Source organism: Aquarana catesbeiana, linkage group LG02, assembly GCF_042186555.1.
Source record: "Aquarana catesbeiana isolate 2022-GZ linkage group LG02, ASM4218655v1, whole genome shotgun sequence".
In the NCBI taxonomy this organism is placed as follows: domain Eukaryota; kingdom Metazoa; phylum Chordata; class Amphibia; order Anura; family Ranidae; genus Aquarana; species Aquarana catesbeiana.
In genome coordinates this window covers 802,991,019-803,063,107 of record NC_133325.1, presented here as the reverse complement: position 1 = coordinate 803,063,107, position 72,089 = coordinate 802,991,019, and the positions used below count along the sequence as shown (strand labels likewise).

General features: G+C 45.1%; 1 pseudogene; it reads left to right on the top strand.

Moving 5' to 3' along the window:
• Positions 1-51,073: 51,073 nt before the first annotated feature.
• On the top strand, positions 51,074-51,194 carry LOC141130889 (U2 spliceosomal RNA; annotated as a pseudogene).
• The last annotated feature ends 20,895 nt before the right edge of the window (positions 51,195-72,089 follow it).

Below are 72,089 nucleotides of genomic sequence, written 5' to 3'. Positions count from 1 at the left end.
AGTGCAAAATCAGGCTCACTGCTGCATAGAAACCAATGAGCTTATATCCCCAGCTTGTTCAATTAAGCCTTGGTAATAAAACCTGGAAGCTCATTGGTTTCTATGCAGAAGTGAGCCTGATTTTGCACTTTCCAGCTTTAGTAAATAAACCCCATTGTGTACTTAAAAGTGGGGTATGCCTGTATTATATATCATTCCCAGTCAGATCTTCAGTCCAGCCATGCCAGTATAACAGGACAGTCACACCGGTAACAGGGCAGATATTCTGGTTGTCTTGATAAGGACATAGCCAGCCATTTAACCAGTTCCGGACCAGCTGCCGCAGTTTTACTGCAGGTTGGCCCGGCTGGGCGGCCGTGGCGATCGGATTAGCTTCAGAACCGATCAGTCTCAAGGCCCAGGCCAATGATTTTGGGCCTAGACCTGGTGATCGGTTCTGGCGAATGAAATGCTTCCCCTGCCTGTGTAAGTGTAAACACAGGCAGGGGAAGTGATGTCATCTCCCCTCGTGGAACTCTTTTCATTCCAGAAAGAGGAGAGAGAACATCTCACAGTAGGTTGCACCAACTCTACACTGACACAGTACACCTTTGCTTTTATATGCATTTTTACATTGGAGTTAAGCCATCCAGGACTTTTGACCTGCTGCAGTTAAAATGTCCTATACCATAGATTCTATTCGACCTATCACAACTTAAACCATAAGCATACGATATTAATTCCAAAAGTCCATTGCCATTTATAATATGTATTCAGTGTGCTCATATGCTTCAATTTTCATCCGTGCTTTGTTACAGTAACTTTTCACTGCTTTATGTGCCACCACCACCTTCTAAAATGGGCACTCAAAGCCTAGAAAAAGTTTTGCCTTTGGTTCATAAAGGAATAACCACTCCACTCTTCTGGCGTTCCCCTAACTAGTTAGCCACTAGATGCTCCTCATTTCTCCATGCCAAATGTTGGTATCTCATAAAAATTGAACATTCATCATTGCGCAATATATTTATATAAAAGATTAATTTTTGTCCAGTAAAAAATATATAAGAAATGTGCACTCACATTTTATAGTGACTTAGAACCAGCACTGAGTCTATCCAGCGTTTTGTTTTGGGAATCTGCTATGCCGCTTCGTTCCTCCTTCCCGGCATGCGCTTAAACCCTCTTTTGGTTCGGGTTCATGACAGGAAGTAACGTCCGCCATTACCCAGAAGCCTCTACGCGTTTCGCATACATGCGTCATCAGGAAGCTTCTTTTATATAAATATATTGCGCAATGATGAATGTTCAATTTTTATGAGATACCAACATTTGGCATGGAGAAATGAGGAGCATCTAGTGGCTAACTAGTTGGAGGGACGCCAGGATAGTGGAGTGGCTATCCCTTTATGAACCAAAGGCAAAACTTTTTCTCGGCTCTGAGTGCCCATTTTTATTTATTTCTAGTTGGTGCATCTACCATCTGAACTATGAAATTGTCCTGCAAGACATTTAGGAACTTGCTACACTCATAAGGATTCCACCTCCTCCCTAGCTCCCTTAGTGATGTCATGTCTCACATTCACTTGTACATTATTCTTGATATATAGGCATACCCCTCCCCCTTTTTTACCCTCTCTATCCTTTCCTTGTGATAAAGGGTATACCCTTGAAGTTTGCTAGCCAATCATGAGAGCTGTTGAACCAGGTCTCTGAAATTCCCACAAAATCCAAATCCTCCTCGTACAACAGTATCTCTAGTTCACCCATCTTGTCCGCCAGGCTCCTGGCAATGGTGAACATGCCACGTAGTTTAGACCGGTCGCCTATTGTCCTCGTATTGGGTGTTCCGAGATTGCAACTAGTACTTTCTACTATACTTATCTTGGGTTTATCTGCTTTGGTCAACCTACCACTAATGCCCCCAATACTATCCTCTGGAATATGTTCCGCGCTGACTATCTCTACCTCTGGACCCTCCCCCCGTCACCTAGTTTAAAATCCCCTCTAACTTTTCGGCCATCCTCATTTCCAGCAGAAGTGCACCCTCCTCATTAAGGTGCAGTCCCTTCTATAGTACTGGTGATCGACTGAGAAGTGATTTCCCTTTGGGAGTATCTGATCAAAAAATGAAATTTTTGTTGCAGGGGATGCCTGATTATTGAACACCTCCAGGTGGCCATATTGCATTTTAAAGAAAATTACAGAGCTGCAGATTGAAAAGGAAAGGTTATTTTTATTAACATTCAATTGCAATATGATTTGTGTCACAATTATATACACTATATATATTTTTTTTCTTATTTGCTATTTTTGTTTTCCCATGAAAGTTGAGTTACCCATTAAAAATGTACTTTGTCTACAGATAACCTGTTGTGTAAACTTAAAAAACAGAATTTCAATGAAGAGTGGAGACGGGGGGTTGGTTAGTCTTATTTCCCAGGTTGGAGACAAAGGACCCATGTATTGATATAAATCTCATGTACTAGATTACAGACAAATATATATTGTCAGGACTTTTATTCAGAGGCAACGCAATTCCGGGAACCTCCAGTACTCAATGTGTGTAATGGCAAGGGATGCTGGGGTGTGCTGGAGAGTCTATTGTCAAGGGGGATCTATTTTTGCTGGGTGGTGTATTGTTGCTAATGGGGGGGGTCTATTGTTGCTGTGGGGTCTTATGTTGCTGTGAGGCATCTTTTGTTGAGGGAGAGGTCTATTGTTGCTGGCTGTTGGGAGATCAATTGTTGATGGTGGAGGTCTATTTTTGCTGGGGTAGGTGTATTGTTACTGGGGTGGGTATTTTGTTACGTGGGGGGGGTCTGTTGTTGCTAGGAGGGATCTACTGTTGAGGGAGAGGTCTACTGTTGCTGGCTGCTGGGAAATTAGTTGTTGCTGGAGAAGGTCTATTGTTGCAGGGATGGATCTATTGCTGCTGAGGGGATCTATTGTTGCTGGGAGGGGTCTATTGCTGATGGGATACAAATTATAATTCATACAAATTACATAGCACCCCAAAATGAGTGGTTCTGTATTGTCTAAAAGGGGAGTACTGAGAGGTGGGTAGGGGTGGAACCAAGGGACGGTGCCCGGGGGGTGGGTAGAGGACGGAGACAAGGGGTGACTTGGAAGGAGGGGTATCTCTACCTAGTCTCTTAGAAGAAAATCCCTGAATATTGTCATCTACAGACATTTCTCCATCCACTTCTGATGTCTCCTCACCTGGACAGGTGACCCCGGCTCTGCTCTCCTCCGACCAGCTGACCTCATTCTTCACAGTACAGGTGATGTTCCAGGGCTCCGGCGACCTCACAATGACTGTAATGCTATTGGCAGAAGTGGAATATCTCTCCTGGGATCCTCCAATCACAGATAGACAGATATTTGGCTTAGTCCCCTCCTCCACCCTGCAGGAGATCTCAGAGATGCCATTCCGGGGACATGAGACATGGAGGAGCGGAACCGATACTGGAACTGAGAGAGACAATCATTTCTATTGATAAGGTCCAATATATACACAGCATGCCCCTCCCCCATCCTTACCTATAATCAGGTGTGCAGACATCTTCCTGGAGACTGGAGGAGATGGATTGTGTCTGTGTGCACCCCTCCCCCAAACACTAAATCCCCCCACTAACATTACACCCATTTTCTTAAGTGATGTGACCCCCATCAGGGTTGTCACCCCAAACAACTTTTATTTTACTTGCAAAACATTTAGAATTTACTGAAAAACATTTTTTCTTTTTACTGACAACCTGAAATATGACAGAAACTACTATTAGAAACATCTTTCCTAAGAGGTGAAACCTGATTGGTTGCTGCTGGCAGAAGCTCCGCCCTCCATTGGGGATCTGTCACCCCGCCATCAATGGTCACATCTACCACATGGGGACCCCGAGCAGAAGGCACAGCACAGTTCAGATCACAGCAACTTCAGGAGGGCTGAGCACTGCAGATGTGAATCCACAGGGAATGGTGAGGATGGGGCAGTAATCAAAGGACATTGTACATACGTCTCTCCCAGATCTTCTACTATATAATGTATGGATAGAAAGACACGGGGAGGTCACTGCTAGGACTGGGGGTGGGGGTTGGATGGACTTACCTTCTACATGGACGATGTATATAAAGACACGGAGCGAGGAGGACACTGCTAGGACTGGGGGTGGGGATTGGATGGACTTACCTTCTACATGGACGGTGTATATAAAGACACAGAGTGGGGAGGACACTGCTAGGACTGGGGGTGGGGGTTGGATGGACTTACCTTCTACATGAATGGTGTAATTATCTGTCTGTATAAGGCGTCCTTTATGATTAATTATATGCACATTGTATATTCCGTCATTCTCCAGAGTCACATTGGATATGATCAGACTTCCATTCTCTGATATCCTTGTATTAGGGAAGAGTACGTTCTCAGATTTACTCAGTGTACATCTCCTGTGTATAAATATTCTGGTGTCATCATGGCTGGTTGGGCCTTTATATTTCCATTCGATCTGGTCACACATCGATGTATTTGGATGGTTAAGGGTGAGATGACGTCTGATGGGGAGGAGAAGGTCAGATCCTGGCCGGGTGAATATTTCTTTCTGAACATCCTGAACGTTTCCTGCACAGACAGAATAGAGATGCCAGTCAGGTCACAGTGTACTCTCCCCTCCCCACTCCAAAAAAGTTTTTATTTAGAATTAATACATATAGTCCAAAGATCCACATTTATATCATATGTAGAAAATATGTACAATTCCATACACAATGAAAGCAATGCATTTTTTACTATAGTCCTTAGGGATGAGCCGAACACCCCCCCGTATGGTTTGCACCAGAACCTGCGAACGGACCGAAAGTTCACGCAAACTTTAGAACCCCATTGACGTCTATGGGACTCAAACGTTCAAAATAAAAAGTGCTCATTTTAAAGGCTAATTTGCATGGTATTGTCCTAAAAAGTGTTTGGGGACCCGGGTCCTGCCCCAGGGGACATGAATCAATGCAAAAAAAAAGTTTTAAAATGGCCGTTTTTTTGGGAGCAGTGATTTTAATGATGCTTAAAGTGAAAAAATAAAAGTGAAATATTCCTTTAAATTTCGTACCTGGGGGGGTGTCTATAGTATGCCTGTAAAGGGGCGCATGTTTCCCGTGCTTAGAACAGTCCCTGCACAAAATGACATTTTTAAAGGAATAAAAGTCATTCAAAACTGCTTGCGGCTTTAATGTAATGTCGGGTCCCGGCAATATGGATGAAAATCGATGAGACAAACGGCATGGGTACCCCCCAGTCCATTACTAGGCCCTTTGGGTCTTGTATGGATATTAAGGGGAATCCCGCACCCAAATTAAAAAAAGGAAAGGTGTGGGGCCCCCAGGCCCTATATACTCTGAACAGCAGTATACAGGCGGTGCAAACAAGACAGAGACTGTAGAATCTGTTTGTAATTTTGAACGGGTACATTTTTAAAGTGTAGCTCCAGCCAAAAAATCTATTTTTAAGCTTTTTGTAAAACATAAGGAAGGGTTATCACCCCCTGTGACATTTGTTTTGCTGTCTGTGCTCCTCTCCAGAAGATTTCACCTCACTTTTTGTCCCAATGACAAATGTTTTTTGAAAATTTGGGAGTTTTAGTGAAACAAGGATTGGTGATAAAGCATCAGTGAGGAGGAGAAACGTTTTTCCCATATTAACTCTTACAGGAGAGAATTTCCCTTCCTAGGGGTAGATTTCATCTCACTTCCTGTTGTCTCCTTCCGTTTGCAAGTAGGAGTCGTTTGTAAGTTGGATGTTTGAAAGTAGGGGCCTGCCCTATATACTCAGCAGAAATTGGGGCCTTAGGTGTTGCCACAACACTGTAAGCCCTCACAGTTACTCTTGGTGGGCGCAGGAACGGGCCATGCTGTGAAATATTGGATCAAGAATTATAATTACATGCCATTGTTGAACAGGGGCAGAAAAATTGGGCCTTAGGCACTGGTGCTGGTGCCACAACACAGCAACCCCTCACAGATGCTATAGTTGGAGCTCAGGAATGAGCCCTACTGCAAAGTATTGCATCAAAAATTGTAATTAAACGCCCCTATTAAACAGGGGAAGAAAAATTGGGCCTTGGCCACTGGTGGTGGTGCCCAGAACCAAAAACATTCTTACAAGCTATCAGCATGAAAATTGAGGAGGAAGAGGATTGTCACTCAGCATAACAGGATAGTCACTCAGCAGCAGCATAGGCAGTCTTGAAGGGATCTCACATTAAAATAAAAATCAATCGGTTACATCAGCATCAGGTGCTTGGTAGCTGGTGATCCAAGACTGATTAATTTTTATGAAGGTCAGCCGATCGACCGATTCGGTGGACAGGTGCACCCTGTGATCGGTTACAAACCCTCCAGCAGCACTGAATGTGCGTTCCGAAAGAACACTGGATACAGGACAGGCCAGTAGTTCAATTGCATACTGTGCAAGCTCTGGCCAGTGATCCATCCTCAAGACCCAGTAACCCAGAGGATTTTCGGTTGGAAAGGTGTCCAAGTCTGATTTTGCCCCTAGGTAATCCTGCACCATGTGAATCAGACGCTGGCGATGGTTGCTGGAACCGATCAGACCTTGGGGTTGCGGACCCCAAGGTCAGACGGCCACCTTCTCCATCGCTCCTTCTGTGACTGACCAAAGCCTTAGCGACGCGTTGTCCAGGAGGACCAGGAAAATTGTAACCTCCCAGGCTCTGGAAACGTGTTGCACAAACCTTTCTGCAAGGCCTCCCGAAGATGTTTCATCCTCTGCTCCCTCTGCAACAGCAAGATAAGGTCTGCAACCTTACCCTTGTATCGTGGATCAAGGAGGGTTGCCAGACAGTAATCATCTCTCCCCTTGATACCACGATTATGAGGATCCTTGCGCAGGCATTGCAGGATCAGGGAGGCCATGTAGCGTAGGTTTGTTGAGGCATTCGTTCCAAAGTCCACCTTGTCACTAAGGACAACATGATCTGCAGCCACCGCCTCCCAGCCACGTACAAGTCCATGGGTTTCTTCGGACTGTAAATGATCCCTTGAAGACTGCTGCTGATGCTGAGTGCCAGGCTCCACCTCCATGCTGACACAATCCTCCTACTCCTCTTCCTGTGTGATTGGCGGGCACACAGGAACACTGTCTGGATAAAGGGGGCCTTAAGAGGTAAGGAAGTCCTCCTCTTCCACCCTCTGTTCTGCCTCAAGTGCCCTGTCCATTATTCCATGCAGTGTGTGCTCCAACAGGTGAACAAGAGGGACAGTGTCACTGATGCATGCATTGTCACTGCTCACCATCCTCATGGCCTCCTCAAATGGTGACAGGACAGTGCATGCATCCCTGATCATAGCCCACTGGCGTGGGGAAAAAACCAAGGTCCCCTGACCCTGTCCTGGTGCCATAGTCGCATAGGTACTCATTGATGGCCCTCTGCTGCGTGTGCAGCCACTGCAGCATGGCCAACGTTGAGTTCCACCTGGTGGGCATGTATTAGATTAGGTGGTTCTTGGGCAGGTTAAATTCCTTTTGGAGGTCAGTCAGCCGAGCACTGGCATTATATGACCTGCAGAAATGCACACAGACTTTCCTGGCCTGCCTCAGGACATCCAGTAAGCCCGGGTACCTGCCCAAGAACCGCTGCACCACCAAGTTAAGGACGTAAGCTAAACAAGGCACATGGGTCAGTTGTCCCTGTCGGAGGGCGGAGAGGAGGTTGGTGTTATTGTCGCAAACCACCATACCTGGCTTAAGCTGGTGTGGCGTCAACCACCTCTGAACCTGCCCCTGCAGAGCTGACAGAATCTCTGCCCCAGTGTGGCTCCTGTCCAACAAGCACACCAGCTCAAGCACCGCATGGCATCTTTTTGCCTGCGTGCTTGCGTAGCCCCTTGAACACCTATGGAGCACCGCTGGTTCCGAGGACAAATCAGCACAGGAAGAGGCCATGGAGGAAGAAGAGGAGGGGGTGGAGGAGAGAGGTGTGGCAGAATCACCACTAGTAGAATTTTGGAGGCATGGTGGTGGAACAACCTCCAACACTACTGCACCCTGTCTTGCATCCTTCCCAGCTGCCAGCAGAGTCACCCAGTGTGCGGTGAAAGATAGGTAACGTCCCTGTCCATGCCTGCTGGACCATGAGTCAGCGGTAATATACACCTTACCACTGACCGCTCTGTCCAGCGAGGCCAAGACATTGCCTTCCACATGCCGGTAGAGAGCCGGAATCGCCTTCCGTGAGAAAGTGGCGTTTGGTAACCTGCCACTGAGGAACTGCACATTCCACAAACTCACGAAAGGGGGCAGAATCTACCAACTGAAAAGGCAGCAGTTGAAGTACTAGCAATTTAGCCAAGCTAGCATTCAACCGCTGGGCATGTGGATAGCTGGGAGCGAACTTCTTTCGGCAGCAGCTGGGGCAGGGAAATTTGCCTGGTACAAACTGATGTTGATTGCCCCCAAGTACTTGGCTGTGACACACCTAAATCTACACCTTCATTTTTCTCAGTGCAGGTTTCAGAGAGGACTGAAGGTATAGTGGGGTTGGAGATACCAGCTGATGAAGAGCATGCACATGCGGAGCTCTTCAGTGTGATGCAGTCGGTGTGCTGCCCTGGCGGGAATCCTGCCTCGTTGGAGATGTGCCTCCTCCTCCTCCTCTCTCCTATCAGGCACCCACGTGGAGTGAGTGACCTCATCATCCCCTCCCTCCTCATCACTGGAGCAAAGCTGGCAGTATGCTGCAGCTGGGGGAACATGACTGCCAGATTGCTGTCCTTCTTGGGCACCCCCTCTCTTTGGGCTCACATTACTGCATTCCTCTAGCTGGGTACCATCATCCGAGCCTTCAAAACACTGGGCATCCTCCTGGAGCATGTACCCAACACTGTGCTCAAACAGTTCGGGGGACTTCTCAGGAGGACATGGTGGGGATAGGGAAGGAGTGACTGATGCCATTGAGCCGAGGGAAGAAGCCGCGTTGGCAGCTGCTTTGCCAGACAAAGTACCCTGAGCCTGGGTGAGAGGATGAGGAGGATGAGGATGGCTTGGTCATCCACTCTACCAAGTCTTCCGCATGTTGCGACTCAACATGGCCAGCTGCCCAAAAAAAGGACAAGCCTGTCTCACAACCACGTGCTGATGAGCATGCACCGTGTCCATGACCAGTACTGTTTCCTCTGGACACAGAGCCTGCTTGTCCTCTTTTATTGCCTTGTGACTGTCTGCCTCTCCTTGTTGGCCTTCCAGACATACTAATGGCCTGCAGTAAGATGTAGCTACACAAAGCTGGGATGTATATATATATACTGATACTGCAACTAACAGAATCAACTGCCTGCCTGTAGTATTATTAGTATGAGAACACCAGTAATTGTCTTCAGGTAGCTTTAGGTGCACACTGTGCAGAGGACACAGTACGCTAACTGTAAATACTGCAGCTGCCTGCCTGTGGTATTAATAGGACCAGAACAGCAATTGTCTTCAGGTAGCTTTAGGTGCACACTGTGAAGAGGACACAGTACACTAACTGTAAATACTGCAGCTGCCTGCCTGTGGTATTAATAGGATCAGAACAACGGCAATTGTCTTTAGGTAGCTTTAGGTGCACACTGTGCAGAGGACGCACTACACTAACTGTAAATACTGCAGCTGCTTGCCTGTGATACTAATAGGATCAGAACAACAGCAATTGTCTTCAGGTAGCTTTAGGTGCACACTGTGCAAAGGACGCACTACACTAACTGTAAATACTGCAGCTGCCTGCCTGTGGTATTAATAGGATCAGAACAACAGCATTTGTCTTCAAGTAGCTTTAGGTGCACACTGTGCAGAGGACGCAGTACACTGACTGTAAATACTGCAGCTGCCTGCCTGTGGTACTAATAGGATCAGAAGAACACCACCAATTTTCTTCAGGTAGCTTTAGGTGCACACTGTGCAGAGGATGCACTACACTAACTGTAAATACTGCAGCTGCCTGCGGTACTAATAAGATCAGAAGAACAAAACCAATTTTCTTCAGGTAGCTTTAGGTGCACAATGTGCAGAGGATGCACTACACTAACTAAATACTGTAGCTGCCTGCCTGTGGTACTAATAGGATCAGAAGAACACCAGCAATTTTCTTCAGGTAGCTGTAAATACTGTAAAAACACCTGCCTGCCTGTCAGTAGGAAGAGAATAACTAGAATGGATCTAGCTAAACTGAATACAGTATATATATATACATACACACACAACACCTAGGATGTATATATATATATATATATATATATATATATATATATATATATATACAATACACTGTAAGTGCAGCTAAATGACTCGCCTGCCTACTCTATCTAACTTAAATCAAATGACACTGTCTCTCTGTCTATCTCTCTGCCGCCGCAACACACTACACAAGGCCGCCACGCAGGCGGCGTTATATAGTGTGGGGCATGTATTAAACCCCCTGAGCCATAATTGGCCAAAGCCACCCTGGCTTTGGCCAGTTACGGCTCTCTGTACAGACGGCGCTGTATTTGACCAAGCATGCGTCTTATAGTGCATGCTTGGCCAATCATCAGGCAGCAATGCACTGCGATGCCGCAGTGAATTATGGGCCATGACGCGCCACTCGAATTTGGTGTGAAAGGCCCATAACGTTCGCAATTTGACGAACGGTCGAACATGGGTTTGACTCGAACTTGAAGCTCATCCCTAATAATCACCATCAACAATTCTCATGCGACCTTGGTCAGGTCCCACAGCACCCCCGGCCCATAATCTGTGACAGTTCACCCCACCCACCTTAATCTAGTGGTAGTACAGAATGAGTAGTGTATTTAGCCCATATTGAGTCTCAACAGTCTATCCATGATTAGGTCATCCGGGGCAAGTCCTGGGGTTCCCAACCATGGGTCCCATAACTTTTCAAATTTTCTAGAGCATCCCCTATGCTGGTATATAACTTTTTCCATTCTCAGTGTGTTGCCTAGTACAGTGATCCATTCCTTGACCATGGGGGGTGATTCAGACTTCCAGTGTAGCGTTATCAACTTGCGATCCATATAAAGGGCCCTAGTGAGGGCTTCTCTGGTATGGGGTTCCCATTCCAGCTCATCTAGCAGATTCAGAATACAGTGTTTAGGGTCTAATTGGCATATAACACACATTGATGTAGAACCATCTGGAATCCCATGAGACTAATGAATAAAAAAATTCAACATCTGAATCAGTGGGAGGGGCTTATTGTCTAGAACCCGGGAGCTGCGATGGGCTCAAGGCCCCGCCCCCTATCCCTCCTTGTCCACCCTCTGGGCATGGGGGATTGGGTGGGTTGTCGTCCTCATACACATCGGTAACTGCACATGAGGGCGCACGTGTGACGTCATTCTTCTGCGTCACTGTGCTGGCGTGCTTTCTGCCCTCTTCATGTGTGGGGGGCGGTTTTTAGCTCCAATTTCTTGGCAGCGGACGCCTCCCACTATTTATCATGCCCCTGGGAGAGGCCTGGGGGGTAGACATGTGAAGACCGAAAAAATGTGTTTTATTTTGATTCATTATTTACATGAATTAGTTTAGCTAGATTTGTTTAATTCATTTTCGGAATTCACTTAATTCGTATTCAAATCGATTTGAATCTTCTAATTGATTCAAGGAGTTTTTGAATCAATTTCGAATTCAAATAGTTTTCCAAAGAATAAAATAGCATAGAAACTAAAGGAATAGAATAGAAAATATAACAGAAAATAAAATAGAATAAAATAAAGTAATGCCGCGTACACACGAGCGGAATTTCCGCCCGAAAAATCTTGGATGGTTTTTCCAACGGAATTCTGCTCAAGCTTGGCTTGCATACACACGGTCACACAAAAGTTCTCTGAACATTTGACTGTCAAGAACGCAGTGACACTACGATGAGCCGAGAAAATGAAGTTCAATGCTTCCGAGCATGCGTAGGAATTTTGTGCGTCCGAATTGCATACAGATGATCGCATTTTCGGATAGGAACTTTTCCCGGCCGAAAAATAGAGAACATGCTCTCAATCTTTTGCTGACTGGAATTCCGCCAGCAAAAGACCGATGGAGCATACACACGGTAGCATTTTCCGACAGAGCTCTCATCGGAGTTTTGCTGGCGGCACTTCCGATCATGTGTACGCAGCATAAAACAGAATATAGGATAGAAAATAGAGCAGAATAGAATAGAATAAAAAAAATAGAATTAAATAGAAAGATTATAACCATCTTCTGAAATACGAATAGAATAGAATTATAATCATTTTCTAAAATTCAAATAGAATCAATTCGAATAGAAGATAACACAATAGTATAGAAAAAAAACAGAATAGAATGAATATAAACATCTTCCTATTCTAATCTATTCAAATTGATTCTATTACAATTTGGGGAAATGGTTATATTATTTCTATTCTATTGCTTTTTTTTCTATACAATTGTTATTTTCTATTTGAATCTATTCTATTATATTCATATTCAAATTGATTCTATTTGAGTTTTGGGAAATGGTTATATTCTATTCTATTATAGTCTATGCTATTCTTTTCTTTTATTTTCTTATGTATTCAAATTTGGAATTCAAATTTCAGAAGATGGTTATAGTCTATGTTATTCTAGTCTATTCTGATTTTATTTTCTAATCTATTATGTTCTGTTTTACTCTATTATATTTTATTCTATTTTTTTTCTATTCTATTACAAGAAAGGAAGGTGTTTTTTGGGACTTTGGGGAAATCATGACCTGGTAAGGTCACCCATTTCCATCCCTAGGGACTTTAAATGAAACCATGACCTGGTAAGGTCATGTGTTTCCATCCCAATCAATACCACAAACAAGGGGGATTGCTAAGAGGAAGGGTGGGACTTTATATGAATCATGTGACAGCAAGAGGGTAATAGGATGAACATAGAGGAATTTATTGACATAATACTAAAGCATACACATTGTAACCGTAAAATGCATACAGTCAAACAATTCATGCATAATTAAATAAGTAAAAACAGATAAATGAATAAAATATAACATACATTGTAATGTTCATACAATTGATGGATATGTAACAAGGTACAAAATTAAAGAATTAAATAATGATGACTCAGGATACCACATTAACAAATTCCCTAGTGCACCACAAACAGAGTTGGGTAAAATTAATTTTAGAAACAGTAATGCCTGCTGGACCTAAGGCCTCACTGGACCTGTAGGGGGGATTAGGATATGATATAGCTGATGGGGACTGATTAGACAGTTGGACACAGCAAATGATGGCTCAACGCGTTTCGTGGCTTCCATGCCACTCGTCAGGAGCAAGCACGTGTATATCTGAAAATATATAGGGATGAAATAAACAAAAGGAAAACAAAAGAAATAATAATAATAGGGGAGCGTGGTGTGTGAGCCCCCGTGGCTGGTATAAAAATATACTCACTAGGAAACTGGGCACTGATGGTATGGCGGCGGGACCCCGCAAGCCATTCAGGTTACCCCCAACCGGGAGCCGAGGCGGGGAGCCCCGCGGGGACGAAAGCAGGCGCCAACCAGGGAAGGCATGGGGACCGAGGGTTATCTAGGGAAGTGAAAGATAGTAAGGTGAGTGAAGGCAAAATAGAGGGAGACGAGAGAGAACCCCACAGACATTGTGTGAGAAGAAGAACAGTGAAGGACATAGGAAGGAAAAACAATTAAACCGGACGGTGGGTTAAAGAGTGGGTAAAAAGTGAGGAAATGTCAATGGTGAACCAGTGCAGTGACCAACCATAAAAGAAGGTGATAGGTGTACCTGAAAAAGAGGATTGGGGCCCCAAAGGAGGGAGGGTTCCCAAATCATGTGGGATCGAGTGTGTGGAAAGTCTCGAATGCCCAGGCCGACCCGGAGAGCGTCCATATAACGCCGCCGCGGGGCCGCCCACCAACGTCACGCCATGCAGCATTGGGAGGAGCATTCTATTACATTCTCTTTGGAAATTTTAAAACTATTTGAATTTGAAAATTATTCGAAAACGATTTGAATTTGAATTTCGTCCAAATTTTTTTTTTTCGAATAAAAATTCAGACAAAATTTGATACTATTCAGTACTATTGTAATTTGGATACATCAGAATTTCCGAAAAATTAAATTTCATCCGAATTTCAATCCGGAACGAAACAAACAGCACATGTCTACCCAGGGGACATGTCGGTTGCATATATACATCCCCACAGGGAGCAGATCGGCTTCCCTGCTGCACTATTTGATGGTATTGTACTCCATACTTGGATCATGGGATCACGTAGTACCAGAAGGGAATTCACTTGGTCGTTGGATTCCCTTTTCATTCATTCACATCTCTCATTCTATTTTCTGCCTCTTTTTGAGAGAGGTAATTCTCCATGAAACTCTCAGTGCTCTATCTTCACCTTCTGGTGACACGAGGTGACATTCTCCAACTCACATCTTCTGGTTCTTCTCCATTCCTGACGGGTATGAGCTCTATCTATCACTCTGAGGTAGCAGCATCTGATTGGTCACACTCATATACATTCATTTCTCTTATAGATCGCTTTGGAGCCGTTATTTGGCTCTATTACTTAGCACAATATGGAGACCTTCATCCTTCTGGGAAGAGTTGTGTATGTGCCCGATGCTCCTATGGACCTCTATGACCTCAGCTCCCGGGATAGACATCTCTAGCGCTCCCTTATTTACAGTATCACATAGGCTAAATCCAACACTCTATGTAAGTCACTTCGGGTTGGATAACTTTTCTCCTCCCAATTTTACTTCTTTTTCAATATTTGGGTTTTAACCTAGACTACAATGGTGTCCATATATATTTTTTGCGGAAATGTCCAGCATCTGCTCCTGATGAGTGGAATGAATCCAAGAAATGCGTTGAGCTTTATAGGATGTAGTCTCCATTTCTATGAAGGGTTTTAACCACCTTATGTACAAGCCATGACTCTAATATACGTTTTAATCATACAATGCCAAAGGTTTATCATTTTATTACACTATAGACCTCATGACACTTTATATTATGTCTTATCATACGGTTAATTGCAATGTGTATTTTCTATATTCAGGTAAAAAACCTTTTTATGATGTGTCTTACATACAAGAAATGACTGTTATTTATGTACCCAATGCAATGTCTTCACATTGTTTATGCTAATAAATACATTAATACTTTTTCACCTAGTTGATTATTACTTGCATCATTTAAAGTCCCAACCTCTCCCATTGCATCTCAATGAACAGGGATGGAGGTGCGTATATATATATATATATATATATATATATATATATATATATATATATATATATTATTGTATATGCAGTATGTGTTCCTCACCTAAAGTCCCACCATACCCCCTTCTTTAAGCCTATATAAAATTCTGGTAGAAACCGAACCTCATTGAAATCAATGCAGCGCTGCCTTTAGAAATCATGGGGCCCCATACTGTCTACAAGACAAGGGCCCCTCCATGCTCCGTGTGATATCAGTGTAGTATGTGATGTGGGGGTGTAGTATGTAGGGTCAGTGTAGTGTTATGTGGAGGTGTAGTATGTAGGGTCAGTGTAGTGTGTGATGTGGGGGTGTAGTATGTAGGGTCAGTGTAGTGTCTGATGTGTGGGGTAGTATGTAGGGTCAGTGTAGTGTGTGATGTGGGGTGTAGTATGTAGGGTCAGTGTAGTGTGTGTGATGTGGAGGTGTAGTATGTAGGGTCAGTGTAGTGTGTGATGTGGGGGTGTAGTATGTAGGGTCAGTGTAGTATGTGATGTGGGGGTGTAGTATGTAGGGTCAGTGTAGTGTGTGTGATGTGGAGGTGTAGTATGTAGGGTCAGTGTAGTGTGTGATGTGGGGTGTAGTATGTAGGGTCAGTGTAGTGTGTGATGTGGGGGTGTAGTATGTGGGGTCAGTGTAGTGTGTGATGTGGGGGTGTAGTATGTGGGGTCAGTGTAGTTTGTGTGATGTGTGGGTGTAGTATGTAGGGTCAGTGTAGTGTGTGATGTGGGGTGTAGTATGTAGGGTCAGTGTAGTGGGTGATGTGGGTGTAGTATGTAGGGTCAGTGTAGTGTGTGATGTGGGAGTGTAGTATGTAGGGTCAGTGTAGTGTGTGATGTGGGGGGTGTAGTATGTAGGGTCAGTGTAGTGTGTGATGTGGGGGTGTAGTATGTAGGGTCAGTGTAGTGTGATGTGGAGGTGTAGTATGTAGGGTCAGTGTAGTGTGTGATGTGGGGTGTAGTATGTAGGGTCAGTGTAGTGTGTGATGTGGGGTGTAGTATGTAGGGCCAGTGTAGTGTGTGTGATGTGGGGGTGTAGTATGTAGGGTCAGTGTAGTGTGTGATGTGGGGGTGTAGTATGTAGGGTCAGTGTAGTGTGTGATGTGGGGTGTAGTATGTAGGGTCAGTGTAGTGTGTGATGTGGGGTGTAGTATGTAGGCCAGTGTAGTGTGTGTGATGTGGGGGTGTAGTATGTAGGGTCAGTGTAGTGTGTGTGATGTGGGGGTGTAGTATGTAGGGTCAGTGTAGTGTGTGATGTGGGGGTGTAGTATGTAGGGTCAGTGTAGTGTGTGATGTGGAGGTGTAGTATGTAGGCTCAGTGTAGTGTGTGATGTGGGGTGTAGTATGTAGGGTCAGTGTAGTGTGTGTGATGTGGGGGTGTAGTATGTAGGGTCAGTGTAGTGTGTGATGTGGGGGTGTAGTATGTAGGGTCAGTATAGTGTGTGTGATGTGGAGGTGTAGTATGTAGGGTCAGTGTAGTGTGTGATGTGGGGTGTAGTATGTAGGGTCAGTGTAGTGTTTGATGTGGGGGTGTAGTATGTACAGTCAGTGTAGTGTGTGATGTGGGGGGTGTAGTATGTAGGGTCAGTGTAGTGTGTGATGTGGGGTGTAGTATGTAGGATCAGTGTAGTGTTTGATGTGGGGTGTAGTATGTAGGGTCAGTGTAGTGTGTGATGTGGGGGGTGTAGTATGTAGGGTCAGTGTAGTGTGTGTGATGTGAGGTGTAGTATGTAGGGTCAGTGTAGTGTGTGATGTGGGGTGTAGTATGTAGGGTCAGTGTAGTGTGTGATGTGGGGGTGTAGTATGTAGGATCAGTGTAGTGTGTGATGTGGGGGTGTAGTATGTAGGGTCAGTGTAGTGTGTGTGATGTGGGGTGTAGTATGTAGGGTCAGTGTAGTGGGTGATGTGGGGGTGTAGTATGTAGGGTCAGTGTAGTGTGTGATGTGGGGGTTTAGTATGTAGGGTCAGTGTAGTGTGTGATGTGGAGGTGTAGTATGTAGGGTCAGTGTAGTGTTTGATGTGGGGTGTAGTATGTAGGGTCAGTGTAGTGTGTGATGTGGGGGGTGTAGTATGTAGGGTCAGTGTAGTGTGTGTGATGTGAGGTGTAGTATGTAGGGTCAGTGTAGTGTGTGATGTGGGGTGTAGTATGTAGGGTCAGTGTAGTGTGTGATGTGGGGGGTGTAGTATGTAGGGTCAGTGTAGTGTGTGATGTGGGGTGTAGTATGTAGGATCAGTGTAGTGTGTTATGTGGGGTGTAGTATGTAGGGTCAGTGTAGTGTGTTATGTGGGGTGTAGTATGTAGGGTCAGTGTAGTGTGTGATGTGAGGTGTAGTATGTAGGGTCAGTGTAGTGTGTGATGTGGGGTGTAGTATGTAGGGTCAGTGTAGTGTGTGATGTGGGGGGTGTAGTATGTAGGGTCAGTGTAGTGTGTGATGTGGGGTGTAGTATGTAGGATCAGTGTAGTGTGTTATGTGGGGTGTAGTATGTAGGGTCAGTGTAGTGTGTGTGATGTGAGGTGTAGTATGTAGGGTCAGTGTAGTGTGTGATGTGAGGTGTAGTATGTAGGGTCAGTGTAGTGTGTGATGTGAGGTGTAGTATGTAGGGTCAGTGTAGTGTGTGATGTGGGGGTTTAGTATGTAGGGTCAGTGTAGTGTGTGATGTGGGGTGTAGTATGTAGGGTCAGTGTAGTGTTTGATGTGGGGTGTAGTATGTAGGGTCAGTGTAGTGTGTGATGTGGGGGGTGTAGTATGTAGGGTCAGTGTAGTGTGTGTGATGTGAGGTGTAGTATGTAGGGTCAGTGTAGTGTGTGATGTGGGGTGTAGTATGTAGGGTCAGTGTAGTGTGTGATGTGGGGGGTGTAGTATGTAGGGTCAGTGTAGTGTGTGATGTGGGGTGTAGTATGTAGGATCAGTGTAGTGTGTTATGTGGGGTGTAGTATGTAGGGTCAGTGTAGTGTGTTATGTGGGGTGTAGTATGTAGGGTCAGTGTAGTGTGTGATGTGAGGTGTAGTATGTAGGGTCAGTGTAGTGTGTGATGTGGGGGTGTAGTATGTAGGGTCAGTGTAGTGTGTGATATGGGGGTGTAGTATGTAGGGTCAGTGTAGTGTGTGATGTGAGGTGTAGTATGTAGGGTCAGTGTAGTATGTTATGTGGAGGTGTAGTATGTAGGGTCAGTGTAGTGTGTGATGTGGGGTGTAGTATGTAGGGTCAGTGTAGTGTGTTATGTGGAGGTGTAGTATGTAGGGTCAGTGTAGTGTGTGATGTGGGGGTGTAGTATGTAGGGTCAGTGTAGTGTGTGATGTGGAGGTGTAGTATGTAGGGTCAGTGCAAAGCAGTTCATAAAGTACTATGAATAGTACACAGTGCAGGGCAGTATGGCAGTAACCAGTATATAATGTTGGGGCTGTGCAGTGGGCAGTATAAAAGTGTGGAATGAGTCAGCATTATGTAGTGGCATTGAGCAGTGTGTAGTGGTAGTGCAATATATAGAATATAGGTTGGGAAGTGTGTAGTGGTAGAGCAATATATAGAGATAGTGCAGTATATAGAATATAGGTTGTGAAGTATGTAGTGGTAGAGCAGTATATAGAGATAGTGCAGTATATAGAATATAGGCTAGGAAGTATGTAGTGGTAGGGCAGTATATAGAGAGTGCAGTACATAGAATATAGGTTGGGAAGTATGTAGTGGTAGAGCAGTATATAGAGATAGTGCAGTATATAGTGACATGGCACTATGTAGGCACTGCAGTCTCTGTTCTCTGATGTAGGTGGCGCTCAGCCAGAATGGTACTGCAGTTGGGGAGGAAGTTAATAAAATACTGGATTCTCTATGGTTTCTTTGGGCCCCTGGGCAGCGTTCCAGTTGGCTATGTTCCATTCAGGTGACCTCGGCAGCCATCTTGGGTCAGCAGAGCCTTTTTAAGTGCCTGTCTCTGGCAAAATGCAAGTGGATAGTGCAGAAAAAGTTCACCCATCTGTCAGGGAGAGTGAATAGCAATAGGGAAAGGTTCTGTATGACCGGACGAGTAGAGAGAGGCTAGGGACACGCCATCCTGATTTAGAATCCTCCCCACTGGGCTCTGACTGGCCAGACCGCATTCCGCCCTCAGAGACAGACACTGTCGGGGCATCTGAACGTCCTCCAATCTCCACGTTTGCAGGGAACTTTGAGTGTTCCCAACCAGGACCCTTCCCTTTGGGTTATTTGTATCCTTCAATGCTAATTTTGTTATTTGCCACCGGACTCAGTGTGTTTACTGCCACCCCGCAATACTGCCCCTACCCACAGGCATATATTGACATGGCAGTATTTAGTGGTAGGGCAGTATTTAGTGGTAGGGCAGTGTATATTGGTAGGGCAGTGTATAGTGGTAGGGCAGTGTGTGGCGGTAGGGCAGTGTGTGATGTGGGGGTGTAGTATGTAGGGTCAGTGTAGTGTGTGATGTGGGGGTGTAGTATGTAGGGTCAGTGTAGTGTGTGATGTGGGGGTGTAGTATGTAGGGTCTGTGTAGTGTGTGTGATGTGGGGTGTAGTATGTAGGGTCAGTGTAGTGTGTGATATGGGGGTGTAGTATGTAGGGTCAGTGTAGTGTGTGATGTGGGGGTGTAGTATGTAGTGTGTGATGTGGGGGTGTAGTATGTAGTGTGTGATTTGGGGGGTGTAGTATGTAGGGTCAGTGTAGTGTGTGATGTGGGGGTGTAGTATGTAGTGTGTGATTTGGGGGGTGTAGTATGTAGGGTCAGTGTAGTGTGTGATGTGGGGTGTAGTATGTAGGGTCAGTGTAGTTTGTGTGATGTGGAGGTGTAGTATGTAGGGTCAGTGTAGTGTGTGATGTGGGGGGTGTAGTATGTAGGGTCAGTGTAGTGTGTGTGATGTGGGGTGTAATATGTAGGATCAGTGTAGTGTGTGATGTGGGGTGTAGTATGTAGGGTCAGTGTAGTGTGTTATGTGGAGGTGTAGTATGTAGGGTCAGTGTAGTGTGTGATGTGGAGTGTAGTATGTAGGGTCAGTGTAGTGTGTGATGTGGGGGTGTAGTATGTAGGGTCAGTGTAGTGTGTTATGTGGAGGTGTAGTATGTAGGGTCAGTGTAGTGTGTGATGGGGGGTGTAGTATGTAGAGTCAGTGTAGTGTGTGATGTGGGGTGTAGTATGTAGGGTCAGTGTAGTGTGATGTGGAGGTGTAGTATGTAGTGTCAGTGTAGTGTGTGATGTGGGGTGTAGTATGTAGGGTCAGTGTAGTGTGATGTGGAGGTGTAGTATGTAGGGTCAGTGTAGTGTGATGTGGGGTGTAGTATGTAGGGTCAGTGTAGTGTGTGGTGTGGGGTGTAGTATGTAGGGTCAGTGTAGTGTGTGATGTGAGGTGTATTATGTAGGGTCAGTGTAGTGTGTGATGTGGGGTGTAGTATGTAGGGTCAGTGTAGTGTGTGATGTGAGGTGTAGTATGTAGGGTCAGTGTAGTGTGTGTGATGTGAATGTGTAGTATGTGGGGTCAGTGTAGTGTGTGATGTGGGGTGTAGTATGTAGGGTCAGTGTAGTGTGTTATGTGGAGGTGTAGTATGTAGGGTCAGTGTAGTGTGATGTGGAGGTGTAGTATGTAGGGTCAGTGTAGTGTGTGATGTGGGGGTGTAGTATGTAGGGTCAGTGTAGTGTGTGATGTGGAGGTGTAGTATGTAGGGTCAGGGTACTGTGTGTGATGTGCGGTGTAATATGTAGGGTCAGTGTAGTGTGTTATGTGGAGGTGTAGTATGTAGGGTCAGTGTAGTGTGTGATGTGGGGGTGTAGTATGTAGGGTCAGTGTAGTGTGTGATGTGGAGGTGTAGTATGTAGGGTCAGTGCAAAGCAGTCCATAAAGTACTAGGAATAGTACACAGTGCAGGGCAGTATGGCAGTAACCAGTATATAATGTTGGGGCTGTGCAGTGGGCAGTATAAAAGTGTGGAATGAGTCAGCATTATGTAGTGGCATTGAGCAGTGTGTAGTGGTAGTGCAGTATATAGAATATAGGTTGTGAAGTATGTAGTGGTAGAGCAGTATATAGAGATAGTGCAGTATATAGAATATAGGCTAGGAAGTATGTAGTGGTAGGGCAGTATATAGAGAGTGCAGTATATAGAATATAGGTTGGGAAGTATGTAGTGGTAGAGCAGTATATAGAGATAGTGCAGTATATAGTGACATGGCGCTATGTAGGCACTGCAGTCTCTGTTCTCTGCTGTAGGTGGCGCTCAGCCAGAATGGTACTGCAGTTGGGGAGGAAGTTAATAAAATACTGGATTCTCTATGGTTTCTTTGGGCCCCTGGGCAGCGTTCCAGTTGGCTATGTTCCATTCAGGTGACCTCGGCGGCCATCTTGGGTCACAGAGCCTTTTTAATTGCCTGTCTCTGGCAAATTGCAAGTGGATAGTGCAGGAAAAGTTCACCCATCTGTCAGGGAGAGTGAATAGCAATAGGGAAAGGTTCTGTATGACCGGACGAGTAGAGAGAGGCTAGGGACACGCCATCCTGATTTAGAATCCTCCCCACTGGGCTCTGACTGGCCAGACCGCATTCCGCCCTCAGAGACAGACACTGTCGGGGCATCTGAACGTCCTCCAATCTCCACGTTTGCAGGGAACTTTGAGTGTTCCCAACCAGGACCCTTCCCTTTGGGTTGTATCCTTCAATGCTAATTTTGTTATTTGCCACCGGACTCAGTGTGTTTACTGCCACCCCGCAATACTGCCCCTACCCACAGGTATATATTGACATGGCAGTATATAGTGGTAAGGCAGTATGTAGTGTAAGGGCAGTGTGTGGCGGTAGGGCAGTGTGTGGCGGTAGGGCAGCGTGTGGCGGTAGGGCAGTATATAGTGGTAGGGCAGTATATGGTGGTAGGACAGTGTGTGGTGGTTGGGCAGTGTGTGGCGGTAGGGCAGTGTGTGACGGTAGGGCAGTATATAGTGGTAGGGCAGTGTGTGGTGGTAGGGCAGTGTGTGGTGGTTGGGCAGTGTGTGGCGGTAGGGCAGTGTGTGGCGGTAGGGCAGTATATAGTGGTAGGGCAGTATATAGTGGTAGGGCAGTGTGTGGTGGGGCAGTGTGTGGCGGTAGGGCAGTGTATGGCGGTAGGGCAGTGTGTGGCGGTAGGGCAGTGTATATTGGTAGGGCAGTGTATATTGGTAGGGCAGTGTATGGTGGTAGGGCAGTATATAGCGGTAGGGCAGTATATAGTGGTAGGGCAGTGTGTGGCAGTGGGGCAGTGTGTCGCGGTGGGGCAGTGTGTGGTGGTGGGGCGGTGTATGGCGGTAGGGCAGTGTGTGGCGGTGGGGTAGTGTGTGGCAGTGGACAGTTTTACTTTTACTAATTGCCAGGGACTGCAGCAAAAGATTTTTGTTATGATTGTAACCAAAAAATCATGAAATTGTCCCATTCCTGTCTTTGCAGCTTAATGGAGAGTGGTTGGATGAGTAATAAAAACACGGCTCATCTATGTGTTTTTACTGCCTCAACCGCATGTATGGCTTTATGAAGTGTGGCAATGCAAATGATAATGTGCCAGATGCTGTAACCCCTGGGAACCATTCCGCAGGCTGCAATCTGTAAATAGAAGTTTTTGACAAGTCCTTTATTAACCACTTCAGCCCCGGAGCGATTTTGCCCCTTAATGACCAGGCCATTTTTTGCGATACGGCACTGCGTCGCTTTAACTGACAATTTTGCGGCCATGCGACGTTGTACCCAATTAAAATTCACGTCCTTTTTTTCCTTTTTTTCGTCTCCTTTCAGGACGCCAGATGCATGGATTCCTATGGTGGAGGTGGGAGGGGGTGGTACTTTTTGAAGCACCTGATTAGAGCTAGAGGCTTTAATATGTTTCAAAATAGGGTGGGCTCAGGGCGCACTCCCAGTTGTGTGACGATAGTGAATTAATTTTCTCCATTTTCACACTAACCTTCCTCCCCGCCAACCAGGAGGCAAGGCGGCAGACCTGTCTCCTGATTGGCCAAAGCGCCAGGCCACCCTATTGGATGCCTGGCGCTTAGGAAGAGGAGCGGAGGAGACACGCTGGAGGAGCTGCTGCGGTAAGTCCCCTCTGCCAGAGCTGCGCGTGGGGGGGTTCAGTGCTACCAGAGCTGCGCACGGGGGGGTGCTGCCAGAGGCGCGTGGGGGTTGGGTGCTGCCAGAGACGCAAGTGGGGGGTCGGTGGACACAGTGGTTGCATATGATGGGCACAGGTGGCTGCATATGATAGGCACAGGTGGCTGCATTTGATGGGCTCAGTGGCTGCGTTTGATGGGCACAGTCACTGCGTTTGATGGGCAAAAATGGCTTCATATGGTGGGCACAAGTGGCTGCATATGATGGGCACAAGTGGCTGCATATGATGGGCACAGTGGCTGCATATGATGGGCACAATGACTGCATTTGATGGGCACAGTGAGGCTGCAATTGCTGGGGGGGGGTTCAGTATTTTTCAGTTTGTTTGCGCCCCGCCAAAAAAATTTGAGCACCAGCTGCCACTGTTATAAAATACTGTACAAATAATGAAAAAGGTCAAGTATTAATAGTGAAATAAAAGAAAAAAAGAAAAGAATACTCTGTCATCACCTCTTTATAATGTTCTTACATACCTGTGCCTGGACAGAGAAGAGCCCACAGGAGGAGGACACGGAGGGGAAACATTGCTGCTGTCGGGGTGTCTGGTCTGCGTGGATGAAGAATGAGAATTTGTAGAAAATAATAAAAGAGGAAGAAGATTCTGCATTGTATGACTTGTATTTCCTTTTCTTTATATATAAACGTGATGTGTTAATACAGCCAGAACCAATATTGCTCTGTCTCACATTTAAAGTGAACTTTCCGCCCCTACTAAGTGAAGCCCACTCCCTTCTGGACAAATGGAATTGGGGATTGCATTCCTGGCTTGGACGTTGTAACATCATCAAAATGAGCATCCTGCCTACATTTTTGTATCTATTTCAGACCCTGCCCGTCTCAATCCCTCCATCCTTCTTTCGGCAAATGAATTCCCCCTTTACCAAGTTCATCTGGGCAAACAAGCGGCCTATGATCAGCAGACACTGTCACGGAACGCCCCACACTCTGCTTGAGTGCTTCCGTCATATACCGCTTCCTAAGTTCTGGAACACGAGTCCAATGGATCTGGCTATAGGAACCCCAAGAACTAGACAACACCAGTCTTGGAGTACATCAGAACTGCCTTTTATTTTGAGATTTCACAGACCTTTATACAGCAGGGATGGCTCAAAGCTAACCTAATTAACATGAGCTAATTTACTACAAAATGTACCCAGGCCAGATGACAGACTTGTAGGCACCGAGCTCTCTCAATTAACATAAACAACAATGGGTGAAAAAACTCTTAGAGCCACACTAAACACATTATAGCAGAATTGATGACATTAGCATTTAACAGTACGAGTCCCAATGGTATAAATCAGTCACCATTCTAATATGGCATATAAAGGGTTCCAGAGTCTGTGTGTTTTGGGGGGACATGGAGCTGAATCCATAGTAACATCAACCCCAGGGTCCCCAGGCATACAGCTCACAGAGAGCACCATTCCCCCAAATGCTAGGGCCCATAATCGGTGGGCAACAGGCTTGCATACAGTCCTCTCCAACAGCCTCCGTCCCGGCCAGGTCCGTGACAGACACCTCCTGACACTACCTAAAATCTATGGAGGAATAGCTGCACCGGACGCTTCCAAATACTACCGAGTGGCCCATTTGAGCAGAATAATAGATTGGTGCAGACATAGGGACCTTAAATTATGGACACATCTAGAACAGCAATTTAGCCCTATTCCTCTGAATAGAGTGCCATGGTGCTACACCTCCTTATCTGCCTCCCTCAAGTCCCACCCTACAATAGGCCCTACTCTCCGGGTCGGACACATGGCCTGCACGAAACTGGAACTCTCCTCCGCCCATTCTCCACTATTCCCCATATTGAGAAACCCCAGATTCCTGCCAGGAATGGCGCACAGCCCATTCCGGGACCTCCCGGAAGGGTACTGCTTCCAAGCTTCTCATTTTTTGCATACGAATGCCTCGCCCACACTTTCCATGTTGATGCTGCAAGGTGGTCACTATAAACTGCCCTTCTGGCAAGCGCTGCAACATCATCACATTCTTTGCACCCTGGGCCCCCCGACTCAATTCCACGATCAGCGGACTCTGTTTGAATCGTACTGTGAAGACAAGAACCCCCTCCCTCATACCCTATCAAAGATGTATGCCCTGCTCGTCTCCCCTCCAGATGACTTTATCTTGCCGAGCTTTAGAAAATGGGAGGAGGACCTTGATAGGACCTTTACTGCTACACAATGCCAAAACATCACCTACCTATCCCTGAAGTCATCCATCTGCACGCGCACACGGGAATCCAGCTAAAAAATATCGATGCGCTGGTACCTTACCCCGTCAACTTTGAATAAATGCTTTCCAGGGACCTCAGAACGCTGTTGGAGATGCAAAGATGAGAGGGGAACCCTCCTTCATATTTTCTGGTCCTGTTCGAAGCTGATACTGGTCAAAGGTACAGAGGATCTTGCAACAATTCACGGACTTCCCTATCCCGAGAGACCCAGCCTTCTTCTTGCTCCACTGCTCGCAAATGCCAATTAGGACATACAAAAAATCTATCCTCCGTAACTTGACTAATGCCACCAAAGCCTGTGTCGCCTTGTGTTGGAAAGACTCCAATCCCCCTTCCATTGCTATGTGGCTTTACAGGGTTAGGAATATCAATACCCTGGAGGATCTGGGGCGTACTGCCCAAAATCAAAGTGAATGATATTCAAAGACTTGCGCACATTGGAATTTGTTCATATATTCGGACGAAGGGAAGTCCCTCCTGGAGAATTGCTCTGAGGATTGAGGTCCTCCCATAAGTTGTACTGTTGCACCCACGCATCTCTTTACCCTACCGCTTCCCCCCCCCACTCCTCCTTTTCTTCTGTTGGCTCTCCTTTTCTCAGCTGCCCCACTATTTCCCCATTGAGACACCCTAAGGGGTGACTATACGTCTTTAAATTATAGTTCTCTCCTACACTAAACTGAAACATCTGCTCGCTCATCGCGAGCGACATGTACATAGGTACCATCTAATTGGTTGAAGGGAGAAGGATACTTGACTGTTAGCACTGTCACACTAACCTGCTATTGAGCAACTCATCCTCAGACTAGGTTATGGCTCTTCCAACATAGCACCATATATATATATATATACATATATTTGTGTCACTTTCTCTGCTGATATGTGTTGTGGCAGTTATGTAAAGTTCTGTTCTGTTACTCTTCTAATCTAATTTAATAAATAAAGAATTTGAATAAATATTGCTCTGTCTGGTAGATGCTGAAGAGATGAGTTTTTGGCTTCTCATAGCTCTGAACATCTCAAATCTCATCTTTTCTTTTCTATTGTAGGAGATTAAGACCTCAGGAGGGTATCTGACTGTCTTATACAAGAGGTACCAACCTCCCTATCAGGAGTTATATCAATATACCAACGTGGGACTTTTTAGGTACTAATACACAAAAATAATATATTGTAAAAAACGTTGTAAATTTATTTGTTCTCCATAAAAGTTTTGATCAAAATATTGAGGTTGGTACAGACTTTTAAACGTGAAACCTAAAATATTCCATCCCTCCTTTCTCTTTGTCCCTCCTGAATGGTGTGACACATTCCAGATTATACTTGGATTTCTAAAAATCCTCAATTTACACAGTTTCATGGACTATATTTCCCACTTCCTCAGGAGGGTAGCCAGTCAGTGAAGGAACAACAAGGATGTCCATAGAATCAGCAAAAAAATCCCATTTGAGATATATGTGGTTATGAGAATTCCTTATACAGTGGCCTCAGAACTTCTACTGGCAGGATAACTATAGACTGTATCTCTGCCGGTTATTCCGTTGTTCCGACAAAATATATGCCTTATCCATTCCAATCCCCCATGGTCAGTAGTTTGTCATATGATGGAAGAAAAGAGACAAATGGACACAACATCCTCTCAGGTCACTCAGGAGAATCCCCTGAATAAATGGCAAATGGCCCAACTAAATGGGTGTTTGCCTGAACCTATCCTACAGCTGCAATGGGAATTGAAAGATTTAGCAGCGGTATTACTACCTCCCCTAAATGTGACAGCTTCTTGCTCAGGGCCTCTGGTTGTTGGGGAGCTGGTGGCTGCCAGTGTCCTCAAAACCCACAATGTATCCCCACCCGGCCAATCAGCAGTCAGCTGACAGGCAGGGACAGTGCAAAAAAGGTGAAGTCTCCCCAATAATCATACCAGGACCTTCAGGTCTGGTATGGATTTTTGTGGGGCTCCACAAAATAGTTTTTTGCTAGAAAAAAAGGAGCCCCGTGATATTTTATATAGTCCATAGTGGGAAGCAAGCCACACTGATCAGCGCCTATGCACCCAGAATGACGAATCTGGATGAAGTAAAGGACAAATTTTATGAAGATCTCAATGCCCTACTCTCATCCGTGAAGTGCACCGATAGGCTGATTCTAGTTGGCGATTTAAATGCGAGAGTAGGGTCCGATCACTCTGCCTGGGATGGCGTCATTGGAAAAAATGTAATCGGCAAATGTAACAGCAATGGCCTCTTACTATTGAAGACATGTGTGGCTCATGATCTGATCATCACCAATACCATCTTCCACCTGCCTAATCGCAAAAAGATGTCCTGAATGCACCCACATTCCAAACACTGGCATTTCATTGAATATGTCATCGTGCAGAGGAAAGACAGACAGGTTGTAAAGGTAACCAAGGCCATGCCAAGTGCTGACTGCTGGACTGACCACAGACACATCATCTCCAAATTAAGCTTTCACATCAGGCCCAAGAGGCATCCACAGGGAAATAAAGCTGTTATGAAAAAGATCAACATCAGTAAATTGAGGAATCCCAACAAATCAGCTTTACTAGCAGAATATCTTGACAACAAACTCTCAAGCCCCATACACACGGTCGGATTTCCCGATGGAAAATGTCCGATCGGAGCGTGTTGTCGGAAATTCCGACCGTGTGTGAGCTCCATCGGACATTTTCCATCGGATTTTCCGACACACAAAGTTTGAGAGCACACTATAAAATTTTCCGACAACAAAATCTGATCGCGTCAATTCAGACCGTGTGTGGCCTGTTCCGACGCACAAAGTGCCACGCATGCTCAGAAGAAATTCCGAGACGGAACAGCTCGGTCTGGTAAACTTAGCGTTCGCAATGGATACAGCACTTTCATCACGGTGCAATGTTAAAAATGGTTTAATGCAGCGCACTCTCTTCTTCTTTATAATGTGAGAAGAATGAAGTAGTTTTGCTGCTCATATTCACACAGACTTCTCACAAACTTCTTTCTTTATTATTTATTGGGATTCCCTCAATATATTTTGATTTGTCACATCTGACAACATTATTCGATCGATCAGCGCCTCCGATACTCCTTCCTCCGCTCACAGATCGTACGTACTACGCACGCGTGTTACACTTTATACACACTGCGCATGCGTGTAACTCCGCCCGCCCCTGACGTTCTTTCTGGTCTATTCCCTGCCCCTTTTCATTCAGGGCAGTGGGGGAAGAGCACATGGCGGAGATACAGCAGGTGTGTGCTAATTATAGCAACGAGGAGGAGGAGGAGGAAAGCCCGGAGACGGAAACATCTGGATCCAGAAGGAGAAGATTTAAGGCCTCAAATATGTCCTTTGGGGAGATGTTGGAGATGGTGGACATAGACACACAGTGCTGCGCAAATAAAAATGTCCTTAAATAGATGCTTTAAATAAAACAGATGGAGTAGGGAGGTAAGACCACCGGTGAACACTCAGGACGACAGGAATAATAACTTCAGTGACTGCAATCCCTTCACCGCACATGGATGGCCCCTCACCTTAGAAATTCGACCTGAAACAGATCACTTAGCTCATACACCATACGATGGGTAGAACAATCCAGGTAATCACAGCCCCGTTTCCAATACCAGCCCCACGCTTAGGAAGTCCCGCCTACGGACGCAACGCGTACGGGGGCCTGGAACGCATGACGTCACCCGCGGTCATCTGCTACTGATAGGATTACATGCTGTCTCGCCGGCACTCGGGACTGTGTGCCATTTTTGTAAGTGTATTTTCTGTCTTTTTACTGAATAAATGTCCATGCAGAGAGCACTATATGTGTTATCTTTTATTACATATTTATCATCCGTCCACCCTGATGAGTATTGAAAACGGGGCTGTGATTACATGGATTGTTCTACCCATCGTATGGTGTATGAGCTGAGTGACCTGTTTCAGGTCGAATTTCTAAGGTGAGGGGCCATCCATGTGCGGTGAAGGGATTGCAGTCACTGAGGTTATTATTTCTGTCGTCCTGAGTGTTCACCGGTGGTCTTACCTCCCTACTCCATCTGTTTTATTTAAAGCATCTATTTAAGGACATTTTTATTTGTGCAGCACTGTGTGTCTATTTCTGTATTTGATAGGTATTATTGAATTTGCCTTTGGTGTCTGCTAGCATTTATTTCACTCTTTGTCCTTGTGTTTGTCAGCGCTGAATACATCTTTATTTGGAGATGGTGGACATCCTGAAGAAGGCCGACTTTGACGGGAAGTATGGACCTTACCCCAACACCAATGTCAGAAAGGTCAAGATCATGGCGAAAGTGGTCAAGAGTCTGCACCGGAATTTCAGGGTACGTCGATCGAAAGATCAGCTCAGGAAGCGGTGGTCGGCCCTGAAATTAAGAGAGCATGAGCAGTACCGAAAGGTCCGGAGAGTGCTGCAAAAAAGTAAGTAGTTGTGCTGTGTTCCTATTATTTTGTCTTTATTACGTTCGTGATGCTCCATGTGCTTTTCTTAAAAGTGTTGTACAGTTTAAAATGTCAACTTTCATGTTCATGGGCACATTATTCGTTCGTATCAAACATTTTTCTTTCGGCCTATAAAACACCATTGTTTTGGCCATATGCATTTGCCCACATTTTTTAGGGCCTACTTGTATGAAACTAATTTGGTTTTGTAGATGGGTTTGTTACTAGAATGAAATGCAAACTAGATTCGGTGTAAGGAGAGGACACTCAGCAGCTGTTTTCACATCTGGACACTAGAGCACTAGTGTGGGACACAAGAACACCCTTTTTTTAGGGGTCCACACAGGTGCTCCAGTGTATACTATAGGGGTGTCTCCATCTGTGAAGCTTGTACAAAACAGGTAAGTATTGAAGCTTGACAAAGGACACTCAAAATTCTACATCTTGGAACTCTGCCAAAATAGACAATTGTACCCCACTTCCAAGCAATGTTTCATCTTTAAAGTTCTGCCATCAAATATCTGTGTGCTAAGTATACCATTTTTGTTTTACATAGGGGAGAAAAGATTCGGAGGACACCCCTCATCCGAGGAGACCAGAGCCCCCCCCCCCTCTGGAAGAAGGGGAAATACCCCCAACACAAGAAGAGCAGGAGGAAGAAGATGTGGTGGAACTAGTCACCACAACAGGTGAGGCTCAGGTGAGAGATGGATGCCGGAATATTTATAATACCTGCTTTTTTTGGTTTCTCTCTTTTTAGGTGATTGTGATGTTGTGGATCCAGATCCTTTTACCTCGGAAAGTGCACAGATCCTGATCGGGGAGATCATGGGGTGTAATTTAGCATTGGAAAACCTCAAGAAAAACAACAATGATGTTATTCAAAAAAATAAGAACATCATTGATGTTTTGGGGAGAGTTTAAAACCCCTCTAAATACCTTTATTTTTTGTGTGTTACAATGTTCAAAATGTTTTAGCGATTTTTCGAAAAGCCAAATTTGGAGGATGCACACATTGTGTCAACATGTGCTATCTGCCATCACGGGAGATCAATGGACGCATTTTGGGAGTGCAACCCCTTCCTCAATAATAAAGTAGCTGTGAGGAAGGGGTTGCTCCCCCAAAACACGTCCCTTGATCCCCTGTGATGGCAGCTAGCACATGTTGACATTCGTAAATTGGTGTGCATCTTCCAAATTTGGCTTTTCCTGGGGTGACTTCACCCCATCTAAATGCAATATCAAACACAGTTTCTAAATACTCATGTCTGATATTGCCTTCAAGTTCTACCAAATGTGAACTTTGTAAGTTCAAAAGATTTGTGTCTTTCTTGTTGTTTTGAAACATGCCTGTTTTATCTTAAATGGACATTTCTATTTTTGATAATGCCACCCCAAAAATTGTTATACAACAAACATGTTGTTTTGTTTTAAAAACCTTTTCTAAATGCACATGTGATTGTGCAGGTATTAAAAAGATTGTTAATCAAGAATGTGTGGATTATTGTCTCAACGCTACACCACTTTTATGGTGATGTAATTGCTGCTTTTTGTGACAATGGGAGTTGTTTCCTAAGGGCAAATCCACTTTGCACTACAAGTGCAGTTATAGTGCATTTTCAAGTGCACTTGTAGTGCAAAGTGTCTTTGCCTTTAGTAAATAACACCCAACAGTGCTTTGTATAAGGTTACACAATCATCAGGACTCACCACATTTCGGTCAGGGTCAGCTAAAACAAACACAAGCAGTAAATGTTACCAAAGATTTGCTTAATTTTTTTTTATTTGATCAAGGTTTCACAAATTGTCTGGCATATTGATGGCCCCCCTACCCGCAAAGAACTCAAGGTATCCTAGCCGGACATCACGGGCACTCAGGGAGGGCAAGCCAGGACGGCCACTTTCAAGCGCCGTCAGGGATGTTTCATTTATAATTCCGGCCTCAGGCCCAACTGAGCCAGCATAGTTGGCAGAATGTTGCCGTAAAAAGTTATGTAGAACACAGCACGCCAGGATTATATGATTCAGTTTATACTCCGCCATATGGATGGGTGTAAGAAATAGGCGGAACCGGCTGGCCATGATTCCAAATATGTTCTCCACCACTCTTCTGGCTCTGGCCAGCCGGTAATTAAAAACCCTCTGGTCCGGGGTGAGGGTCCTCATCGGGAATGGCCGCATAAGGTGATCGCCCAGCGCAAAGGCTTCATCCGCAACGAAGACGAATGGGAGTCCTTCCACATTGTCTTCTGGAGGTGGGAAGTCCAAGCTGCCATTCTGGAGACGCCTGTAAAACTCCGTCTGGGCAATGACTCCACCATCGGACATCCGGCCATTCTTCCCCACGTCCACATACAGGAACTCATAATTAGCCAACACAACCACCAACATCACAATTAGGGATGAGCCGAACACCCCCCGGTTCGGTTCGCACCAGAACCTGCGAACGGACCGAAAGTTTGCACGAACGTTAGAACCCCATTGACGTCTATGGGACTCGAACGTTCGAAATCAAAAGTGCTCATTTTAAAGGCTAATTTGCATGGTATTGTCCTAAAAAGGGTTTGGGGACCCGGGTCCTACCCCAGGGGACATGTATCAATGCAAAAAAAACTTTTAAAAACGGCCATTTTTTCGGGAGCAGTGATTTTAATGATGCTTAAAGTAAAAAAATATTCCTTTAAATATCGTACCTGAGGGGTGTCTATAGTATGCCTGTAAAGTGACGCGTGTTTCCCGTGTTTAGAACAGTCCCTGCACCAAATGTCATTTTTAAAGGAAAAAATCTCATTTAAAACTGCTTGCGGGTTTAATGTAATGTCAGGTCCTGGCAATATGGATGAAAATCAGTGAGACAAACGGCATGGGTACCCCCCAGTCCATTACCAGGCCCTTTGGGTCTTGTATGGATATTAAGGGGAACCCTGCACCCAAATTAAAATAAGGAAAGGTGTGGGGCCACCAGGCCCTATATACTCTGAACAGCAGTATACAGGCTGTAGGTTTGTTGTTAAGTAGAATCTCTTTGTAATTTTGAACGGGTACATTTTTAACATGTTTAGCTCCAGCCAAAAAATCTTTTTTAAGCTTTTTGGAAAACATAGGGAAGGGTTATCACCCCTGTGACATTTGTTTTGCTGTCTTTCCTCCTCTTCAGAAGATTTCACCTCACTTTTTGTCCCAATGAAAAATGTTTTTTGAAAATTTGGGTTTTTTTGTGGAACAAGGATTGGAAAGCATCAGTGGAAAGGAGAAATGTTTTTCCCATATTAACTCTTACAGGAGAGAATTTCCCTTCCTAAGGGTAGATTTCATCTCACTTCCTGTTGTCTCCTTCCGTTTGCAAGTAGGAGTCATTTGTAAGTTAGTTGTTTGAAAGTAGGGTCCTGCCCTATATACTCAGCAGAAATTTGGGCCTTAGGTGTTGCTGTGGCCACAACACTGTAAGCCCTCACAGGGCTCTGCTGTGAAATATTAGATCAAGAATTGTAATTACATGCCCCTGTTGAACAGGAGCTGAAAAATTAGGCCTTAGGCACTGGTGCTGGTGCCACAACACTGCAACCCCTCACAGACACTCTAGTTGGAATGCAGGAACGAGCCCTGCTGCAAAGTATTGCATCAAAAATTGTAATTACATGCCCCTGTTAAACAAGGGCTGAAAAATTGGGCCTTAGGCACTGGTGCTGGTGCCACAACACTGCAACCCCTCACAGACACTCTAGTTGGAATGCAGGAACGAGCCCTGCTGCAAAGTATTACATCAAAAATTGTAATTACACGCCCCTGTTAAACAGGGGCTGAAAAATTGTGCCTTAGGCACTGGTGGTGGCGCCCAGAACCAAAAATGTTCTTACAAGCTATCAGCGTGATGTTTGAGGAGGAAGAGGATAATTACTCAGGGATAGTCACTCAGCATCAGCATAGGCAGTCTTTGAAGGGATCTGAGATTTCAAAAAAAATTATTCGGTTACATCAGCATCAGGTGCTTGGTAGCTGGTGGTGATCCAAGACTCATTCATTTTTATGAAGGTCAGTCGATCGACCGAGTCAGTGGACAGACGCACCCTGTGATCGGTTACCACGCCTCCAGCAGCACTGAATGTGCGTTCCGAAAGAACGCTGGATGCAGGACAGGCCAGTAGCTCAATTGCATACTGTGCAAGCTCTGGCCAGTGATCCATCCTCAAGACCCAGTAACCCAGAGGATTTTCAGTGGGAAAGGTGTCCAAGTCTGATCTTGCCCCTAGGTATTCCTGCACCATGTAAAACAGACGCTGGCGATGGTTGCTGGAACCGATCATACCTTGGGGCTGCGGACCAAAAAATTGTCTGAACGCATCGGTCAGACGGCCACCTTCTCCACCGCTCCTTCTTTGACTGACCGAAGCCTCAGCAACACGTCCAGAAACAGGAGTTTGTAACCTCCCAGTCTCTGGGAACGCGTTGCACAGACCTTTCTGCAAGGCCTCCCGAAGATGTTTCATCCTCTGCTCCCTCTGCGATGGCAAGATAAGGTCCGCAACCTTACCCTTGTAACGTGGATCAAGGAGGGTTGCCAGCCAGTATTGGTCCTTCTCCTTGATACCACGAATACGAGGATCCTTACGCAGGCTTTGCAGGATCAGGGAGGCCATGCAGCATAGGTTTGCTGAGACATTCGGTCCGGAGTCCTCTGGGTCACTAAGGACGACATGGTCCGCAGCCACCTCCTCCCAGCCACGTACAAGTCCATGTGTTTCTTGGGACTGATCCCTTAAAGACTGCTGCTGATGCTGAGTGCCAGGCTCCACCTCCATACTGACACAATCTTCCTCCTCCTCCTCCTCCTCTTCCTCCTCGTCCTCTACCTGTGTGATCGGCGGGCACGCAGGAACACTGTCTGGATAAAGGGGGCCTTGAGAGTTAAGGAAGTCCTCCTCTTCCTGCCTCTGTTCTGCCTCAAGTGCCCTGTCCATTATTCCACGCAGCGTGTGCACCAACAGGTGGACAAGGGGGACAGTGTCACTGATGCATGCACTGTCACTGCTCACCATCCTCGTGGCCTCCTCAAATGGTGACAGGACAGTGCATGCATCCATGATCATGGCCCACTGGCGTGGGGAAAAAAAAACAAGCTCCCCTGACCCTGTCCTGGTGCCATAGTCGCACAGGTACTCATTGATGGCCCTCTGCTGCGTGTGCAGCCGCTGCAGCATGGCCAACGTTGAGTTCCACCTGGTGGGCATGTCACAGATTAGGCGGTTCTTGGGCAGGTTAAACTCCTTTTGGAGGTCCGTCAGCCGAGCACTGGCATTATATGACCAGCGGAAATGCACACAGACTTTCCTGGCCTGCCTCAGGACATCCTGTAAGCCCGAATACCTGCCCAAGAACCGCTGCACCACCAAGTTAAGGACGTGAGCCAAACAGGGCACATGGGTCATTTGTCCCTGTCGGAGGGCAGAGAGGAGGTTGGTGCCATTGTCGCAAACCATCATTCCTGCCTTAAGTTGGCGTGGCGTAAACCACCTCTGAACCTGCCCCTGCAGAGCTGACAGAACCTCTGCCCCAGTGTGGCTCCTGTCCCCCAAGCACACCAGCTCAAGCACCGCATGGCATCTTTTGGCCTGCGTACTTGCGTAGCGCCTTGAACGACTACGGAGCACCGCTGGTTCCGAGGAAGAGGCCATGGAGGAAGAAGAAGAGGAGGGGGTGGAGGAGAGAGGTGTGTCACAATCATTAGCATTTTGGAGGCGTGGTGGCGGAACAACCTCCAACACTACTGCACCTTGTCCTGCATCCTTCCCAGCTGCCAGCAGAGTCACCCAATGCGCCGTGAAACTTAGGTAACGTCCCTGTCCATGCCTGCTGGACCATGAGTCAGCGGTAATATGCACCTTACCGCTGACTGCCCTGTCCAGCGAGGCATGGACATTGCCTTCCACATGCTGGTAGAGAGCCGGAATCACCTTCCGTGAGAAAAAGTGGCGTTTGGGTACCTGCCACTGAGGAACCGCACATTCCACAAACTCACGGAAGGGGGCAGAGTCTACCAACTGAAAAGGCAGCAGTTGAAGTGCTAGCAATTTTGCCAAGCTAGCATTCAACCGCTGAGCATGTGGATGGCTGGGAGCAAACTTCTTTCGGCGGTGCAGCAGCTGGGGCAGGGAAATTTGCCTGGTACAATCTGACGTCGGTGTACCAAAATCAGATTGCCCACAAGTACGTGGCTGTGACACACCTAATTCTACACCTTCATTCCTCTCAGTGCAGGTCTCAGAGAGGACTGAAGGTCTAGTGGGGTTGGAAATCTCAGCTGATGAGGAGCAAGCAGAGGTCCTCTTTGTTCTTTGGTGTGGGTCTTTTAGATACGCTTGCCAACGAACTGCATGGCAGGTCAACATATGTCTGGTCAAGCATGTGGTACCCAAGCGGGAGATGTTTTGGCCACGCGAGATACGCTTGAGACATATGTTGCAAATAGCAGCGGTGCGATCTGATGCACTCGTATCAAAAAAGGCCCACACCAAAGAACTTTTTGAATAACGCGCAGAGACTGCAGCGCCCTGCACATGTGGAGCTTTGGGGTGTGATGCAGTCAATGTGCTGCCCTTAGGCTGGCCCCTGGAGGGCATCCTGCCTCATTGGTGATGTGCCGCCTCCTCCTCCTCCTCTCTCCTATCAGGCACCCACGTTGAGTCAGTGACCTCATCATCCCCTCCCTCCTCATCACTGGAGCAAACCTGGCAGTATGCTGCAGCAGGGGGAGCATGACTGCCAGATTGCTGTCCTTCTTGGGCACCCCCTCTGTCCGTGCTCGTGTTACTGCCTTCATCGAGCTCAGTATCATCATCAGAGCCTTCCAAACGCTGGGCATCCTCCTGGAGCATGTACCCAACACTGTGGTCAAACAGTTCGAGGGACTCCTCAGGAGGACATGGTGGGGCTAGGGAAGGAGTCACTGATGACATTGAGCCGAGGGAAGAGGCAGCTGCTTTGCCAGACAAAGTACCCTGGGCATGGGTGAGAGAGGATGAGGATGGCTTGGTCATCCACTCGACCAACTCTTCCGCATGTTGCGGCTCAACATGGCCAGCTGCCGAAAAAAAGGCCAAGCGTGTCCCATGGCCACGTGCTGATGAGGATGCACCGTCTCCACGACCAGCACTAGACACAGAGCCTGCTTGCCCTCTCTTATTGGCTTGTGACTGTCTGCCTCTCCTTCTTGGCCTTCCAGACATACTAATGGCCTGTAGCTGCACTAAGCTGGGATATATATATATATATATATATATATATATATATATATATATATATGTACTGATACTGCAGCTAGCAAAATCAACTGCCTGCCTGTAGTATGAGAACACCACCAACCTTCTACAGGTAGCTTTAGCTGAACACTGTGAGGTGGACGCACCCCACTAACTTGTAGGTTTAGCAGAACACTGTGAGCAGGACGCACTGCACTAACTGTAAATAGTCTAGCTGCCTGACTGTGGTACTAATAGGTTCAAAAGAACACCAGCAATTTTCTTCAGGTAGCTGTATTTACTGTAACAAGACAAGCCTGCCTGTCAGTAAGAAGATAACAGAAACGGATCTAGCTGAACACTGTGAGCAGGACGCACCCCACTAGCTTGTAGGTTTAGCTGAACACTGTGAGCTGGACGCACCCCACTAACTTGTAGGTTTAGCTGAACACTGTGAGCAGGACGCACCCCACTAACTTGTAGGTTTAGCAGAACACTGTGAGCAGGACGCACTGCACTAACTGTAAATAGTCTAGCTGCCTGACTGTGGTACTAATAGGATCAAAAGAACACCAGTAATTTTCTTCAGGTAGCTGTATTTACTGTAACAAGACAAGCCTGCCTGTCAGTAAGAAGATAACAGAAACGAAACTAGCTGAACACTGTGAGCAGGACGCACCCCACTAGCTTGTAGGTTTAGCTGAACACTGTGAGGTGGACGCACCCCACTAACTTGTAGGTTTAGCTGAACACTGTGAGCAGGACGCACCCCACTAACTTGTAGGTTTAGCAGAACACTGTGAGCAGGACGCACTGCACTAGCTGTAAATAGTCTAGCTGCCTGACTGTGGTACTAATAGGATCAAAAGAACACCAGCAATTTTCTTCAGGTAGCTGTATTTACTGTAACAAGACAAGCCTGCCTGTCAGTAAGAAGATAACAGGAACGGATCTAGCTGAACACTGTGAGCAGGACGCACCGCACTAACTTGAAGGTTTAGCTGAACACTGAGCAGGACGCACCCCACTAACTTTTGTAGATTTAGCTGAACACTGTGAGCAGGACTCACTGCACTAACTGTAAATAGTCTAGCTGCCTGACTGTGGTACTAATAGGATCAAAAGAACACCAGTAATTTTCTTGAGGTAGCTGTATATACTGTAACAAGACAAGCCTGCCTGTCAGTAAGAAGATAACAGGAACGGATCTAGCTGAACACTGTGAGCAGGACGCACCACACTAACTTGAAGGTTTAGTTGAACACTGAGCAGGACGCACCCCACTAACTTTTGTAGGTTTAGCTGAACACTGTGAGCAGGACGCACCCCACTAACTTGTAGGTTTAGCTGAACACTGTGAGCAGGATGCACTACACTAACTGTAAATAGTCTAGCTGCCTGACTGCGGTACTAATAGGATCAAAAGAACACCAGTAATTTTCTTCAGGTAGCTGTATATACTGTAACAAGACAAGCCTGCCTGTCAGTAGGAAGATAACAGGAACGGATCTAGCTGAACACTGTGAGCAGGACGCACTGCACTAACTTGTAGGTTTGCTGAACACTGTGAGGTGGATGTACCACACTAACTTGTAGGTTTAGCTGAACACTGTGAGCAGGACGCACCCCACTAACTTGTAGGTTTAGCTGAACACTGTGAGCAGGACGCACTGTACTAACTGTAAATAGTCTAGCTGCCTGACTGTGGTACTAATAGGATCAAAAGAACACCAGTAATTTTCTTCAGGTAGCTGTATATACTGTAACAAGACAAGCCTGCCTGTGAGTAAGAAGATAACAGGAATGGATCTAGCTGAACACTGTGAGCAGGATGCACTGCACTAACTGTAAATAGTCTAGAAGATAACAGGAACGGATCTAGCTAAACTGAATACAGTGTATATATATATATGCAACACCTGGGATGCATATATATACACAATACACTGTAAGTGCAGCTAACTGACTGACTGTTCTGCCTAATCTATCTAACTCAAATCAAATGTTACTGTCTGTCTCTCTCTCTCTCTTAATGAACGCCGGAACACACTGCACAGGGCCGCCGTGCAGGCGGCCTTATATAGTGTGGGGCGTGCACTAAATCCCCTGAGCCATAATTGGCCAAAGCCTCCTTGGCTTTGGCCAATTACGGCTCTCTGTTAAGGCGGCGCTGTGATTGGCCAAGCATGCGGGTCATAGTGCATGCTTGGCCAATCATCAGCCAGCAATGCACTGCGATGCCGCAGTGAATTATGGGCCGTGACGCGCCACACGAATTTGGCGCGAACGGCCCATAAAGTTCGGAATTCGGCGAACGACCGAACAGCCAATGTTCGAGTCGAACATGGGTTCGACTCGAACATGAAGCTCATCCCTAATCACAATACTATTGAACCCCTTGTAATTATAATAGTATGACCCCGAGTTGGGTGGTGGGACGATGTGGACATGTTTCCCATCAATTGCCCCTCTGCAGTTAGGAAAGTCCCACCGCTGGGCAAAGTGGGAGGCCACAGTCTGCCATTCCTGTGGCGTGGAAGGAAACTGTTGAGGAAAAAAAATAAAAATTAGTCTTTTTGCACATTACAACATGGAAAGCAGATTAAACACAAACATTCTTGGCCAACATCCAGATAACATTTATTAAGGGGAATTTTACAACACCAAAGTATAAGGTACACCTATCATATTCCCCCTCCTCCCCTCTCATGAGCCATTTCTAACATTATAGGGGAGGGCTCTTGGACAGGTAACCCTCTCCACTTCATTGAGAGATGAATGCCTAAATAATGGGTATTACTTGGAACAACCCCTCCTTAGTTACACTATTGGCAGCCCACTGGACAGGTAAGAAGTGTCATAATACAAAGATATAAATACACACTGTACACATTTGAGCACATTTGGACATTCTGCTATTACCTATCAAGATAATAATAGGATACAAAAATTTTAAACAGTACCATTTGAAAGTATACAGGCAGGCCCTTGCACTACATGCTTTGGGGAATTCATCCATACATCTGACCACAAAAGAGATGGGTATAGTGTGTATGGGTTTGGCAAAGTCACCAGATAGATGATTGAGGATAGATAGAGAATTGGGATCAGCTGACTTAGCAGTTGGGGGGAGGGAGGGTTAAAAATAATTTGGGGACACCACAAAAAAAAGCCTCTGGCACTCTGCCTGAGTTTAAAACACAAATCAGATTTCAAAACATTTTAGGGGGTGTTTGGGGTAAAGCACTACTATGGAGCTGAGAAAATACATTGTTAAGTGACTACATAAGGTGAATATAGGGGCAGGAGACACCATGCTGGGGAGGTAAGTAAAGGCAAATATGTATGAAGGACAAAAAAAATACATAAAAATCCTGCATGCATGAGGACAAAGGGGACATTTACAGCATATTACAATCATGGTAATTAGGGAATGAGGAAAGAAATACAACATATTAGCAAACATTATATACAATAAAATGTGATATTAAAGGATAAAAATCTTACCTTAATATACTCCTTCTGCAGGACCTGGATAATGGCAGAACAGGTCTCTGGGATAATGCTCCGCAGTGATGGCTTGCCTCATGCAGGTATCCTGCCTGCTGATATAGGGGGTCAGCGAAGCCAACAAACGGTGAAATATGGGGTCCGTCACCTGGAGAAAGTTCCTGAAATCATCAGGATTATTCTCACGGATCTCGCGGAGCAAAAGCATATGACAGAACTGGTCACGCTGGAGCAACCAATTCTTGGTCCATGAACTCCTCCCCACCCTGTTCATGGACTGGACTTGTGTCAAGGTCAGGACCCCAACACCAAGCCCCCGCACAGCACGAACTCTACGAGGAGTACGTATACGCAACATGGCTAGAAAACGGTCGGCTGCTCAGAACGAAGTAACAGAACGCACTGAAGAACAGCAAGGCCTGTGAAGAGCGACCTGAAAAACAGCAACGAACGAACAAGAACACAATGACTAATTAAAGTCACGCGTAGCTTGCTTGCTCACACTGAAGAGCAGATACAAACCCACAAGCACAAACTGAACTGCAGAAAATGATCTGAAAGCCACGAGTCTGAAAAAGCGTGAATCGTCTCTCACCAAACTTTTACTAACAGGAGATTAGCAAAAGGAGCCCAAAGGGTGCCGTGCTTGGTTCTGAAATGGCCTTTTCTAGTCTCATCGTACGTGGTTGACGTCACTGCATTCTTGGCGATCGGAAATTCCGACAACTTTGTGCGACCGTGTGTACGCAAAACAAGTTTGAGCCAACATCCATCTGAAAAAATAGGATTTTGTTGTCGGAATGTCCGATCAATGTCCGACCGTGTGTACGGGGCATCAGAGCTGCAATTAGATGAAAATGCTGAGAAGGACTGGGAACGCTTCTGGGATATTGTGCACTTTTCTGCACTAAAAATTCTTCGAATTTCACACAGGAAACAGCAGGATTTGTTTGATGAAAACAATGAAGAGATCACGGCCCTACTTGCTGAAAAGCACCACCTTCACCATGCTCACCAGAACGACCCATTGTCAACAGCTAAGAAAAGTGTAACACTCGCAGGATCATACAGAGCAAGCTTTGCAAGATGCAGGACTCCTGGTTGAATGCCAAAGCAGATGAAATACAGAAGTTGGCTGATAGAAACAATGCCAAACGGTTCTACGAAGCCCTCAGATCCTTGTATGGACCTCACCCCTCAGGGAGCTCCCCTTTACTGGACTTAGATGCTGCAACTCTCATTACTGAGAAGACTCTGATTCTACAGTGTTGGGCTGCGCACTTCTAATCTGTATTGAACCGCCCATTCTCCATCAATAATGAGGCGATTGACAGAATGCCCCAGGTGGATATAAACTACAAGCTGGACATCCCACCATCAGAGGCTGAAACCTTACAGGCCATCAGCCAGCTGTCCAGAGGCAAGGCCCCAGGGTCTGATGCAATTCCAGTGTAAATCTATAAGGCTGGTGGTGCAGTGATTGCCGACAAACTTACTCAGCTGTTCCAGTCCTTCTGAAATCAAGGATCCATTCCTTAGGAACTAAAAGACGCATCCATTGTATATCTTTAAAAGATGAAAGGAAATCAACAAGTCTGCAATAATCATAGAGGAATATCGATGCTTTTCACCGCAGGCAAGATAGATCTTTGCACGAATGTTGATGAATCACCTGATTGACCACCTAGAACAGGGTCTACTGCCCGAGACACAGTGCGGCTTCCGCGAAAAGCGTGACACGATGGACATGATCTTCACAGCCTGTCACAAATGGCGTCAAGCAAGGGTGCGTGCTAGCAACGACCCTGTTCAGCATAATGTTTTCAGACATGCTGTCACACCTTTTCAGAACAGTTCCTTGGGAGTCAGCCTGAGATACAGAACCAATGGGAAACTGTTCAACCTGCGAAGACTCCAGGCAGTCACCAAGATAAATGTGCTACGAGAGTTCCTTTTTGCTGATGACTGTGCCCTGAATGCTGGATAAGAGCAGGAAATGCAAGCCAGTATGGACAAATTCACAGCAGCATGCGACAACCTTGGCCTTTTTATTAACACAAAGAAAACCAAAGTGATGGACCAGCCAGCTCCGAAAGCCAAACACCAATAGCCCACCATCACATTGAAGGGACAAAAGCTGCAAGCAGTGGACCAATTTACATACCTTGGCAGCACCCTCTCCCACACAGTGACAATTGACATTGAGGTCAACTGCAGAATCGCCAAGGCAAGCTCCGCATTCGCAGAGTGCAGACCAATGTGTGGGACCGCTTTGCAATAAGCCTTGCTACAAAGCTTAAAGTCTAACGGGCAGTAGTGCTAACGACTTTAATGTATGCCAGTGAGACTTGGACTGTATACAAGAGACACGCTAGGCAACTGAACCACTTCCACACAACTTGCCTATGCAGACTTATGAGGCTCTGGTGACAGGACAAGGTGCCAGACACAGAATTCCTCTCCATAGCAGGCCTGCAGTCAATTCACACCCTGCTGATGAAAGCCCAGACACGCTGGGCAAGCCACGTTGCAAGGATGCCAGACCACCGCATCCCCAAACAGTTCCTCTGATCCACCAAGGCTGCTGGACCTCTGAGTCCAGAAGGACAACCATAGCACAAGAAAAGTAAGCACTCCGTAAAGCCAGAGCTGCAAATACTGCAACAATGGTGCCCACACATCTGCCGGTATGCGGCAGAACATTCCGTGCCCGTATCAGTCTTAACAGCCACCTGCAGACACACCGTGGACAGCCAACAACCTGTTGCATGTCAAGGTCCTCTTCAAAAATGACAGACGAACATCATCACATATCCATCAACAATCACATCATCCAGCGATGCAGAATGATGACAGCCACTGGAAAAAACAAAAACCTGCTAACTGACAGATACATACAATCTCGTTGTTTACTGGCACTGAATTACATTTCTTGATCCCACCACTAAAAGCAACCAAAGGGATGGGGTCTCCTGGGTGACGTCCTTGCCTAAATGTGGGTCATAATCAGTGATATCACACTAACCTTGCCTTTGTTTAAATGATGGGTTATTCTCAGCCATTAAATGGATGTGGCCACGTGACATCACTGGTTCTATCACGTACCTGGTGAAGACTGGAATGTTGTGGCGGCCTCCCTTCCACCTCATGCCCAACACTCCTAGAAGACAAAGAGTGTGAAGACAAAGTGTAGCATGAGTGCCGGAGTAGCTGGCTGATGATGTCCACTCTCCAAGTAGGTAGAGCTGCTAGTCGCAGTCCTCAGAACAGATGCAGAAGCAGCTTGGCACTAGAGCAGGAGACAGAAAATGCCAGCAACAACTGGGCAGCAAAGGAACCAAATCAGCAGGCAGAGCAAGCCCAGGAGTCAGGCTAAGGTCAGTACAGCTGGGCAAAGCAGTACAGAATCAACAGGCAAACACAAGTCCAGTAAACAAGCCGGGGTCAGGGTAGTCAGGTAAACAGAGTTGAGGCAGGAGCAGAAGTGAAGTCCAATGGCAAGCCGGGTCATACACAGGTAAGCAGATACAGCTGATCAGGTCTCAGGAAAACAGGAACAAGCTAAAGACCATTCAGAATCTGCTCATAGTAACAGACCTCAGGATGACAAGCTCAGCAATAGCATGCAATGCCAAGCTGCAGCAAGCAAAGCCAGCAGAATAATAGCTTAAAAAAAAAAATGGGATTTACCCAATAGATAAAACTACAGATCTGATACTTTACAAGACTCTGGTTCGGCCACATCTGGAGAATTCCACCCAGTTCGGGTCACCAGTCCTCTAGAAGGATGTGCTTAAACTGGAGAGAGTCTAGAGAAGGGCAATAAAGCTAATAAGGGGACTGGAGGACCTCAGTTATTAGGAACGACTACAAGCATTAAACCTATTCTCCCTGGAGAAGAGGGGACAAGATCACAATATAGTTTAAGTTCTTTATAATGTTTTATAAGGAAGCAGCACTGGACTGATCTAAAGTATAAGTATCTAAATGGTGTTTCTATTCAGTCTCAGGTCACTTGAGACAAAACATGGCCACTCTGTGAAGTTGGTCGAGAAGAGGTTTACTTTAACCACTAGCCAACCAGCCGCTGCAGTTATACTGCAGCAGGTTGGCAGAGCTGCGCAAACCGCTGTAGCTGTACGTTGCTCCTTTAAGACATCACAGCGGGTGTGCGTGCACTGCTGGAGGTGCATGCATGCACCTGCCATGTGTCCCCAGAGCAAATGCGCGTGCCTGGTGGGCGTGATGACCACCGGGCACCCATGATCGCTCGTGACAGAGCGAGAAACCGGATCTGTGTGCGTAAACACACAAATCCTGGTTCCTCAGGGGAGAGGAGACAGATTGTGTGCTCATACTCAGTATGAACATCGATCTCTCTCCTCCACTACACAGTCCCATCCCCCTACAGTTAGAACACACCTAGGGAACACAGTTAACCCCTTGATTGCCCCCTAGGGTTAACCCCCTTCTCTGCCAGTGACATTTACACAGTAATTAATGGCTATTTTTAGCTCTGATCACTGTATAAATGTCAATGGTCCCAAAATAGTGTCAAGTGTCCGATCTGTCCGCCGCAATGTTGCAGTCCTAATAAAAATTGCAGATCACTGCCATTACTAGTAAAAAAAAAAAAAAAATGCTATAAATCTGTCACGGAACGCCCCACACTCCGCTTGAGTGCCTCCGTCTGTATACCGCTTCCTAAGTTCTGGAACACAAGTCCAATGGATCTGGCTATAAGAACCCCAAGAACTAGACAACACCAGTCTTGGAGTACATCAGAACTGCCTTTTATTTTGAGATTTCACAGACCTTTATACACCAGGATGACTCAAAGCTAACCTAATTAACATGAGCTAATTTACTACAAAATGTACCCAGACCAGATGACAGACTTGTAGGCACCGAGCTCTCTCAATTAACATAAACAACAATGGGTGAAAAGACTCTTAGAGCCACACTAAACACATTATAGCAGAATTGATGACATTAGCATTTAACAGTACAAGTCCCAATGGTATAAATCAGTCACCATTCTAATATGGCATATAAAGGGTTCCAGAGTCTGTGTGTTTTGGGGGGACATGGAGCTGAATCCATAGTAACATCAACCCCAGGGTCCCCAGGCATACAGCTCACAGAGAGCACCATTCCCCCAAATGCTAGGGCCCATAATCGGTGGGCAACAGGCTTGCATACAGTCCTCTCCAACAGCCTCCGTCCCGGCCAGGTCCGTGACATTTCTCCCCTTTCGGCAGGAGACTAACACAGGAGGAGACCCCAGACGGGTTGACTCCGAAGTTAGTAAACAGCTCCAATCCTCCACTGCCTGTACCCACACAGTACCCCAAACAAATCATCCCAAACAGAGTATCACTCACCCAGCCAACCTCTCTGTCATGCTGTTGGGGATCGGGGCCCACTGCCCAGCATCCCTGGGGTATACAGGTGGAGACTGAAGTCCCATCCACCTTCACAGGAAATCCATCCTCTGTTAGTTGAGGGCAGAGTCCAGCAGTCCTCGGCCCTGTTGCCAGCCCTTCTGCTGGAAACTCCACACCATCTGTTCCGGCTAACTGTTGGAGAGGGAGGCCGACTGCCCCGCCTCCCTGGAACTCTGTAGTTGTTGCTGGTGCTGGGCAGAGGTTGGTAGCACTCTGCCCTGTTGCCAGCACTTCTGCGGGGGACTCCCCATCCTCTGCTCCAGCTAACTGTTGGGGCAGGCAGCTGGCTTCCTCCCCTCCCAAACTGTGTAGCTGCCATTGGGGAGGTGAACCGGCTGCTTCCTTTTCCATTCCCTCATCTGGCTGCTGGGACGACATGTCGATGGTACTGTCTCCCAGGTACACGGATCTTTGCTGGGGAGGAAAGCCCACTTCCTCCACCCTGGCCAACTGTTGGGGAGGGACAACACACACCTCCTCTCCCTTCTCCCCCTGTATCTGCTGCTGGGAAATGATTGCCATCTTCTCACCCTGAGCCTCCACAATTGCTGCAGGTGTGGGGCAGAGGTCTTGGACCCTCTGTCCGGTTGCCAGCACTTCTGCTGGGGGTTTGCTAGGTGGTTCCTCCTCTACAGAAATGTCTATTAAATCCCCAGTCTCTGGAAGTGGTAAAAGTGTGGGACAGAGGTCTTGGACCCTCTGTTCAGTTACCAGATCTTCAGCTGGAGAAGTTTGTTTTAACTCCATAGATGCTGCTGGCAGAAAATCACATGTCCCTGTCAGTGTTGTGGGAGAAAGGCCGACTACCTCTTCTCTCAGGAAGGCCGAAGCCACTGTTGGTGCTGGGCAGAACACAGTGAACTTTGGCCCTGATAGCAGCTCTTCTGCTGGAGGCTCATCAGGTTGTTCTTCCTCAGCAGAAAAGTCTATCAAATCCCATGTCTCTGCAACTGATGTCTGGGAATAGAGGTTCACCATCTCCTGTCCAGGGGACCCAGAAGATGTTATCATTTCTGGACAGAGGTTAGCAGAGCTCTGCCCTGTTGTCAGCACTTCAGGTTTGGGGACGGCAATCTCCGGATTTTCCACTGCCGATTCTCTGGCATGCTGCTGAACTTGTTCTAGCAGTTTCCTGTATGCCCTTTCCAGATGCTGTTCCTTCCTTAGCAAATGGTCCAGATCAGGTTTGAGCTCTGAGACCCCTGCAAGACCGAGCATAGACTCTCTATAGTCTCTCATGTCCTCAAGGTCAGGTTCCCCCTCATCGCCAAACATAAAAAGATCTGTAAGGTTCTCCCACAGCAATCCAGGGCCGCCAAAGTCATATCCCTCCGGAGAGCATTCTGTTGTCTCCCCTAAATATCCCTCCTCTGCGTGCCATTGCAGAGCCCGATAACGATTGTCCAGCTCTATCTGCTGCTGGACCAACCTGTCCAACTCAGACACCCATTGCTCCTGGGGCTGCTCTCCCAGGAATGCCATCCGCAATGCCCGTTGGTCACTGGCCCGTTGCTCTTGGGTTGGAAAGCACTTGCCCTGTTTTATACCAGCGAGACGGAGGGCTGCATTCCAGAGCTCCACCCGAATCAGCTCCAGGTATTCATCCTCAGACACAGTCCTGGTGTATGTTGAAAGGATGATCCGCAGCAGCCCCGGGAATTCTGATGCCAGGTCCATATCTCCGCTGGGGTGACTGAAGTCTGCTATGCTGATCTTGGATCCAGTTGGAGGTTTGGATGTCCCAGACTTCAGACTTCAGGAAGCTTTCCCGCTGCTTGCCACCAATGTCACGGAACGCCCCACACTCCGCTTGAGTGCCTCCGTCTGTATACCGCTTCCTAAGTTCTGGAACACAAGTCCAATGGATCTGGCTATAAGAACCCCAAGAACTAGACAACACCAGTCTTGGAGTACATCAGAACTGCCTTTTATTTTGAGATTTCACAGACCTTTATACACCAGGATGACTCAAAGCTAACCTAATTAACATGAGCTAATTTACTACAAAATGTACCCAGACCAGATGACAGACTTGTAGGCACCGAGCTCTCTCAATTAACATAAACAACAATGGGTGAAAAGACTCTTAGAGCCACACTAAACACATTATAGCAGAATTGATGACATTAGCATTTAACAGTACGAGTCCCAATGGTATAAATCAGTCACCATTCTAATATGGCATATAAAGGGTTCCAGAGTCTGTGTGTTTTGGGGGGACATGGAGCTGAATCCATAGTAACATCAACCCCAGGGTCCCCAGGCATACAGCTCACAGAGAGCACCATTCCCCCAAATGCTAGGGCCCATAATCGGTGGGCAACAGGCTTGCATACAGTCCTCTCCAACAGCCTCCGTCCCGGCCAGGTCCGTGACAAAATCTATCCCCTATTTTGTAGACGCTATAACATTTGTGCAAACTAATCAATATACGCTTATTGCGATTTTTTTTTTTTTTTTTACCAAAAATATTTAGAATAATACATATCAGCCTAAACTGAGGAAAAAATTAGTTTTTTAAAAAGTTTTGGGATATTTATTATAGCAAAAACTACTAAATATTGTGTTTTTTTCTAAATTGTCGCTTTTTTTGAGTATAGTGCAAAAAATCAAAACCGCAGAAGTGATCAAATGCCACCAAAAGAAAGCTCTATTTGTGGGGAAAAAAGGACATACATTTTGTTTGGTCACAATATCGCACGACCGCGCAATTGTCAGTTAAAGTGACGCAGTGCTGTATCGCAAAAAATGGCTTGGTCGGGAAGGGGCAAATCCTTCCGGGGCTGAAGTGGTTAAACTATGTAGGGGGTTCTCTATTGTCAGAGTGGTATGGATGTGGAATTCCTTTCTGCAGTTTGTGGTGTCAGCGGAGAGTCTTGATAGCTTAAAAAAACTTTTAGATGAGCATCTTAGCAAATGGAATATACAGGGATATGTGAACTATTAACATGGACACACCCACACAGGTTGAACTGGATGGACTGGTGTCTTTATTCAACTTTACCAACTATGCAACTATGTAATCTGATTTTCCCATCCCTGTACAAGAAGGGTTAGGATACCACAGGAGCAGATTACCACTATGAATACATCTGCACAGCAACAAAGGATTCATCAATGAGGAGATCACTGGTTCTCATCCCCTGTCCTCGGGACCCACTAACAGGCCAGGTTTGCAAGATAACTGAAATCCATCACAGGTGATATCATTTGTTGCTCAGTGATTGCCATATTCTAGTCTGCATCTCCCCCAAGGTAATACATAAAACCTGGCCTGTTAGTGGTTCCTGAGGACTGGAGCTGAGAACCACTGGAGTAGATATTTGGGGACAAATTCCTCTAAAACTTTATTAGGACATACAAGTAAATCACAGGAGGATATGAGAGCCGTCTTCCTTAAAGTGGAACTTCACTCTCTAAATTACCATTCATTATTTGTAATCCTTATGCTGTCAGCATTAGTAAATAGATACGTAAATATATCATAATTAATGTTTTAAACTGTTTTGGTTTTTTTTTTTAATTTTTTCAGTTACTTCCTGGTTTCCAGGCCGAGGCAAATGATGTCATACATCCCAGAAGTCTTCAGGAGGGTAGGAGAGGAGGAGGGGTTTCTCAGCTAAGCACACCTTCCTGCCTGCATGTCTGAGCTAAGGGAAGATGGATTCCAGGAAGTAAATGCAACATGAATCATCTGCCCTTACTCAAGATGGCCACAGACAAGCAATTTTAGGGGAGTGTTTGTTTGTCAAAATGATTTCTCAGCAAAACAAATTATGGAGACATGGATAGAAGTTTCCTTTGAATATTAAAAATTAATTAAATAGCGTTTTCACTTTGTGGTGCTCAGATACAGTGTAGTTTTGCTTTAACCATTTGCCCTCCAGAAGGTTTTACCTCCTTCATGATCATTTTTTACTATTCAGAAGTGCGCTACTTTAACTGGTAATTGCGTGGTCATGCACCATTGTACCTAAATCATATTTATATAATTTTTTCCGCTCAAATAGAGCGTCCTTTTGGTGGTATTGGATCACCACTGGGTTTTTTATTATATAAACAAATAAAGACTGAAATATATATATAGCTTCCAAAAAGGAAGCTCTATTTGAGTGGAAAAAAATTATATAAATTTATATTTATATATTTATATATATATATATATATATATATATACACAGTATCTGACAAAAGTGAGTACACCCCTCAGTCACATTTTTGTAAATCTTTTCTTCTATCTTTTCATGTGACAACACTGAAGAAATGACACTTTGCTACAATGTAAAGTAGTGAGTGTACAGCTTGTATAACAGTGTAAATTTGCTGTCCCCTCAAAATAACTCAACACACAGCCATTAATGTCTAAACCGCTGGCAACAAAAGTCAGTACACCCCTAAGTGAAAGTGTCCAAATTGGGCCCAAAGTGTCAATATTTTGTGTGGCCACCATTATTTTCCAGCACTGCCTTAACCCTCTTGGGCATGGAGGTCACCAGAGCTTCACAGGTTACCACTGGAGTCCTCTTCCCCTCCTCCATGACGACATCACAGAGCTGGTGGATGTTAGAGACCTTGCACTTCTCCACCTTCCATTTGAGAATTCCCCACAGATGTTCAATAGTGTTTTGGTCTGGAGACATGCTTGGCCAGTTCATCACCTTTACCCTCAGCTTCTTTAGTAAGGCAGTGGTCGTCTTGGAAGTGTGTTTTGGGTCGTTATGTTGGAATATTGCCCTGCGGCCCTCCGAAGGGAGGGGATCATGCTCTGCTTCAGTAGAGCATGAACTTAAACTATCATCACAATTATCTTGACTTTTTGGTTAAGAACAAGTGTAGTATCTGTTCTTATCAGTGATCTAGTGGAGGTTCTGTGCTGTCATTCTGACCTGCCCAAGGTTTGGGTGGTGGTTATGAATCTCTGCTGGAGTGATGGGGGCTCTGAAGGTTAGTACCAGCTGGAACAGAAACCGGGGCGCCCACAGGCAGTTGGGGCACAGGAGTAATTCCCCCGGGAAAGCTGGAAGAGCCCATTACCTCCTGATTTGAACATTTTACCTTGTCTGGTAATGGGCTGGGAAAGCAGAAGGTCTGCAATATCTGTGCCCCCCAGAAGTGATCACCCTAGGGGTGCTCTTCGTAACACTTGGGTGTGGGACCCCACTGTGTGAAAAGGCACATGGTCACAGTCACCAAATGTGCTTTCTTTTTGCAATGCACCTTTTCTGGCCTCGGTCTACCAGGCCTCAGGGCCCGGCCAGTGCACAATTGCATGGCCACTTTATTATTTTTTTTCTCCCAGGTTTGTCACCTTTCACTTCTGTGTTTGTTTTTTTACGGATGAAGTGTGTGAGTCCTTGGGCTTGCCCTGACATCTAGGGGGAGGATGTGTGGCCCTTAGGTTTCTTCCTCCCCTTCCCCTGGGGGATCGCTCTTCAGGGGAGCCCAGCAACCAAATATTCAATGGTTGGCTTTGGCTGAACTAGAAGAACGGGGTCTGCCAGGCCTTCTGGCTAGGCAGACCATTGGAAACCTTAGTCCCTGTCAAGAGCCTTGCACCCCAGGGGATCAGGGCAGGGGTCCTACTCCTTCGGGGGGTGGACTAAAAGCACCCCCTCAAGTGCACTTTTTAGTATGCGTTTCACATGCACATTTTTTGTTCACTTACATGGTTTTTCTGTTTAGGTTTTTGCACCACCGTGGACTATCGGGTGCACATCAGACTAAATCCACTATGATAATCTCCCCATACACTGGTTTGTATAGTGATCAGCACTCTCTGTCTCCTGCGGCAGATCACTTCCTTGTAATGCGCGATGATTCACCCAGCTCCGCCCTATGCGTTACGTCACACCTTGTGACTTCCTTCCACTTGGGGAGTGTAGGGAAACACATGATAGCGTGAATAGGCTAAAGTAGATTAGGATGAGTTTCATGCACCACAGGAGATTATTATAATTATAACCCTGAGTTAGATGATATCACCAGTTTCAATGATGAGTGTCATATAGTGGATTGCATGAATTGGGGTTTAAAAAATGAAAAATCTTTTAAAACTTTTGTAAGGCTTATGTTGGCAACAATGGAAGCACATAATACCTTGGCCAACTGTCAACTTTCCTGTGGAAGTGATTTAGTCATCTGGACAATTCAATATAATGTGCCACGGAGGAGAAGCTGATCAAGCATCTTCTTTGCAATGGGGTGACATCATTCACAGTTAACGCTGTAAAGGATTTTAAATTGTTGCTTACGGACAATTTTAAGTACTGTAGTCTGTCGCTGTTTCACTGGTGCATACAATTTTAAGGCTTGACATGTTTGGTGTCTATTTACTCAGCATAACCTCATCTTTTATATTTTACCAAAAAAATCCAGTAATATATTGTTTTGTGTGTTCTACAATGACCTTTTTTTACTGAAAATACAAGCTTGATAAACCGCTGCACATATATTGTGCAACATAAAATGTTGCAACTACCACCATTATAATATCAAGGGTCTCTGATTTTAGAAAATACATACCGTTTGGGGGCTTTAAATAGTCTTCAGGCCAATGGCGGCCTGTCCATTACCCCCTCTTTACCCCCTCATTATCCCCTCTCTCCATGCCACCCCCTACATGAATAATGGATAGATTCATGCACAAATGTGACCAAATCTCCATATTGTTTGAAAATGTTCAGGTGTTTTAAATAGCCTTGCAGGAGTTAAATGTCATTTTTTGCATGTGTGCGCTGTAATATTTTTTTCTGTTTTATGGTCTTATGGCTGCACCATCTTTATTGCATCTTTTAGGGTGTGCCCCCCAAATCTTTGTTTGTCTATTATATGGATTCTGACCAAATCCTTTTGGGCAGGAGCACCCCACTCCCTCATCATTGCCTCTCATTACTGTCCACCTGTGTTATAGGAGGATTCCTTTAGTTCTCCCATATAGAGGAGTTTATTTCTCTCATGGTTCAGAGAGGCAGGATCTTCCATTCTATGGATAGCGTAGGACCCACTAATCTTGGGGTACTTTGTTGCAGTAAGTGGGCTTAAGCACCATATAGCCATATGGTGTGACCAAATCCCCATATTTTTTTAAAATGTTCAGGTGTTTTAAATAGCCTTTTTTATGCCATTGAAATGCCATTTTTTGCATGTGTGCACTGTAATATTTTTTTTTCTGCAGGAGAAAGGGGGGGTGAGAGAGCGCCCCCACCCTCCTGAACCGTACCAGGCCACATGCCCTCAACATGGGGAGGGTGTTTTGGTGTCCCCAAAACATCTTTTCCCCATGTTGATGGGGACAAGGGCCTCTTCCCCACAACCCTTGCCTGGTGATTGTGGGGGTCTGCAGGCGGGGAGGCTTATCGGAACCTGGAAGCCCCCTTTAACAAGGGGACCACCAGATACCGCCTCCCTATGTGAATGGGCATCGGGTAAATTGTACCCCTACCCATTCACCAAAAAAAGTGTCACAAAAGTAAAAATGACAGTAGACAGTTTGGGACAATTCCTTTATTAAAAAAATAAATAAATAAAAATGTCCCGCAAATTCCATTCATCTACGATCACAGCACCGACGACCCGAGAAAAAAAAAACAGACAAACTCTGCCTTGATGGGAGGCATCACCGTGACTGCAGCCTATTTGCTTTGACAGCTTTTATATAGCTGAGGGCGGGGCTACCCGGTGATGTAAGCGGTAGACCCCGTCCCTTCTAACATCATGTGACATCACGTAACATCTGAGGGGGGCAGGGTCCATCGGCGCTGTAATTGAAGATAAATTGACACCACAGACATTTTTAATTTTGACACGGGATTCCCCTTAAAAATCCATACCAGACCTGAAGGGCCTGGTATGGATTTTGGGGATCCCCATGCCATTTTTTTAAATTTTGGTGCGGGGCTCCCCTTAAAATCCATACCAGACCTGAAGGGCGTGGTAATGGACTGAGGGGGAACCCATGCCATTTTTTTCAATGATTTGTATGTATTTTGCCAGGGTCCAGCAATTCATTACAGCCGCGAACAGTTTTGAATGACATTTTTTTTTTTACAAATGTAATTTTGCTGCTCTCATTCGTAAAACTATGTACGGCCGCTATGTAAGCAGTGTTACATAGTGTGGTGCGTAGACTCAGCCACCTGAGCCATGATTGGCCAAAGGCACCCTGCTTTTTTCAGCTTTCATCGCTGTCACACTTGCGAGGTCATGCAATGCTGTACCCAAACAAAATTGTTATTATTTTTTTAGACAGATAAATCTCTTTCTTTTATAATAGTATTTAATCACCACCGGGTTTTTTGCTAAACAAAAAATGTTTTCCTTCGATTCCTAGATTCTAAATAAATAATTTTTCTCCTTCACTGATGGGCACTGATGAGGTGGCACTGATGAGGCTGCAATGATATGTGGCACTGATGTGCATTGACAGGCATCACCGATGGGCACTAACAGGCATCACTGAGGGCACTGACAGGCATCACTGATGGGCACTGACAGGCAGCACTGATGGGCACTGAGCGGCAGCACTGATGGGCACTGACAGGCATCACTGATGGGTGTGAGGAGAGGAGAGCCGATAACCGTCAAATCCTGTTTACACTGTAATTGGACACAGCTGGTCACATGGAAAAGAGCTTTTTGATTGGCTCCTTACCCCGATCTGTGATCAGCTGTGTCCCAAGGACATGGCAATCACAGATCTGTGCCGATGCGTGCTTAGGGAATGTGTGGGAAGTGCGATCACGGGAGGACAGCAATGTGAGCACACACAGTAGCCATCTTTTGGTTATAGCGTGCGTAGGAAGTGGTTAAACATGGTGAGTAAATGTGTCCATGCTTTACCTGTACTAATGATACTAAATGGATTAGTTCTACCTCCTCAGGACAGAAATGGGAAAATTGGCTATACAGTGCAGTATATGAAATGTAAAACGAGATATATTATTCATCTTATGACTTGTAATGTGTGAGGAAGTTCATATGTTGGTAGGACATCTAGAAGGGTCAATGACAGGATAGGAGACCATTGAAGAGCTATTAAGTTCAACAAACCCTCCAATTTAGCAAAATATTTTGTTCCAGGACCATAACACAGAAATTGGTTTGGTTTTAGTACAACACATAGTCACCTCTAACATGACAGAGGTATTCTGCTTTTTTTCCAAATGGAAACCAGAATCCCAAAACAGTTAAACTCTGAATAAGAGATTTCATATTATTATGAACAAATGATCTCTCTGGGGAAGATTTGGTAAGTGAACATTGTTATATCATCTCTTAGATCTGTGGTTATATTCTCTATGAGGAAACCTGAAATAGGAAGCCGCACACCGCAAGGGGACACCAATAAAACGTCTTTGTTGTAATGCAGACAGATGCAGTCACAGGAAGGAACGGAAGGTTAATATGTTTCACACATCTTCTGCTTAGTCATAAATGACTTTTGACTTTTGCACCACTTTAAGCTGTAGGTGGTTTTACAGACCATTATGATTCTCGGAGACAGCATCAGAAATGCCATACTGTGGCATTAATTAAATTGCATGTGTATCAATTTTGTTTACTTTTACATCATTTATCAGCAGTAACCCAATATGATTAATTTTCATTGCAAAAAAGTCTTGTTATGGCACTTTTTGCAAAGACAACTGATTTTTTGTGTCACAGTGAAAGGACATAACTGAGTAGTGGAAGTAGCAGAGATAATATAGCTAATAGCTATCAGTAAGTATAAAAAATAATGCTTGGAGAGTATGTAAGCACCTTCAATAGGGCACAGGGCAGTAACATAATGGGTATTTTTTTTACAATAACAATTAGTGTATGATATTTTAAAGACGTCAATACTGGCTGCACATTATGCTAGCATTTGTACTTGTCCACTGTGTTAGAGAAAAAGATGAGGCATTTTAAATTGTGAAAGATTTTTTTTGTCACAAATATTTCATGGACACACTGCACACCATGCAAGCATTCTTACTAGAATACAATGGAAGATAAAGAGACTACTCAGGTTTTATCCTTAAATAATAATAATTAGTGTGCTTTTTCTGAGTTACAAGTAAGTACAAGTAAGAAAAAGTTAACTGATTTGCAGGACAGCATGTACTCCTTATTTTGCTAAGATGTAATGTCATAGAGAGAGAAGGCAGATTTTACCTAGATTAAACAAATAACAGTGCCTTTTTTCTGGGACAATTGAAAAATTGTACATATTTGTAGCAAAGTTTTTGAAGGCCTTTTAGATAGACGCTTGTTTCAGAGGCAGAGTCCTGGCAGATTGCATGAATTTAAAAAAAAATATTATTGTCTAAATTCTAAGATTGAAGACTGAAAAGTTGTACAGATTGGATAGACAGCAATTTCTAAGGGATAGAGAAGGCAGATTGCATTTGTAAAAATAAAACTTTTTTTTATATTAAATGTAATATAGAAAAATTTTAGTGTACACACCTTTTAAGCCTTTTGGATAGTCCACAATTTCTTAAGGTGTGAGCAGGCAAATTGCATCTAGACATAACATTTTTTTTCCTCTTTTACTTTTTAGACACACTTTTGTTACAGAATTGCATTCCTTGTTTATACTTATTTAGACCACACGTTCTAAGGGAGAGAGCAGGTTGATTGAATCAATTGATATGAAATTAGATTTTATTTTTATAGAGACAGAGCATTAAAACAATACTGATTTGCTGCTGAGAATATGATTTTTATTTATAATACAAGATACATTTGCAGGCAGACAGTAGGTCTATTACAGCTAAAAATATTACATGGAACTGCATATTTCAGAAAGAGATTATGAAAAGGTTTTCTGAATACAGTAGTATCCTTTTTATTAAGAGGAAAATTTGAAGGCAGAGAGTCAGCTCTTTTGTAGCCAGATATTTTAAATGGAACTATTTTTTCAAAAACATTTTACAAATGTGTGGAGAGCTGTTGAGTAGAATCACATCCTTTTTAAGGTGAAGCAATTTTGGAGGCAGATTAGGCCTAAATTATTTTATTTTTTAATCATATTTTATTGAAAGATTTTTCAAGTAAACATTGTCAGAGTTCAGGAGAATAAAAATGTGATCAGGATCAAATTTAGGCAAAATAAAATAGAGGTGGTGGAAAAACATTCACCAGTGTTCACTATGCATTCATTTAAATAGCAGAGAGTTTGTAAAAATAATTTGTAGAGATAGTACTTTGGTTCTTTTGAAGCACTTAGACAAGGGAATCTTTGAAGACACGGTGAGCTGATTTATTACATAGTTACATACTTGGTAAGGCTGAAAAAAGACAATAGTCCATCCAGTTCAACCTGTGTAGGTGTACGTGTGTCAGTGTTTATAATTATTTCCCATATCCCTGTATTTTGTGTTCTTTAAGATAAATATCCATGTGTATTGACTCGACATTGGAAGGAGTGGGAAAAGGGGTAGGTTATAATTGTCCCCCCTACACAGTTTAAGGCTAAACCGCTTCTCCTCCAGTCTCATTGTGTGACCCCGTGTCCTCTTACACTCCCAGAGACTGAATAGTTTTTTTCCCTTTACTGGAATCCCATTGAGGTATTTGTAGATTGCTATCATGTCCCCTCTCAAGCATCGCTTCTCCAGTGAGAATAAATCTGGGTAAGGAAGAGGAAAGGCAAAAAAAACCAGCAACCACAATAAGGCATGAAAATGCACCCATTTCATGTCATCTAATAAAACTGAATGCCGGTGGCACTGACAAAATTAAAATAAAGGTAGTCCAAGACTGAGACTATGATAGTAAGTATCTTAAGATTGTATCAGGAAACGCCCTGTCAAGTTTGTGAAGGGTAGAGTACCGAGAGCATGGATTTTGAGATAATTTCATTCAAGGTTTAACAAACAGATTTGTCATCTGTAACTTGGACATGGGCTATTGATGGTTTGAAAAAGGTAAAGATCCTGTTACTCCAATTGGTATGCCACGTACACATGATCGGATTTTCTGACAACAAATATTCGATGGTAGCTTGTTGTCGGAAATTCCGACCATGTGTAGGCTCCATTGGACAATTTTTGTTGGAATTTCCGACAACAAAAATTTGAGAGCTTCGTTCTCAAATTTTCAGACAACAAAATCCGTTGTCGGAAATTCCGAGCGTGTGTACACAATTCCAACACACAAAATTCCACACATGCTCTGAATCAAGTACAAGACGGAAGTGCTCAGTCTGGCAAAACTAGCGTTCGTAATGGAGATAGCACATTCGTCACGCTGCACATTTTTAAATCTTTTAATGCAGCGCATTCTCTTCTTCTTTATAATGCTAGAATAATGAAGTTGTTTTGCTTTTGATCTTCACACAGAGTTCTCACAAACTGATTTCTTTATTATTTCTTGTGATCTCATGAATAATATTTTTTATTTTTTTCATCAGATCTCCATAATAATGTTTTTAATTTATTTTTATAATGATTTTTTTTATTTATTTTTTTATGAAGATCTCCATTTTTTTAATGAAGATCTCCAGTTTTTTTTGTTTTGTTTTTATAGTGATCTACTTCTTTTTTTTGTTTTTTTTTTTATCAAGATCTCCTGTTTTTTTTTTTTTTTTTTTAGATTTTTTTTTCTATTGATCTCCATAATATTTTTTGTCATTTTGTGTGAAGTTACCACAACACCATTATTAACTTGTATTTTTTAACCTCAAGGAGGTTGTTTGGTGTTGGTGTCCCTTGTTAATTTGACTTTGTATTTTTGAAATGTACCTGCCTACTCACAAACAAACTGTCCTTTTTGAAGTAAAGCACGTAGGCAAGTATTTTTGGAAAAAAATTGCCATTTATTATGAGTCATAACAAAATAAAGTGGAAATGCTGGAAACACTGGTGAAATTGGCGAAACCTTTGTACCCCGGGGCACACATCAAATATTTTACAGCCAAAATTGGTAGCATGAGGAGTCCATATAATAGGGAGCACAATCCGGTCCAGGACTCCAAGGGATCAGGAACAGCAGCAGATGACATATATGTCCCCAGGCTGTGGTCTTACAACAGCCTGCGTCTTTTGTCAGACCAGACCGAACTCAGGCCATTACTCTCTTGTCTTCCTTACACACTTGCTTCCAGGCTGTGGCTCTGGTGTTGGAGTTGTGGCAGGAGGTGGAGGCGGAGGATGATGATCGAACTCACAAACCTGTCTTTGGCTTGTGAGTTCGCCCCTCAACCCCTTATTTTGGGCTTGTAAGATAACTTCCTCACAGAAGACGTGTTGGCCCTCCTCCATTTCCTGCATCTTGCAGGCTGCCATGCAGGCATAGTCCTCTTGAATATTGGGGGGGTTCTGAGGGCCGCAGTAGCCTTCCAAAATAACCCAAGTGCTGCCTCCTCCAGGTTACTTCTCTTTCTGGCCCTTTTTTTTTTGAAGGGGGAGGGGAGGGACCTGGGATTTGGGCAGGATACTTGGCCTGGCCACCTCCTGGCTGCCATATTCCATGGCCTCCTCCTGGCTGAGACTTTCCTGTGTATGAAAAAGGGACATATTTTAAGTTTTTGGTTCATCAATTACACACAATTTTCAGCTCATGACTGTTGCAAATTGAATGTTAACAAATAGAAAAGACTACATTCTGACTCCAGCATTTTTCATTCTTGTCCCAATCATTTGTGGCCACTACTGTCTATTGATATGTAAAACAGTTGTTAAATCAGAAATTAGTGATCAATTATAACATCTAGTTAGCATCATTCATTTTTGGACAAGAAATATGTTGAACAATGCTATAACTGGCTCAAGCTGGGCTCCTCCACATCTTCCTGGCTGGAAGGCCCAGGTTGGACGTCGGAAGCCTTAGCTGGAGTGGAAGGAAGCGTTGAAGAAAGATTGGAGAGTGCTGGCCTGGGTTCCCTCTGGTCTGCCAGAAAATGCAGTCTGTCACAGTACCACAGCCTGGGTACATAAATGTCATCTGCTGCAGCTCCTGATCTCTGGGAATCCTGGACCTTCTTGCCCTCCCTTTTATATGTTCTCCTCATGCCACCAATTGTGGCCTTCAAATAGTTGATGTTTGCCATGGGGATCTGCGGCTTCACAAATTCCAACAATTGATCCAGTGCTGCCTGCCTCTTTCTTTTATTGTTATAAAAGGGGTGGTTTATCTGCCACAGACAGGGCAGCTCCCTGTACATATCAATAAATATGGGGATAAAGTCCTGATCATCCAATGGATCCATTTTCTCTGCAAGACACAACACAAGACAAACCCTAATGTCATGTTAAATTCTCATAATCTTGTCCCAGTATAGGCCTCAATCTATAAGCAATATAGGCCCAAATAAAAATTGTACCTTCGTTATCACGATCGGCGCTTCCGCTACTCTTTCCTCCGCTCACAGATCGTGGGTACGACACAGGCATTTTATGCTTCATATACACTGCGCATGCGTGAAACTCCACCCGCCCCTGACCTTCTATCTTGTATATTCCCTGCCCCTTCTCTTTCATGGCAGTGGGAGAGCACATGGTGGAGAAAGAACAAGTGCATGAAGACAGCAGCAAAGATGAAAGCCCGGAGCCACGAACGTCCCGATCCCGGAGGAGATTTAAGGACTTAAATATGGCCTTTGTAGAGATGGAAGACATCTTGAAGAGGGCCGACTATGACGGGAAGCATGGACCTTACCCAAACCCAAATGTCAGAAAGGCCAAGATCATGACTAAAGTCTGCCGAAGAATTTTTGGGGTATGGCGATCCAAGGATCAACTGAGGAAACGTTGTTCAGACCTGAAATTGTGGGAGCAGGATCAGTACAGAAGAATCAAGAGAGTGCTGCAAAAAAGAAAGTATTTTGTCGTGTGTTCCTATTATTATTATTATTATTACGTTTGTGCTGCTCCATATGCTTTCTTTATTGTTGCACAGTTTAAAATGGCAAGTTTCAGGTTCATGGGCACAGTAATCATTCGTAATAAACATTGTTCATTCTCCCCCCAATACGATGTTTTTTATAGATGCAGGTTAACTACATTTGTTCAGGCCTATTTGTCTTAAAAGAAGTTTAGTACATTGTTGTCTAGATGGGTTTGTAACTAGAATGAAATGCAAACTTGATTCAGTGTAAGGAGAGGACACTCAGCAGCTATTTACACATCTGGACACAGGAGCACTAGTGTGGGACACCAGAACAAACTTTTTAGGGTGTCCCACACAGGTGCTCCTGTGAATATTAGGGGTGTCTCCATGTTTGATACTTTAACAAAAAAGGTAATTATTTCAGCTTTGTAAAGGAAAAAAAATCATGTCTTCAGCTTTGAACTCTGCCAAAACAGACAACTGTACGACACTTCCAAGCAATGTTTCATATTCCTATTTCTTGCCTCAAATATGCTAAGTATACCTTTAATTTAATTCACATAGGGGAGAAAAGACCCGGGACGTCTCAGGTCACCAGGGACCCCCAACCTCCTAAAGAAGGGGAAATCCCAAAACAACCACCTCAGGATATGGAGGAAGGAGAGGTTTATGAAGTGGGTGAAATAGTGACCACAACAGGTGAGTGTCTGAGACCACAGCTTCAGGTAATAGATTTGTGCCTGCATATTATTAATACATGATGTGTTTTTTAATTTTAGGTGATGTGGATGTTGTGGAAGAAGAAACACATTTCACAAGTGCAAGTGCACAAATCCTCATCGGGGAGATCATGGTGTGCAATCGTGAATTACAGAAGATCAAGGAAGACATCAATGATGTTGAAAAAAAACTCAAAAACATCATTGATGTTTTCAGGCAGAATCGAAAACACACCATTTATCAAATTGTTTCTATTTTTTTAACTTTTCTTCAAAATTTTGAAAGTGTCAGGGCTGGGCTCAGCCCTTCCTTCTCTGAGCTGGCCGCTCAGCTGTCGGCTAAATGCCAGCTCCCATCTCTCTCCACAGTTACCCAGCTGTTGATCTGCTCGTCAGTCCTGCCTACTTAAAGTCATCCAGCTCACTTGATCTCTGCCTTCACCTTTGTCAACATTACAGAAACTTTCTCCTGCGTTCCTGTTGAAGACTAGGGATGAGCTTCGAGTACGAGTTAAACGTGAGTTCGACTCGAACATGGGCTGTTCGATCGTTCGATGAAGATCAAACATTATGGGCCATCTGCACCAAATTCGAGCGGCGTGTCACGGCCCATAATGCACTGCGTGGTTTGCTGGCTGATGATTGGCCAAGCATGCACTATGACCCGCATGCTTTGGCCAATCACAGCGCCATAAGCAAACAGAGACATAATTGGCCAAAGGCAGGGTGCCTTTGGCCAATTATGGCTCAGGGGCTTAAGTACACACCCCACACTATATAAGGCCGCCTGCACGTCGGCCCTGTGTAGTGTGTTGCTGGCGTTATAGAGAGACAGAGAGAGAGAGTGTGTCATTTACTTTACTTTGAGCAGGCAGTTTATTCAGTAAGGTAGATCTCACTGCAGACTGTTCCTGCTGTACTATTTTTAATCTACTTCAGGCAGGCAGTTGATCCGGTTTAGCTAGATCTCACTGCAGACGATTCCTGCTGTACTATTTCTAATCTACTCCAGGCAGGCATTTGATCCAGTTTAGCTAGATCTCACTGCAGACCGTTCCTGTTCTGTTCCTAATATACTACAGGCAGGCAGTTCATTCAGTTAGCTGCAGTATATTCAGTACTGTATCCTGTGCAGCTAGATATCGCAGCAGACCATTCCTGTTGTTCTGTTCCTAATATACTACAAACAGGCAGTTCATTCAGTTAGCTGCAGTATATTCAGTACTGTATCCTGTGCAGCTAGATCTTGCTGCAGACCGTTCCTGTTGTTCTGTTCCTAATATACTACAGGCAGGCAGTTCATTCAGTTAGCTGCAGTATATTCAGTACTGTATCCTGTGCAGCTAGATCTTGCTGCAGACCGTTCCTGTTGTTCTGTTCCTAATATACTACAGGCAGGCAGTTCATTCAGTTAGCTGCAGTATATTCAGTACTGTATCCTGTGCAGCTAGATCTCACTGCAGACCATTCCTATTGTTCTGTTCCTAATATACTACAGGTAGGCAGTTCATTCAGTTAGCTGCAGTATATTCAGTACTGTATTTTGTGCAGGTAGATCTCGCTGCAGACCGTTCCTGTCGTTCTGTTCCTAATATACTACAGGCAGGCAGTTCATTCAGTTAGCTGCAATATATTCAGTACTGTATCCTGTGCAGCTAGATCTCACTGCAGACTGTTACTGTCGTTCTGTTCTTAATATACTACAGGCAGGCAGTTCATTCAGTTAGCTGCAGTATATATTGTGTACTGTATCCTGTGCAGCTAGATCTCACTGCAGACCGTTCCTGTTCTGTTCCTAATATACTACAGGCAGGCAGTTCATTCAGTTAGCTGCAGTATATTCAGTACTGTATCCTGTGCAGCTAGATCTCGCTGCAGACCGTTCCTGTTGTTCTCTTTCTAATATACTACAGGCAGGCAGTTCATTCAGTTAGCTGCACTATATTCAATAAAAGGGATCAGCTTCTCGTTCGAGTCGAACGCATGTTCAGGTGCTTGTGTAGGCTCTTGAAGTATTTCCAGTTACTGTACTGTGTAACCTGCACAGTTGCACCTACAGTATAGCTACCTGAAGCCAGGTGCTTGTGTATGCTCTTGACGTATTTCCAGTTAATGTACTGTGTAACCTGCACAGTTGCACCTACAGTATAGCTACCTGAAGCCAGGTGCTTGTGTAGGCTCTTGACGTATTTCCAGTTACTGTACTGGGTACCCTGCACAGTTGCACCTACAGTATAGCTACCTGAAGACAAGTGCAGGTGTTCTCATACTAATAATACTACAGGCAGGCAGTTGATTCTGCTAGCTGCAGTATAATCGGTATATATATATACATCCCAGCTTAGTGCAGCTACATCTCACTGCAGGAGATTAATATGTCTGGAAGGCCAACAAGGAGAGGCAGACAGTCACAAGCCAATAAAAGAGGGCAAGCAGGCTCTGTGCCTAGAGGCAACAGTGCTGGTTGTGGAGACGGTGCATCCTCATCAGCACGTGGCCGTGGGGCATGCTTGGCCTTTTTTTCAGCAGCTGGCCGTGTTGAGCCGCAACATGCGGAAGACTTGGTCGAGTGGATGACCAAGCCGTCCTCATCCTCCCCATCCTCTCTCACCCATGCTCAGGGTACATTGTCTGGCAAAGCAGCTGTCAACGCGGCCTCTTCCCTCGGCTCAATGGCATCAGTGACTCCTTCCCTAGCCCCTCCATGTCCTCCTGAGGAGTCCCCTGAACTGTTTGACCACAGTGTTAGGTACATGCTCCAGGAGGATGCCCAGCATTTAGAAGGCTCTGTTGATGATACTGAGCTAGATGAATGCAGTAACATGAGTATGAACAGAGGGGGTGCCCAAGAAGGACAGCAATCTGGCAGTCATGCTCCCCCTGCTGCAGCATACTGCCAGGTTTGCTCCAGTGATGAGGAGGGAGGGGATTATGAGGTCACTGACTCAACATTGGTGCCTGATAGGAGAGAGGAGGGGGAGGAGGCACATCACCAATGAGGGAGGATGCCCTCCAGGGGCCAGCCTAAGGGCTGCACACTGACTGCATCACACCGCAAAGCTCCGCATGTGCAGGGCACTGCTGTCTCTGCGCGTTATTCCAAAAGTTCTTTGGTGTGGATCTTTTTTGAGACAAGTGCATTAGATCGCACAGCTGCTATTTGCAACATATATCTCAAGCGTATCTCTTGTGGCCAAAACATCTCCCGCTTGGGCACCACATGCTTGACCAGACATATGTTGACCTGCCATACAGTTCGTTGGCAAGCGTACCTAAAAGACCCACACCAAAGAACAAAAAGGACCTCTCCTTGCTCCTCATCAGCTGAGATCTCCAACCCCACTATACCTTCAGTCCTCTCTGAGACCTACACTGAGAGAAATGAAGGTGTAGAATTAGCTGTCACAGCCAAGTACTTGTGGGCAATCTGATTTCGGTACACCGACGTCAGATTGTACCAGGTGAATTTCCCTGCCCAAGCTGCTGCACTGCAGAAAGAAGTTCGCTCCCAGCCATCCACATGCTCAGCGGTTGAATGCTAGCTTGGCAAAATTGCTAGCACTTCAACTGCTACCTTTTCAGTTGGTAGACTCTGCCACCTTCCGTGAGTATGTGGAATGTGCGGTTCCTCAGTGGCAGGTACTCAAACACCACTTTTTCTCACAGAAGGCGATTCCGGCTCTCTACTGGCATGTGGAAGGCAATGTCCATGCCAAGCTGGACAGGGCGGTCAGCGGTAAGATGCATCTTACCGCTGACTCATGGTCCAGCAGGCATGGACAGGGACGTTACCTAAGTTTCACGGCGCATTGGGTGACTCTGCTGGCAGCTGGGAAGGATGCAGGACAAGGTGCAGTAGTGTTGGAGGTTGTTCCGCCACCACGCCTCCAAAATGAAACTACTAATGATTGTGACACACCTCTCTCCTCCACCCCCTCCTCTTCTTCTTCTTCCTCCATGGCCTCTTCCTGTGCTTTGTCCTCGGAACCAGTGGTGTTCCGTAGCCGTTTAAGGGGCTACGCAAGTATGCAGGCCAAAAGATGCCATGCAGTACTTGAGCTGGTGTGCTTGGGGGACAGGAGCCACACTGGGGCAAAAGTTCTGTCAGCTCTGCAGGGGCAGGTTCAGAGGTGGTTGACGCCACACCAACTTAAGGCAGGAATGGTGGTTTGCGACAATGGCACCAACCTCCTCTCTACCCTCTGACAGGGACAAATGACCCATGTGCCCTGTTTGGCTCATGTCCTTAATTTGGTGGTGCAGCGGTTCTTGGGCAGGTACCCAGGCTTACAGGATGTCCCGAGGCAGGCCAGGAAAGTCTGTGTGCATTTCCGCCGGTCATATAATGCCAGTGCTCGGCTCGCAGACCTCCAAAAGGAATTTAACCTGTCCAAGAACCGCCTAATCTGTGACATGCCCACCAGGTGGAACTCAACGTTGGCCATGCTGCAGCGGCTGCACATGCAGCAGAGGGCCATCAATGAGTACCTGTGCGACTACGGCACCAGGACAGGGTCAGGGGAGCTTGTTTTTTTTTCCCCACGCCAGTGGGCCATGATCAGGGATGCATGCAATGTCCTGTCACCATTTGAAGAGGCCACAAGGATGGTGAGCAGTGACAGTGCATGCATCAGTGACACCATCCCCCTTGTCCACCTGTTGGAGCACACGCTGTGTGGAATAATGGACAGGGCACTTGAGGCAGAACAGAGGCAGGAAGAGGAGGACTTCCTTAGCTCTCAAGGCCCCCTTTATCCAGACAGTGTTCCTGCGTGCCCGCTGATCACACAGGAAGAGGAGGAGGAGGATTGTGTCAGTATGGAGGTGGAGCCTGCCATCAGCAGCAGTCTTTAAGGGATCATTTACAGTCCCAAGAAACACATGGACTTGTATGTGGCTGAGAGGAAGTGGCTGAGGATCATGTCGTCCTTAGTGACCCAGAGGACTCGGGACCGAATGCCTCAGCAAACCTACGCTGAATGGCCTCCCTGATCCTGCAAAGCCTGCGGAAGGATCCTCGTATTCATGGTATCAAGGAGAAGGAACAATACTGGCTGGCAACCCTCCTTGATCCACGTTACAAGGGTAAGGTTGCGGACCTTATCTTGCCATCGCAGAGGGAGCAGAGGATGAAACATCTTCGGGAGGCCTTGCAGAAAGGTCTGTGCAACGCGTTCCAAGAGACTGTGAGGTTACAAACTCCTGTTTCTGGACAACGTGTTGCTGAGGCTTCGGTCAGTCAAAGAAGGAGCGGTGGAGAAGTTAGCCGTCTGACCGATGCGTTCAGACAATTTTTTAGTCAGCCCCAAGGTATGATCGGTTCCAGCAACCATGGCCAGCATCTGTTTTACATGGTGCAGGAATACCTAGGGGAAAGATCTGACTTGGACACCTTTCCCACCAAAAATCCACTGGGTTACTGGGTCTTGAGGATGAATCACTGGCCAGAGCTTGCACAGTATGCAATTGAACTACTGGACTGTCCTGCATCCAGCATTCTTTCGGAACGAACATTCAATGCTGCTGGAGGCTTTGTAACCGATCACAGGGTGCGTCTGTCCACCGACTCGGTCGATCGACTGACCTTCATAAAAATGAATCAGTCTTGGATCACCACCAACTACCAAGCACCTGATGCTGATGTAACCGAATATTTTTTTTTGAAATGTCAGATCCCTTCAAAGACTGCCTATGATGATGCTAAATGACTATCCTGTTATACTGAGTAATTATCTTCTTCCTCCTCAATGATCATGATGATAGCTTGTAAGAACATTTTTGGTTCTGGACGCTGCCAGTTCCGCCACCAGTGCCTAAGGCCCAATTTTTCAGCCCCTGTTTAACAGGGGCATGTAATTACGATTTTTCATGCAATTCTTTGCAGCAGGGCTAGTTCCTACGATCCAACTAGAGTATCTGTGAGGGGTTGCAGTGTTGTGGCACCAGCACCAGTGCCTAAGACCCAATTTTTCAGCCCCTGTTTAACAGGGGCGTGTAATTACAATTTTTGATGCAATTCTTTGCAGCAGGGCTTGTTCCTGCGCTCCTACTAGAGTATCTGTGAGGGGTTCCAGTGTTGTGGCACCAGCACCAGTGCCTAAGGCCCAATTTTTCAGCCCCTGTTCAACAGGGACATGTAATTAGAATTCTTGATCTAATATTTCACAGCAGGGTCAGTTTCTGCATCCACCAAGAGTATCTGTGAGGACTTACAGTGTTGTGGCACCAGCACCACCACCACCACCAAAGGCCCAATTTTTCTGCCCCTGTTCAACAGGGGCATGTAATTACAATTCTTGATCTAATATTTCACAGTAGGGCCCTGTGAGGGCTTACAGTGTTGTGGCCACAACAGCACCTAAGGCCCAAATTTCTGCTGAGTATATAGGGCAGGCCCCTACTTTCAAACATCCAACTTACAAATTACTCCTACTTGCAAATGGAAGGAGACAACAGGAAGTGCAATGAAATCTACCCCTAGGAAGGGAAATTCTCTCCTGTAAGAGTTAATAAGGGAAAAACTTTTCTCCTTTCCACTGATGCTTTATCACCAATCCTTGTTTCACAAAAAACCCAAATTTTCAAAAAACATTTGTCATTGGGACAAAAAGTGAGGTGAAATCTTCCCCTTAATATCCATACAAGACCCAAAGGGCCTGGTAATGGACTGGGGGGTACCCATGCCGTTTGTCTCACTGATTTTCATCCATATTGCCAGGACCCGACATTACATTAAACCCGCAAGCAGTTTTAAATGAGATTTTTTCCTTTAAAAATGACATTTTGTGCAGGGACTGTTCTAAGCACGGGAAACACGCGCCACTTTACAGGCATACTATAGACACCCCCCAGGTACGATATTTAAAGGAATATTTCACTTATTTTTTTTTTTTTTTACTTTAAGCATCATTAAAATCACTGCTCCCGAAAAAAACGGCCGTCTTTAAAAGTTTTTTTTGCATTGATACATGTCCCCTGGGGCAGGACCCGGGTCCCCAAACCCTTTTTAGGACAATACCATGCATATAAGCCTTTAAAATGAGCACTTTTGATTTCAAACGTTCGAGTCCCATAGACATCAATGGGGTTCTAATGTTCGTGCGAATTTTTTGTCTGACTTTTTCTGCCGGAAAGTCCGATCGTGTGTATGGGGCATTAGAGTCTGCAAAAGACTTGAGACTGGGTCGGAGGTTCACATTCCAGCAGGACAACGACCCGAAACATCCAGCCAGAGCTACAATGGAATGGTTTAGATCAAAGCATATTCATGTGTTAGAATGGCCCAGTCACAGGCCAGACCTAAATCACATTGAGAATCTGTGGCAAGACTTGAAAATTGCTGTTCACAGACTCTTTCCATCCAATTATACAATTATGTGTCACTTTGTGTTGGTCTATCACATAAAATCCCAATAAAATACATTTATGTTTTTGGTTGTAACATGAGAAAATGTGGAACATTTCAAGGGGTTTGAATACTTTTTCAAAGCACTGTAAATTTTATATTTTAAACAAAGGTTCAAGGAAAAGTAAACCAAATAATATTATTATTAAAATATTTTATAAATAAACAACAAACATGAATTCAGCAAAGAATTCACCGGGGGACGCCGACAACTTGAATTGCCAGCACAGCATATTTTTAGTTCAGGCATTTATTTATGTATCCTGTATTGTATGAACTCATACATGGATCCCCCCAACGTCCCCCCAACTTCCTCCTCCTTGTGCTCTAAGTGGGAGGGTCTTCTTCCACAATCACATGATCAGTCCCAGCATTGCAATTAGAATCAGCAGAGATCCAATCAGATAAGCAGGAAATAATGTTTTTTTTTTCTGTTTTTTTTTTTGGGGGGGGGGGGCACCAACATTGCAATTATTTGTAATTTTTCAGTCTTAGTAATTTCAATAAATAATACAAACCTTGCATAAATAGGTCAAGCTACACCCATATTTTAAAAAACACCCACTTTTCATTGGTATCCACCCCTTAGTGGGTCAAGTGTATGTCACGCCACACCCCTATTCATACTAAACCACACCCACTTCATGGGTATTTACCCCTTAGTGGGTCATGTGGATGCCAAGCCATGCCCATATTTATAATAAACCACCCCCTTAGAGAGCCATGCATTATGTCAAGTTATGCCCATATTAATAATGAATACCCATTTTTTTTATAGATATCGACACCTTAGTGGGAATTAGGTCAAGCCACACCCATATTTATAATAAACCACACCCATTTTCCATCGGTATCCACCCCTTAGTGGGTCATGCATTATGTCAAGCTGCACCCATATGTATAATGAATATCCATTTTGCATTGATATCTATCATTTAACAAGCTAGGCTCATATGTATAATAGTTAATTTATAATTTAGTATAAATATGGTCATGGCTTGACCTACATTAACCCACTAAAGGGTGGAGACCAATGAAAATGGGTGTGGTTTATTAGAAAAATATGGGCATAGCTTGCCAAATACATGACCAAAAAAGGGGTGGATGCCAATAAAAAACAGGTGTGGTTTATTATAAATATGAGTGTGGCTTTATATAATGCATGACCCACTAAAGGGTAGATATCAATGAAAAATGGATATTCATTATAAATATGGGTGTAGCTTGACATAATGCATGATCCACTAAGGGGTGGCTACCGATGGAAAATGGGTGTGATTTGTGGGGTTTGATTTACTAAAGGCAAATGTGCAAATAAATGAGTAAATGAGGTGAAGGTTCACTTTGAAAAGATCACCCAATCAGGTGCAGGGAAAATAATAATAAAAAAAAACCCAGCATTTTTGCTTGCACATGATTGGATGATGGAAGTCAGCAGAGCTTCTGCTTATTTACTAAGCTCTAAAGCAGTTGCACTTTACAAAGTGCACAGTCTATTTTGCTTTAGTAAATTTACCCCCCTCGCAGTCTTAATTGTCCTGCTAATGCTAATGAGAATGGAATGATAGTAATAGATAATGAAGAGTTATGCCGCGTACACACGGTCAGACTTTTCAGCAACAAAAGTCCGACGGCCTGTCCGACAGACTTTTGATGGACTTCCGACTGACTTTCTAATGAACGGACTTGCCTACACACGATCACAGAAAAGTCAGACGGATTCGTACGTGATGACGTACACCGGACTAAAATAAGGAAATTGATAGCCAGTAGCCAATAGCTGCCCTAGCGTGGGTTTTTGTCCGTCGGACTAGCACACAGACAAGCGGATTTCTGGGTCCGGCGGAGTTACGACGTAAAGATTTGAAGCATGTTCCAAATCTAAAGTCCGTCAGATTTGCGATTGGAAAAGTCCGCTGAAGGTCCGGTGAAGCCCACACACGATCGGATTTGGTCCGTTGGCGTCCGTCGGACAAGTCCGGTCGAAAAGTCCGACCGTGTGTACGCTGCATAACATTGTATCCTGCGTAGAATGAAATGTTCCAGCTGTACTCACCCTCCATTCACCGTTTTCGGCCGGCGGTCGGCTACAAGATAAAAGTGGTCTCTGCGGCGGATTCGCCATGAAATCACTTTTATTGGTGGTGGGAGAGGGCCCCCCTCCTGCCGCGATCCGGTGCCCTCCGCCGCTTACCGGAGCCTTCGTTAGCGGTGGAGGCGATCTCGTCCTGTCAGTGGCTGTGCATGGAGATGAGTGAGGGGAAGATGGCCCCCACCTGTCTCCATGACACCTGCAGGGCGGAAGCGACGTCATAACGTCACTTCCGCCCATGCCTCTTAAAGGCACATTTTTTCAAATGGCATTTTTCAATTTTTTTTTTTATATTGTATTTAAGTCCAAATATGAGATCTAAGGTCTTTTTGACCCCAGATTTCTTATTTAAGAGGACCTGTCATGCTTTTTTCTATTACAAGGGATGTTTACATTACTTATAATAGGAATAAAAGTGATAAAATTTTTTTTTAAAACAGTTAAAAATTAAATAAAATAAAAGTAAAATAAATAATAATAAAAAAAAATTTAAAGAGCCCTGTCCCGACAAGCTCGTGTGCAGAAGTAAACGCATAAGTGAGTAGCGCCCGCATATGAAAATGGTGGTCAAACCACACATGTGAGGTATCGCTGCGACCATTAGAGTGAGAGCAATAATTCTAGCCCTAGACCTCCTCTGTAACACAAAACATGCAACCTGTAGAATTTTTTAAACGTCGCCTATGGAGATTTTTGAGGGTAAAAGTTTGACACCATTCCACGAGCGGGCACAATTTTGAAGAGTGACATGTTGGGTATCAATTTACTTGGCGTAACATTATCTT